General features: G+C 49.5%; 3 protein-coding genes across 8 annotated transcripts; 2 read left to right on the top strand and 1 right to left on the bottom strand.

Annotated features, from left to right (window-relative positions):
• Positions 1 to 7,644: 7,644 nt before the first annotated feature.
• Positions 7,645 to 31,875, top strand: ASCC2 (activating signal cointegrator 1 complex subunit 2). Of its 4 annotated transcripts, none has more exons than XM_062504157.1 (19): positions 7,645 to 7,699; positions 10,052 to 10,147; positions 11,677 to 11,835; positions 12,176 to 12,346; positions 14,231 to 14,360; positions 16,184 to 16,251; positions 16,684 to 16,794; positions 17,708 to 17,820; positions 18,849 to 18,923; positions 19,455 to 19,562; positions 20,609 to 20,677; positions 21,296 to 21,370; positions 21,789 to 21,966; positions 22,519 to 22,733; positions 24,289 to 24,408; positions 28,081 to 28,311; positions 30,027 to 30,135; positions 30,634 to 30,710; positions 31,428 to 31,875. In XM_062504157.1, the coding sequence occupies exons 2-19, from the start codon at positions 10,067 to 10,069 to the stop codon at positions 31,594 to 31,596; spliced, it is 2,259 nt and encodes a 752-aa protein (XP_062360141.1). In that variant the 5' UTR covers positions 7,645 to 7,699; positions 10,052 to 10,066; the 3' UTR covers positions 31,597 to 31,875. The 4 variants fall into 4 exon arrangements, with proteins under 4 accessions (XP_062360141.1, XP_062360143.1, XP_062360144.1 ...); XM_062504158.1 differs by lacking the exon at positions 7,645 to 7,699 and adding an exon at positions 8,848 to 8,894; XM_062504159.1 differs by lacking the exon at positions 18,849 to 18,923.
• Positions 31,876 to 34,100: 2,225 nt separating this feature from the next.
• Positions 34,101 to 35,554, bottom strand: LOC134051024 (cytochrome b-c1 complex subunit 9). The gene is made up of 2 exons (XM_062504518.1): positions 35,402 to 35,554; positions 34,101 to 34,353 (listed from the first exon to the last, which is right to left on the bottom strand). The coding sequence occupies exons 1-2, from the start codon at positions 35,540 to 35,542 to the stop codon at positions 34,315 to 34,317; spliced, it is 180 nt and encodes a 59-aa protein (XP_062360502.1). The 5' UTR covers positions 35,543 to 35,554; the 3' UTR covers positions 34,101 to 34,314.
• Positions 35,555 to 35,701: 147 nt separating this feature from the next.
• ZMAT5 (zinc finger matrin-type 5) lies at positions 35,702 to 50,637 on the top strand. 3 transcript variants are annotated; one of them, XM_062504228.1, is made up of 6 exons: positions 35,702 to 35,746; positions 40,497 to 40,722; positions 41,099 to 41,161; positions 41,598 to 41,678; positions 47,811 to 47,922; positions 50,393 to 50,637. In XM_062504228.1, the coding sequence occupies exons 2-6, from the start codon at positions 40,596 to 40,598 to the stop codon at positions 50,520 to 50,522; spliced, it is 513 nt and encodes a 170-aa protein (XP_062360212.1). In that variant the 5' UTR covers positions 35,702 to 35,746; positions 40,497 to 40,595; the 3' UTR covers positions 50,523 to 50,637. The 3 variants fall into 3 exon arrangements, with proteins under 3 accessions (XP_062360212.1, XP_062360211.1, XP_062360210.1); XM_062504227.1 differs by having other exon boundaries at positions 35,710 to 35,746; positions 40,494 to 40,722; XM_062504226.1 differs by lacking the exon at positions 35,702 to 35,746 and adding an exon at positions 35,983 to 36,002 and having other exon boundaries at positions 40,494 to 40,722.
• Positions 50,638 to 50,939: the final 302 nt, after the last annotated feature.

Below are 50,939 nucleotides of genomic sequence, written 5' to 3'. Positions count from 1 at the left end.
TGCAGTGTGCTTGGAGGGAGATCAAATGTGGCCTGCTTTGGGAAGCTGGGTCCTGAAGACCTGGAGCTCCTGTACAGCAGAACCTGCTGGGTGCTCCTTCTGGTCCTTAAAGAGGGGCAAATCCTGCAGTGCCATCCCTGTGACATGAAAAGCTGGCATTTCCAGCTGCTTGTTGTATTTATACATTTTATCTTCACCAACCTGATCACACACATTCCATGGAGACATTCCATGTCTTGTGTCCCAAACCTCTCTGTATCTTGTGTTCCAGTCTATTTTTTAATACATGGCCCAATGTTAAGTGACTTTTGCTTCTATTTTCCATGATGATCAGGGCAAAGGATGAGAACTACTTTATGGAAATAGAAATTACTGGACCCAAAGGGAGAGCAAGGCCTGTGAGAACCTGACACACATCTTAGGGAACAAGGTGTTCCCAAGCCCAGAGTCCTGAAGGACCTGGAGTGTATCCTCACTCATCCAGAACAGGGATTTTAATTTGGGAGGTGGAGGGTGGTAATGAATTATGGAGGAACCCCTGAAGCACTGGCTGATTTTAAGCAGGAGCTTAAATCCAGCCATTTTGACACCTGCTAGTGTGACCTCAGGAGCATTAAAAGTTTAAAATATAAAATAAAAAGGAAAAAGCTGGGGACAGACAAGTAAGTTTAAAAATGTAAAATAAAAATGTGATGTATCTTTACACATACATCAAGACTGATTGCATTTAACTAAGATTAACTAAGATTACACCCTTGATAGTTGTTTCCTATACATGGATATATAATAGATGCATTAACTTTTTCAGTAAATTAATGGAAAGCACGTCCATAAGAAAAGATAGCTAGGTGGAAAAGGTAGAGAAGTCACCTCAAACGTACACCAGCTGTGGATGCAGCAAGGGAATTTGTGGGATTACAAAGAGAAGAGTGGGAAGAAAGTTCCTGGATTCCCATGTTCCTCCCAGGTAGCCTCCCCTCCCTGGAATACCAGGACCACAGCCTGGCCCATGTGTGCTTTTGCTCTTGCACATTATTTTTCAGACAGGCCTTGGAACAAAAGGTAGGAGGGAGCTGATGGCATTTGCTGATGGCACAAAGCTGGGAGTGCAGCAGGAATAGCTGTATTGCTGGAAGCGCTGGATAACATGGAGTGCTGGCACACTGGAAATAGGATGAAATTTAATAGTGGAAAGTACAAGGTCATGCCCTTGGGAATTGCTAACAAGAATCTCTGCTACAAGCTGGGAGCTCATCAGTTGGAAATGACAGAAGAAGGGAAAATCTGGGTGTATTTGTTGATCTTGAGATGATGACAAACTCCCAATCTAAAGCAGATCTGACAAAAAGCACATATCCATGGAAGTATTTCCAGGAGAAGGGGAATGTTAATGCCATTATAGAAGCCTCTGCTGCAACCTTCCCTGGAATTATGCAAGCAGCTCTGGTCACTTTTAATCACTTTTAAACTTAAAATGTGACTGGAAAGTAATTATAGGCTAGTCCTGTGGGGTTTTTTTTCTTATACAAGGATCTTGAGATTATTTGTTTAGCCAGAAAACCTAAATGCTGAGAAAAGATACAGTTGTACTTCATGAAACTTAGGGAGTAAACACAGCAGTAAACACATCTCCCTTAAGAGCAAGGGTGATGTTCCTGTACAAGAAAACAAGTATCCGATGGCCATGAGAAGTCTGGGCTGAAACATGAGAACTACCAGAGCTTCCAACAGCTCAAGTCCCGAGGCTCTGGGTCGTCCTTCCCAGAGCTGCTGCCCCCTGATGCCATTGCCACCAACAACTGACCCCAAAAGCCAAAAAGTCCTTTCCAAACCACTCTTGCCATTTGAGGTACAGCCACTGAGTTACCAATTGGCTTCTTATGGAAAGAAGAGCTGCCTGCCTGGTGTGGAAAGATATTCCTTGGGCTGCAGTTGCAAGCCAAAAGTCACCTGAGTTATTAGCTGTGTTAAAATCTGCCCATGGTGGTGGGGAGGTGAGAGCATCCTGCCCTGGGTCACACCACCCTCATCCCTCAGATCACCTTTCCAGAGGCTGCTCTCGTGCCCATCCTGCACAGAAGCTGCAGTCCCGGAGCTGTGCCCACCTGGAACAGGGAGAACAGCAAAACCAAAGGTGTGCCAGGTCCTTTCCTGGCCCTGGTACCACCCAGTGCCCTTTAATACACTTCCCTCCTGTGGCCCCAGCAGCCACCTTGGCGTTGGCAGGCTGTTTCTGTTATGATGAAAAACTGATGGCAGGGTTAGATATATCTTAAAAAAAAAAAACCAGTCAGCACACCAAGTCCTGCTTCAGTAAGAAGAGTCAGAACACAGGGCAGTTTGCTTTCTCAGGGCTCCAAACTGACTCCTTTGCCCAGTTTTTTACCCAAAACCAGATCTTCTCGTCTCATCTCTCCTATTTTGTTTGGGTTTTCATCTTTTCTCCTATTTAAATGTTTCACTCATTTTGCTCTCCTGCGTTTTTGATGAATGCCTGAAAAGAAGGCTGACCCTGACCACAGTATTTACACAGTGTTCCTCAATGTGTAGGTGTTTCCATTCTTCCTGCTCCCATCCAACAAGTACTATTTCATTGTTCTTTCAGTCCAAGTGGCAGCAGGTGACATTGGGGTCGGTACAGTTTAAGGGCCACCCTTGATTCAAATGTGCCAGGAGAGAGGCACTGCCAGTCATCCTGATGGGGCCCCGAAACAGATGCTCTGACTCATTCCCTTGCAAAGTAGATGAATAATTCGAAAATAATGAGATTTTTTATTACATACATATTTTAGTCAGAACATTTTGCAAGTGCCTCACTTTAGGATTTTTTTGTCTTGTAATAAGCCCATATTACAAGATGTTCCATTAGTGACGCTTTGCTGCAGGGAAGCAGCACGAGGACACTGCCTTGGCTGCCCATCAAGATGATTATCACAGGACTACTCAAATAGGAAGACTTGGGGGACTCAGAATTTCAAATTCAGTGGAACAGAGACAACATTTTTGAGCAAACACTGGAAATGGCTTTGGGGACCATGTTTCCAGGTAGGAGCACAGCTGGCTGAGCCTGGCTCTGCAAGGATGCCACCCAGAAATCAAAGCTGAAGTCATTGGTATTGAGGATGTGCCAGGAGCTCAGAGTGGGCAGAATGGCCAGAATTCTTGGTTTATGGATGCTTATATTATTTTCTTTAATAGACTAATAATCCATATGAGATTATTATTAGATTAATATGGCTTCATGTTAGACTCATCATTTTCACCTATGGATCCAGGCTGGGAGAGTTGGGTCTGTTCAGGGAGACGAGAAGAGAAGGCTCCAGGGAGAGCTCAGAGCCCCTGCCAGGGCTTAAAGGGGCTCCAGGAGAGCTGGAGAGGGACTGGGGACAAGGGCTGGAGGGACAGGACACAGGGAATGGCTTCCACTGCCAGAGGGCAGGGCTGGATGGGATATTGAGAAGGAATTGTTCCCTGGGAGGGTGGGCAGGCCCTGGCACAGGGTGCCCAGAGCAGCTGTGGCTGCCCCTGGATCCCTGGGAGTGTCCAAGGCCAGGCTGGACAGGGCTTGGAGCAGCCTGGGATGGTGGAAGTTGTCCCTGCCTATGGCAGGGGGTGGGAATGGGGTGAATTTTAAGATCCCTTCCCACTCATACCATTCCATGATATTGTTTGCCTTGTGAGCTAAAAAGGAAAAGGTTGAAAGCATTTTCTGCTGAACCTGTCTTTTCTCAGGAAAAGCAAACTGGCACAATTCTAACCTGTGTCATGTGGTGTGTTGCTACAATGAAGCTGCCTGAAAAAGATGCTTTTCATAATAAACCATATTTATTTTCCTTAATAAGCACTTAATCACCTTCCTCCTGAAGTTGGATAATTAGAGAAACAGGAGGCAAAAAGAGGGCAAGAAGCTGTTGGATCAGAGGAGTTGCTTGAAGTATCATTAGAAGGTGATATTATTTAACTGCCTATCTTCAGTGATAATTCTTTCCTGTAGACACAGACTGGTAACCTGCTCAGGGCTGTGCCTGCTGGGAATTCCCACCCACAAAAACTTGCACCATTAAAACTCTGAAGTTGAGCAGTTCTTGGTTCCCCTGGCCAGATGGACACTGTACCTGCAGCCTCCTGGAGCAATGGGAACTGGTGTTCCTGCCCTTTCACTGCTGCACTGCCAGGCAGGGGCTGAACTAAGAAGCATCTTGGATCACCTCTGGTGACTTTCATTAGTGACCAGAATAAAAAATATCATACAATAAGACTTTAGACTAAGAATAAACATAGAGGAGATTAACTGGAGAATGATGGAAAACTGAAAACATCGTGAATAAATTAATGTTAGATGCATCAGGTCTATTAATGTCGGTCCATCAGTTTAACAGTGACACCTTTGGTTCTGCGGCTGCCAAGGCTGTGCTGTGAAAGGTGTCATTGTCATTGAGGGGTGTGTCCAGGGAAGGGAACAGAGCTGGGGAAGGGGCTGGAGCACCAGGAGGGGCTGAGGGAGCTGGGAAAATGAGAAAAGCCTGGAGAAAAGGAGGCTCAGGGGGGGACCTTGTGGCTCTGCACAACTCCCTGACAGGAGGGGACAGCCAAGGGGTCAGGCTCTGCTCCAGGGATCAGGGACAGGAGGAGAGGGAACGGCCTCAGGCTGGGCCAGGGGAGGGTCAGGGTTGATATTGAGAAAATTTCTTCATTAAAGGGTTGCAAAGCCCTGGACCAGGCTGTCCAGGGCAATGGTGGGGTTCTCATCTCTGGAAGTGCTAAAAAAATGCATGGATATGCACTTAGTGGCTGGTCTAGTTGCCAAAGTGGTAATTGGACAGACTTGGAGGGCTTTTCCAATCGACATAATTCTGTGATTCTGTGATTTCAAGGTTTGTAACTTCCATTAGTCCTTGGTAAGTTAATGTATATATTATTAAGATAAAATGGAAAAAAAGGGAAAAGTAGAGCTGGATTGAAATATTGCAAAGCCCATGGTTATCCTGATTCATGCCTATTACTGTAATTGCATTTCAGCTGCTTTGAACATTTAATGGCCAATTTCTACAACTTTGCAATTTAGTACTGCAGGTCTCTTTTTTCTTTTTTTTTCTTCTTTTTTTTTTTTTTAGATTACACTGATATTTTTCTCAGCCATTTTTTAACTCTTTCATTTTATTCTATTTTTAAAGTATGTTTAAGAGTGCTGGTCCTTCAGGGTTCCCTGGCCCCTCTGACCTGTGCATGAGCAGCGCTAAACTCTCTTTGATGTCCCTTAGAGAAGCAGGTGGGACAACAGGGGCCTCACCTGGTTTGGGCATGGGGCCCAGAAACTGCTGAGACTCCTGTGTGAGTAGGAGAACAGATCCCTTTGGGGCTGCACAACAACAAAGCAGATCCTCTACCCAGACCAGGTTGTCATTTAGGACTTTGACGTGGAATGTGAGCAAAGACAGAAGCTGTGGAAGGTGCTGTTCAGTAAGCAGGATGCCAGACTGCAGCTTCCATGACAGCCTGGCAGGGAAGACACACTGACCTCCAGCAGCACGTTCCTGGGGTTGCTCCAGCTTTTCAATTCTCCTCTTGGTGCTTTTTGTGCGGCTCAAAATAAAAAAGCTGCTTTTGTGTCTTGTCACCATGAGAGAGAGGAGCAGCCTCCCCGCACAGGAGGTGATCCCTGAGTATCTGTCACAGCACCAGGATAGCGCTGCCGGAACAGGGCACTCATCCCAGGCCTTGACTTGTGACATCTGATCATCCTCACTGCTGCATTCAGTGCTGAACAACTTCCTCCTGACCACAAATCACACCAGGGAAGGATCCTTTCAAATAAAAGTTCATTTTCCAAAGCTTTATTTCTTGGAGAAATTCTCCTCTTCCACATCTGATCTGAAGCCTGCTTGCCCTGTACCTTTAGACAGCTCTGAATTGAACCTTGAGAAATGAATTTTCAACAGAACCAGCAGCCAGCAAGCTGATTTTAATGCTTTGCCTTATCTGTGCAAGACAGGTTGGCAGTTTCCCTGCACACTGAGATCAGAAAGCTGTGATTTCCATTAAGATTTCAGATTTAACTTCTACCATTGTGAAGTCTTGAAGGTCTCTGGCATGTTGTCACAGGTGAACAGATGCAGGGCTTTTTTGCCAGATAAATTTGTACAAATAGTGTGTCTACATATAATTATCTAACTGGGTTATACATGTGGAGTTAATATCCCCAATTTTGGGCAGAGGCTCCAACAGCTCACAGTGCTTTGGGAAATCAAATAGGAATACACAGTTGGTAAGGTTACAAAAAACACCCCAAAAAGAGGAATAGTGACTCAAAACAGCACGATGACACATTCAAAGCCCACTGAGTCACTTGGCATCTCACCAGCACTTCTCTGAGGAGGGTTGGCACAGGAGGGGACATAAACAGATGCCTTTGCGAGGGAATCATATTTCAGTTGCCAAGTGTTCTCGTCCAGGAAAGAGAATTGGAGCAAACCTTGGATCGACATCACTGGGATTTGGTTCTGGTAGGCTGTTCTGCACAGCGTGTTGGTCCTGGGGCTCCAGTCCCCAAGGTCTGACTGGTGCACTGATGTTTGAGAGATAGAAACAATGAATATTTCATTTAAAAATTACCAATTCAACAGGATGGGGGAGATGGCAGGTTCCAGACAGTCCGTCATGACATTTGCAGTGTGAATCCCTAACACGCAGCTCTGTGCGACAGGAACAGAGCCCGGGTGTGCTGCTGACCCGGGGGGAGCCCTTGGGGTGCGTGAGCCTCTGCCCACTCCCCCCGTGGGGGCACGGGCACCCCGGTGCCAGCACGGCCAGCCGGGCGGTGGGCACTGAGAACTGTCCGGAGTGTGCGGGGGTGGAGGGCACTGCGAGCGGGACTCGTTCCAGCCCATCCCTAACGAGCCGCACGACACAGCGAGCGCATGGCGTGGTTTCTATTTTAGGCCACTTTACCATCTAAAGCTGGACTCTGGGCTAAGTTTATGAGGAATTCCCTGTGGTCAAGGAGGAGAACCGAGACCCTTCGGAGCAGAGATTGGTGACGGCTGGATGAGCCTGTGTCACCCCACAGGCTGGGAAGAGCCCTGTTCCCGGAGTTACGGTGCGGTGTAAATGTGACTGATGTAAATCTGTTCTCACTATCGGTGCTCGTATGAACTGACGGGAATGGCCCTTTTCGTGCTCTGTCCGACCATAACGCACAGATATCTCCGCGGGGACCAAGGAGCATTCCCAGTCGAGGGAAGCAGTGTGGGGGCTGTGAGGGTCGCCGGCTGTGACAGGTCCCTGTCCCCGCAGAGCCCCTTCCCTGCCCGGCCTCTCGCCGCCTGCGACGCTGCACGAGGCAGCGCAGTTAAAAAGGTTTCCTTCAAAAAGTTGATTTATTGAACCAGCTGGTTCTCCTTCAAAGGAAGGACAGAGGGAGGCTCCTTCCACTCCCAAGACAACCCACGGACTGAATTGCCCCAGCCCCGCGGCTGCAGCCGATCCGGAGGGTGGGCGAGGGTTTGGGGCTAAACCGGCCCGTTCGGTCACTGCAGCGCGGCCCAGCCCCGGTCCCGCCCCTCGGATCCACAGCCGGACCGGGAGCCGGACCCAGCCCCGGCCCCGCCCCCCGGCCCCGCCCATCCCGGTAGTTCCGCTCGGGGCCGGAAGCAGCTCCTGGCCACGGAAGCGGCGCGGGGCCGGTGGGACACCAGTGCCGGTACCGGGGCTCGGGCGGCAGTGGCGGCTTTGGGCTGGGCTGGGCTGGGGGGCCGGCAGCAGCGGCTGAGCAGGGCCCGGTGCGACAGGGACAGGGACAGGGACCGGGCAGGGGACGGGGCCCCGGGGCCGGCGGGAGCGGCAGGGCCCGGGTTAACCGGCGGGTTGGGTTAACTGAGGGTGTCTGACCATGGGGTAGGGCCGAGGTGACAGACCTGGTTGTGTTCACCTGGAGAGGAGAAGGCTCCAGGGAGAGCTCAGAGCCCCTGCCAGGGCTTAAAGGGGCTCCAGGAGAGCTGGAGAGGGACTGGGGACAAGGGCTGGAGGGACAGGACACAGGGAGTGGCTTCCCACTGCCAGAGGGCACGGCTGGATGGGATATTGGGAAGGAATTGTTCCCTGGGAGGGTGGGCAGGCCCTGGCACAGGGTGCCCAGAGCAGCTGTGGCTGCCCCTGGATCCCTGGGAGTGTCCAAGGCCAGGCTGGACATTGGGGCTTGGAGCACCCTGGGACAGTCCCTGCCCGTGGTGAAGGTTGGAATGGGATGAGCTTTAAGGTTCCTTCCAACATAAACCATTCCATGAATCCATGCTGCAGCATTCCCTGTGCCAGTTGTGGTGGCTGCCTCATCCTCAGCAATGTCACCTTACCCTGGATGTCCCCGTGGATGTGCACATAAGTGAGAAAGGCAGGGATCGTTTCTGGCACTGGGAAAATAAGTTTCCCTAGTTCATTGAGTTCTTTGTCTGGCTCTTCCACTGTACCTGAAATCACAGGGCACAGCAGATTAATCGTGGGCTTGTGGTTTAGACCAAAGTTCTTTGTGGAGGTAAAAAAAGCTTCTGAGACTCATCAGGAATAATTCTCTTTTGAGGTTATCCTATCCTCAGGTCCCTTCCCTTCCCTTCCCTTCCCTTCCCTTCCCTTCCCTTCCCTTCCCTTCCCTTCCCTTCCCTTCCCTTCCCTAACAAGCTTTTGGGCAGGGCTTCTATCTCTTCCAGGATATTTTTGATTTGAACTGGAGATTTTTATGCCTTCCAGGCTTGAAATGAGATACTTGCTGTGTTTTTCTGTATTACAAACACACATTTCTATGTGCAGCTTTCAGAATAACTCTAAAAATGTTAAGAGCCAGATTAAATGTATGATGAAACTGAACTGAAAACCAGCTTGGCTTATTCTGCTGAAAAGTTCTGGTGGGTTTTTTTTTTCTCCCAAAGAAATTGTTTATCATAAAGTAATAGTTACTCATGTCAACATTCTAAGTTTTAAACTCACCTGGAAACACAGAATTATATTTAGTTTTCTAAGCTTTGGGTATTGCTCTTGCTCTGCTGTGTTATTTTAATTGAGCTCTAAAATGTTAGATTACAGAATTTTTGCCTAAATCCATAGATGACAAATTTATGGAATGAAAAATGCTATTTTTTCACTTGCTGTCTAAACCATGACCCCACTCACAAGTCGGTTGTTCAGCTTTAGAGACGCTGCTCCTCTTTTAATTGTTATTCGGCCAGGCAATGTGACTGCAATTAAATGCCTATCTGAGGAGATGTGTGACCTTTGTAATAAGAATATAACTTTTCAGTACCATTTTGCAGAACTCATAACCCCCTAAAGAATTTAAAAGCTCTTTTTACCTGCAACTTTCAATTTTTGTAGGTCTGAACTTGCTTAATAGCACCCATAACATTCTGTCTATTGAGTTACTCTAATATTTCACTTACAGTTACTTTCAGAAAGTTAATTGAAACATTTCTGAGCCCACAAATGCTGCTGAAGATGAAGCTGTGGTTCTGTGAGCACATGGGAATTGGCAAGAGTGGGGAAAGCTTTTGTAGGCTCAGCCTGTGTCCCTTGTCTGGCAGAGTGCTGAGAGATTCTGCACACAGGCACCAAAAATACTCTTTTAAAGCACAGGCAAGTCTGTGTTTGGGCTGTCCCTGAAGTTTGTGCTGTCAGGAGAGACACTGCAAGTGTGGAAAGAGGCAGCAAAGGCCAGAGTTCAGCACAGCTCTTCAGCAACCCTATTTAACTATATCTAATTTCCATATCAAACAGTGTTCCCAAAAGTGTTTTGTTGTCCTGGAAGGTATCTGTGGCCTTAAAGTAAGGAACATAGATGAAAGTTTAGCACCACATTCTAGATTTCCTCTGAGACACATCCAGGTGGCTCCTTCAGGATTTGGCATTTTGGTGGGGTATAAATTGCTGGGTATAAGTTGCTTGGCATAAATGTATTCTTGGCCAGTGTGTGTGAATGTTACAGCAGGGCTGCAGCCTCTTTTGTTCAGCTTTTGCCTGACCAACCTTGTAAAGTGCATCCTGTGCTGCTTTTGTTTGCTGAGAACAGGAACAAGCCACCAGGATGCCAGCATTGCCTCTGGATGAGCTCCAGCTGACAGAAAGGGATCCCGAGACAGGGAAGCTGAGAACTTTCCCGGCACTGGTGAGCTCTGTTCTTCCTGAAAGCCAAACAGACCTTCAATAAATAATTATCTTATATTGAAGCTTGGTCTGGGATATGTGGCAGGAATGGCTGTGTCAGGGAGGTGTGGGTGGAGATCAGGGAAAGGTTCTTCCCTCCCCCAGAGGGTGCTGGGCACTGCCCAGGCTCCCCAGGGAATGGTCCCGGCCCCGAGGCTGCCAGAGCTCCAGGAGTGTTTGGACAGCGCTGCCAGGGATGGACAGGGTGGGATTGTTGGGGGGTCTGTGCAGGGACAGGGGCTGGATCTATGATCCCTGTGGGTCCCTTCCTGCTCAGGACATTCTGTGATTCTGTGAAATTTGTTCAGCCTGCTTGTTAAAGAAGTTTTTCTTTAATGTGTTCAGATAGTTGAGATTTCATTTACCAACCATAAAAAAAGTGCAAAATGCAAGAATCAAACTTAATGTGTTCAACACCTGGAATAAACTGTGTTTTCCCAGAACAACTCCCTCTCTTGAGTCTGTGACCTTTGCTGCAATGGAGAGATGCTCAGGGAGTTTTTGCAAACTCTGCCTCAAGTGTAGCTCAAAGCTGTGGCACTGGGATTTGTCCCTTGTGCCTTCACCTTAATGAAACCAGAAAATTTAATGCACAGAAACCATTTTCTCCCAGAAATAAAGACTGGAGAGAACCTTTTGGGTATATTGCAAGAGTGGGACTGTCAGTACTGCTCACTCCTGAGGAGCTTTACCCTGAGCACTGGTGTGGGATGAGGCAGAGCCCAGACCTGCTGCTCTTTGGAATTCTCCTTTTAGGGTGGGTGTATTTGGGCAAAGCCTGTTCAGTAACCTCTGGGAAAGGTAGTGAAGTGTTTCTTTCTGCTTTGATGGTTGTGTCAGTTTGAGTTCATGCAGTGTTGTGCAAGAACTAGTTCAGAGGAAAAAGAGAGAGTTCAAAGGCATGCCAGGAAGCTCCTGGTCTTGTTTTGAAGGTGTGGGAGGATTGCTTTGTCAGGCTTTGGTTAAGAGAAAGCAAGGAGCAACATCTGCCAAGTTATGAAGGTCTGAAAATGTTGGTCATAAAGAAGGATACAAACTCACTGTCTTGAGAGGGTAGAAAATGGGAAGTTAGCAGGGAATGGAATGTTCCTGTCATGAGGACTATAATGACAGGACAAGGAGTAATTGGTTCAAACTGAAATTTAGGTTATCTGTTGGGGAGAAATTGTTCCCTGTGAAGGTCAGAGGGCCTGGCCCAGGGTGTATAGAACAGCTGTGGGTGCCCCTGGATGCCTGGAAATGTCCAAGGCCAGGTTGGATGGAGCTTAGGGATAGTGGAAGGTGTCCCTGCCCATGGCAGGGGTGGAACTGGATGAGCTGTAAGGTCTCTTCCCACCCAAACCATTCTGTGATTCTATAATGTTAAGTTGTATTAAAAGGGAACTTTGTGTTTCCTGGAATTCAGTGAGCAGATGGTAACTGGACATTCCTGTCACTTGGTCTGGAATTCAATACAGTGTATTTTTTTTTTTTTGTTTTGCTTTCTTGCAGCACCCAGATATTAAAGCAGATCGGTCATTCGTGCTGTACAAGCCCCCTCCTGCCATAAGGGACCCTGCTCTGGTGGAAGAATTCCTGGAGCGAGCAAAATTCATTGCAGATGACCTGAACTGGCTCCTGGCTTTGCCTCATGACAAATTCTGGTGCCAGGTAATCATTGCTTTTTATCTGAAGATACAACATAAACATCCACGTGCTTGAAAAAGCCATGAGGTTTACATCATTTTAATAAAGATTTGTTTATGCTTATTATGTTATGCAGGAAACATTTTTATTTCCATTACTGCACCTTAGAATGCAAAGAAAGTATTTCCCTAAGGATTTTCCATTGTGACTTTTAAGAGTTGGCTTGTATTTGATAGATATGGGAGCCCTTTTCATATGCCTGAGTATTTTAGATTGCTTTAAATTTAACTGGGCTGCTCAGGAGCACAACCTGTGAAGGTGTGACATTCCCTCCCTCCCATTTTCCTGCCTTTCCTTGTGCCAGGTGATATTTGATGAGACCCTGCAGAAGTGTTTGGATTCCTACCTGCGCTCTGCCCCTCGCAAGTTCGACGCGCTGTGGGATTGCCACCCAGAGGTGAACGAGCTGCAGAAATGCCTGCATAGGAGTGTCTTCCTCACATTCCTCAGAATGTCCACCCACAAAGAGTCCAAGGTAAGTATTCCTGTGCCTTGTGAGTGCTCCAGGCTGCGTGACTTAGGAAAAAAGAGAATTAGAGAAAATGATTTTCCTTCTTGCACGACATTCCTCTCCCTAATGATTTTATCAGTTGGGTCCTCCATATGGAGATGATAACACTCCGAGCTGAAGTATCTGAACCATGCAGTGATTCCTTGGTTGATTGCCTGGATCTCCTTCCCAAGTAATAGCAGGTTATCCATGTGTAGTGCTAAGAGGAGAGAGAGCATATTGGCCTTTGTGTGGCCACATGGATCATGCTCTTCAGGCCACCACTCCCTCAGGGCCACAAAATTCTTGCTAAAACTTGTCTGTCCTTGAACCTGCCCCAAGTGTTGGACATGCAGTGGAATTGCTCTAAATTACTGTTACCTTCGCATCATCAAGCGTTCAGCCTGGAGAAGAGAAGGCTCCAGGGAGATCTCAGAGCCCTTTTCAGTGCCTAAAGGGGCTCCAGGAGAGATGGAGAGGGACTGGGGACAAGGGTTGGAGGAGCAGGACACAGGGAATGGCTTCCCACTGCCAGAGGGCAGCGATGGATGGGATATTGGGAAGGAATTGTTCCCTGGGAGGATGGGCAGGCCCTGGCACAGGGTGCCCAGAGCAGCTGTGGCTGCCCCTGGATCCCTGGAAGTGTCCAAGGCCAGGCTGGACAGGGCTTGGAGCAGCCTGGGATGGTGGAAGTTGTCCCTGCCCATGGCAGGGGTGGCACTGGATGGGCTTTAAGGTCCCTTTTCACCCAAACCATTCTGAGATTCTATAATTAAAAGATATCCTCAGCTCTAATTGTGTGAGTGCAACTCCCATCTGGACCTCTGGGATTTTGGGCAGGATGAGTGAGGCACCTCGTGTTTCAGCAATCTCTCCCTGGATCTCCTTGGTTCATGATGTGTTAGGGCTGTGTTGATTCTCTTGCTTATCACAGTGGTGACGTTCAGGATGTTTTGAGGGAAAGGGCTGGGAGTGGAGGACTGGGACAGGAGCAGGATGAAGGAATGCTGGAGCTTGCAGCTGGCACCACTTCAGCAGAAATACCCGACACCTCTGTGGTGTCTTTCATTGCAGGATCTGATTAAACCTCACCACCCTGAGAGGCAGGGTAGCATTTGGGACCATTTTCTAGTTGAGTGATCTGCAGGGAATGAATAGTCTGTTGTCATGCAGGAGTCAGCAGGAGTTCTGGAAAGTGAACCTGGCCAGCACTGAGCCCCATCCCTCTGCTTCAGCAGGGGCAATGTACCCTGCTTTTCACTGGGATTGAAAACATCTGCTGTCACAGGCAAACCAGCCTTCTGAAAATCCAAAATCATATTTCAGCTGCCTGTTTCTTAGTGTCACACAATGGAATTTTTCTCATCTAGAATTTTTTAAGAAATGCCTTCAGTGTGGTGAGTTTTTAGCACAGTGTTCAGCAGTCAGCATGTAGAGCTGCAGTTCAGGGGTTTCTCCCTGCCTGTCCCTGATTCTGTGGTCTCTGATGCTGGGTTCTGCTCTCCCAGGGTAAAAGAACCTCAGCTGTCCCTGTGCCTGGTTACTCATTCCTGCTCCTGAGCTGACCTGTTCTGGTGTTCTGTGGGAACTGGGAACCTGTAGGGAGATTTTTGTAAAACTTCTAGGTAGATTAAGTCACCTGGTGGTGAAGGAATCAGGGGGGTGCCTGGTGTGGCAGGGGCAGGAATGTGGGAATTAATGGCTCCACAGAAGCTGTTTCTAGCAGAGTTGCTGCCTTCTATGAAATAAGTTCCTTAATGCACCTTTGAGAGATGTTTTTATGGGTGTCATTATAATGCTGGAGTTACTGCAGAACAAGATATGGATTACCCTTTAAATTCCTTTTTTTGTTGTTTTCTGTCTTTGTAGGATCATTTTATCACTCCCTCTGTCTTTGGAAAAATTATTTACAATAACTTCCTGTTCGATATCCCCAAGATTTTGGATCTCTGTGTCCTTTTTGGGAAAGGAAATGGCCTCCTGCTCCAGAAGATGATTGGTCAGTAAAAGCCAAGGAACAACTTGCTACATTTAGGCTTTTGCTTGTATGACAAATGACTTACTGGGGTTTATACCAGTGGAACTGCTCTGAAAATTAATTGTTCAGTAGCAACTAAGATCTGTCATTTCTGGATCAGATTGTGCTTTTGTTTTTCCATGTGCACTTTGCTTGTTCCAAGGAAAGCTTCATGTCCTGCTTTGGTGCCCTGAACTAGGCTCAAGTTGTTAGACATAAACCCAGGCTCAGCTATTTCCTGTGCCAATTGAATGTGTCCTCAGCCCTTGTAAGAGGAATGTAGGGCTCTGTAAAACCCAGGTGGAGATGGGAAGAGTGAGGAGGGTTGGGAGATGGGCACAGTCCAGCCGTGAGTGCTGCTGTTCCCAGAGCTGGGAGCCAAGTGAAACATCCAGTGTGAGGTAATCACTGCTATGGGAAGTGGCAGAACCTGAAACTTCAGTGCAGACATTGATGTGTCCAGAGCTTCCAAACGACAAACACTTGAGAGCCTTGCTCAAGCTGTGCTTATCCCTGGATTTCTGTGTCTGTACACACAGCCTTAGTGGTGAGTACACAGGGAGGAACATCCAGCCATGGATGCTGAGGAGTGAAGATGGAGCATATTGATTTAGCTTCTGTTTATCCTGTGCTCCCTTCCCAATCCTGTGATCTTTAACATCACCTGAGCACCTCAGTGGAAGAATATCTACCCTTGGATTAAGTGAGCTCTTCCTGAATTCCAACCTGCTTTGTCTGCAGCTCATGGGACGAAGGTTTTCCATTTCTTTGGTAGTTATTTTTGTCTCATTTCCAAGTTCACTAACATGAGAAGTGGTAGAAATCATGTGGTATGGACAGATTTCCAGCCAGAAAATCTTAGATAAACCTTTGCATTTTTAATCTTTCTATCCTTTTTTCAGTAGCTTCTACTCTAAATTCCTCTGTTGAGCCTCAGAGATGCAAAGCAGGCATGGCAAGATAGATGCTTCCCTTTTAGATATGAAGCTTAGATTATCTGGGTCTTCAGATATTTCAGAAAAAACCTAAGTAATGAATTACTTACTCCTTTGAATTACACTCTGGAGTACCACACAATCATGCTGCATGCAGGTGACCAAGGATTTGCTCACCTGACCATTTCATTATGTCGTTATAGTAATGGTGTGAACAGTTCTGGTGTAATTCATAATTTCGTAAACTTGAGGCTCTACTCGGGGTAAAAATTTATCTGAAACTTGTCTCATAGCTTTGTCCTTGCTAGGGAACTCTTAACTTTCAGAATTTTAACAGTAATTCCCAGGAAAATAGGAGCCTTGGTGCTTACTTGGTGAGGATTTATGGTATGGCATTACTCAGTGGAGTATTTTATAAAGATAATGGAGTCCTAGTAATGTAATAGCAGGTGTTACTAAAGCCTCATTACCTTTAAGAAATATTCGGCAGCACATCTCCTGGTGTGTGCTGAACTGTTATCAGCAATTCAAAGTCAACTCCAGTTGTCAAATAAAGGAACTGGGGTTGTTCTGTGATAGTATTTGCATTATTCATTGATTCAGCCCCTGGAGCGTGAATCATCTGACATCTCATTTGCTCTGCTCTGATGAACATTGCTGGATCTCCAGTGGCACTGGAGAGCTGATGGATCAGCTTTTTGGGAGCAGGGCCTGTGCATGAGCTGAGGAGTGAGGGTGGGCTGTGTCCCACATGGTCAGTAGGTGTGTCTGGGAGGTGTCAGCAATAACACAAGTACCGTTTTCTGGTACAAATTTGCTCGTTGGCATCAATGTCTGAACTGATGGAAATGCTTTACATTCCCTTTTCAGGAAATATTTTCACTCAGCAGCCCAGTTACTTCAGTGACCTTGATGAAACTCTGCCCACTGTCCTCCAGGTACTGCTTCCCAGCTGGGATTTCATCTGGAAATGTGGCATAGCTTGGAGAGTGGAAAGGGAGCATTGTAGGCGGGCAGAATGTATTTCATGAAATCATGGAATATCCTGAGTTGGAAGGGACCCACAAGGGTCATCAAGCCCAGCCCCTGGCCCTGCACAGACACCCCAATAATCCCACTCATTGTCCAAACACTCCTTGAGCTCTGACCACCCTCTGGGGGAAGAACTTTCCCTAATTTCTGGTCTAAACCTCCCTTGACTTTGAGTTTTCCCTTTCCCCAGTTTGTTAATGTGTGTCAGGGAGGTTTTGAACCCTTATCTAAAATTATTACTTGATGCCTCTTCCCTCCCACCTTCCTTCAGCTTCTGGCCTTTTCTGCTCTCACTGCTGGCTCCTGTCTGTTAACACTGCCTTGTTCTCCTGATTTAGGTGTTCAACAATATTTTGCACAAGTGTGGTTTGCAGTGTGAAGGGGCTTCTGCTGAGCCCCAGAAACTGGAAGAGAAAGTCAGTGTGACTGCAGGGAACATGCCTGTCCAGGTAGGACTGAACTGTCTGTTCTCCTGCACACTGAACAGACCACAGAGGATCATTCTGTTCCCAAAAGCTCCTACAGCTCATGGTTCTGTGCCATTGTTGCACTCTTTGTCCTGGGACATGATGATAAAACCTTTCCACCATGGGCTGATTCATTTCAACCATATCCTTTGGAATGTGGATAGTTTTAAACCTGGCAACTTTTTTGCTTATCCAGCTTATAAATAATGTAACAGAATATCTGACAGAAGTCTCCACCTAACCATTGCAGTGATAAGAGCTGATTTTTTTTTTCTTCAGAAATGTATGTTTTAACAACAGTGTTTAACTGTATTTAACTGTAGTTAATTAGAGGGGTTTATGTGTGGGGGGCTGTACAAAGACAGTGAAGGTGGTCCTCTACAAAACCCCAGTCTTTCAATTTTTGTGTGGGAACAAACTATCAGTTCAAACTCTGATTTATTGACAAATGATAGTTTGAGCCTATCATTCAGTGTGTGATTCAGTTAGTTTCAGCTGCCTGGGAAATGCAGCTTGCACTGGATCAGGCTGCTGAAAACATCTCTTTGATTCCCATATTTCTGCTGCCCAGTGCTTCCTGAAAAGTGCTGCATGGGGAAGAATTCCATATGTGGAGGGTGTATGGAGGGCAAAGCCACTGTCCAGAACAGGATCTGATGAGGAGTCTTAAAATCTCACAGGACATTTAACAAAAGCAGACAGTTGGGATTGTATTATAGCTCTTCAAAGGATAGGAGTTTTAAGAGAAATATTGTCTCTACCCCCAGACCCTGTGACAGGGTTGTGGTTGATACCAACTCTGTGCAGGCAGGAAGAGTCCTGGCCCAAATATTCTGTGTCCCTGCTGGGAAAACTTGCCTGGCTTTTCCTGCAGTAACTGCTCTTTCCCTCTCAGGAGCTGAAGGACATTGTGCTGTATTTATGTGACACCTGCACAACTCTCTGGGCCTTTCTTGATGTCTTTCCCTTGGCTTGCCAGACCTTCCAAAAACATGAGTTTTGTTACAGGTATGTCTTGGAGTGCAGACAGAACTTTGCCTGGCCATGTAAAAATACTGAATGTGCTACTGTGTCCTGTCCCATTGTTAAATGAGGAGATTTAATGCAGAGGCTGCTGGGTTCTCTCTTGACAGGAATGCAGCATAATAAATATCTGGGTACAGGGATGTGTGGATTTTCTGTTCTATGTGTCATTATCTAGGAGTGATCCTAGAGCCAGGCATCCATGACAATTTCCAAAGTCAGCTGAACAATACTTGATGGGAAGGGTGGAGGTGGACAAGTTATGGACAAAAAGAACTTCCTGCTGTAGGACCCAAAGCAAGGGAAGCAGAAAGTGTTTCAGAGAAATAGTTCTTCAAGGTCTGAAAACAAATGTCTTTGGTGTTATGCCTAAGTTTTATGCTAGAGAATATCAACGAGATTTGGCAAAAGCTGAGTGGCTGGGAGAGAGTGACAAGGCATGAGAGGGAATGGAAAAGCTGTGCCAGGGAGGTTCAGGTTGGGTATTAGGGAACATTTCTTAATGGAAAGAGCTGTCCAGCCCTGGCACAGCTGCCCAGGGCAGTGGAGTCCCCATCCCTGGTGGGATTTAACAGCCATGTGGACATGGCACTTGGGAACACAGTCTATGGTGGCCTGGGCAGTGCTGGGGAATGGCTGGACTTGGTGCTCTCAGGGGACTTTTCCAACATGAAGGTTTCTGTGATTCTGTGAGTGTTGGGTCTTTGCAGTCTGCAGATCTGTGTTGTGAATTTTTCTGGGTTGAGCAGATGGTTCTGATCAGTAGCAGGATTCTTCTCAAATGCTTTTCTTTCCTACCTCTTCAAAGACCTCTCTGTGATTTCCTTAGAGTGCTGCTCTTTGTCTGGGGTGTGTTTGCTTGTGTTCTTGGGCAAAAATACCAAAATGAGGTGATGCTCATTTGGTACTGCTGATGAGGAGGGTTTAATGAAATCAGCCATTTGTTCTGCCTTTTAGCAAATGATTTTTGGAACCTCAGCTGACAGGTCGAGGTTTGTTCCCCATTTATACAGATTAGCTTCGTTTTATGAACTGGCAATTCCTGAGCTGGAATCTGCAATCAAGAAGAGGCATTATGAAGATAACAGGTGAGAATTCTTGCAAAGGCTTCCTTTGGATCTTCAGTGAGACTTCCTAGGGCTTAGTTAAAAATTCACTTCATGCTGCTTTGCCCATCCCTGAGGAGCCTGGCTTTTTTACGCTGCTTCAAAGAACTCTGGAGAGGTGACTTCTGTAATTCCAAATTTTCCTGGGCAGTGGGATGACGAATCATTTTTAGTGCTGTGTAAGAAGGAATTTGATGGGAGGTGCATTAAAATTGTAACAGAGTGTGAGAACATGAATGATATCTCTGTGTAGCTCACTCTTACTGTCAGGCACGGGCTGTGCTGGTACAGTGGGGGTCTTGTGTGGGGAGCTGCCAGGACAATTGGGATTGAAACCAGCTTTATTTGGAACATGAATTTTCTGTAATGACCATGAAATGTGTCTAATATCTGGCCTTTTCAGCAAGGAAATTATTCTCCTAGTGAAATTCTTCTTCTAGAGGATTAACTCTGGCATAAAGGAAGGTTACAGATTCTTGTGCTGACACCAAGTGTCTTTTGCTCTCTCTGAAGTGTTTTTGCTGATTTGTGGAGGAGGGTTTCGCACTCCAGAAAGAAGATGATAGAAGTTTTTCACATCCTAATAAACCAAGTCTGTCTGCAGCCCATCCTAGAGAGCAGGTATTGGCACTTGGCTTTGTGCTACTCACCAATTACTTGACTGCTGTGGGGGAGAATTTTTTTTCTCATTTATAAATTTAGTGGAGAAAACAAACAGAAACTGCTATTTGTGTTGGGATTGTAGCCAAAGACATGGGCTAAGGTCAAATTCTGTTGTCCTGTGTATCAGGAATGTTCCAGATGGAGCTGTTTGGTCCAGAATCTCTGTGGTGAGCTGGGTCCAATGAGCTTTCTGGCATTAGTGTGTGGCTCGTGCAAAGTTTTGATCATGTGTAACACCTTGAGACCCGATTGTGACCTTCCAGGATCTGGAGGGCCCAACAATACAGATGGAGAGAGCCAGTTTTTAGGGGTTTGGAGTGACAGGACAAGGGGGAATGACTTTCCACAGACAGAGGGCAGGGATATTGGGAAGGAATTGTTCCATGTGAGAGTGGGCAGGCCCTGGCACAGGGTGCCCAGAGAAGCTGGAAATGTCCAAGCAAGACTGGATGGTGCTTGGAGCACCCTGGGATAGTGGAAGGTGTCCCTGCCCATGGCAGGAGGTGGAACTGGATGGGCTTTGAGGTCCCTTCCCACCCAAAGGTGCCTTGGAACAAAGCTTTGAAGCCTCAGCAGTCCCCAGGGGTTTGGGCACTGAGGCTGCAGTGGGAGTTTGCTTGGCAGGTGTTCTTGCACAGGTGAGCACAAACTTTCTGGAAGATTCACTGGTGTAATCCAAAGACATAATAAAGGCACAATTACAAATGTTCTACACACCCTTTTCTGCTCACTGCAAGTCTGAGGCATCAAACTATTTGTAAAGTCTGTCTGAAAACTTATTCTAGGTGTGATACAGCTTTAGATCTAAGTGCCGAAATGTTTACTGAAACCTTAAAAACCACTTGCTTCCATTTGACTCTTTGCTCCTGTGAAAGTCAAATGTGGCCTGAAACCTCTTTTCAAATGGGGCTTTCCCTTGGTGTGTAAATGTGAGTGGTTTGGCTGGTGGGGCCAAACCTTGGCAGGCTTGCCTCTGAGTGCTCACTGTGCTGTGTTTCCTGCAGCTGTGAGAATATTCAGCCGTTTATTGAGGAATTTCTGCAGATCTTCACATCGGTGCTTCAGGAAAGGAGGTGAGTCTGGCTGGAAAGAGGCCTGAGGGGGGCTCAGATCTTTTCTCTGCAATTCTTTACAGGAGAATTGCCTGAGGCAGCATTATGAGGCATTTGGGAGTCAAAATCGTTCTAAGTAGTTGGGAGAAGTGCAGTGAGAGGTTTTCAGCCTGCAGCACAGACCCTGGCACTGGGAAATGCAATTCTTCACTCCCTTTAATCCAGCCTCTCAAAGAGGAGAGGAGCAATTTAGCCATTAGCTGCCTTGACAAGTTGGGCTGTTATTACTGGTCTGTGCTTTCCAGCTGGGCTGACCAGACCAGAAAAATATTAAACACTAATGCTGGAGATGCAAAGGAATTGGCAGCACTCAGTATTCCATCTTGTCCTCCTCCCCATGCTGGCATTCTGAGCACTTTCATGTGGTAAAGCAGATTTCCCCTGTAATGCAGCCCTGGGTTGCAGCCCTCACACCTGAGGAGTGTTGCTGTAGTGTAGTTAAACCAAAATCAGGGATGGCTGGAATCCAGCACTGGGTGAGAGGTTCTCTGTTCCTACCTGAGCACCGAGGCAGTCAGAGAGGCACAGTAGTGGTAATTAATTGGGCTCCAATGATTAAACTTGCTCCTGTGTTTTCAGATTTCTCCGTGACTATGACGAGCTGTTCCCCGTTGAGGATGATGTGAGTCTGCTCCAGCAGGCATCCTCTGCACTGTATCCTTGGGCTTTGCTGCAAGCACCTGGCTGCTCTTGGATTTTTTTACAACAGTGACATTTCTGCCTCTGATTAAGCTGCATGACTGGCAAGGAGTAGTGGAAAGTTTTCCCTTAACAGAATAAAAAAGGAGAGGGAGGAGTTGTTTCCCAGAGAAGCTGCCCCATCCCTGGAAGTGTCCAAGGCCAGGCTGGACAGGGCTTGGAGCAGCCTGGTCTAATAGAAGCTGTCCTTGCCCAAGACAGGGAGTGGGATAAGATGGAATGAGCTTTAAGGTCCCTTCCCACTAAATAATTTCATGGTTTTGTGAGTGTTGATGCAGACACAAGTTTGGATCTCGCTGACAATCATGTAGTTAACTTCAAGGTTATCCCTAAACATATACATCCAGGAATGTCCTTAATGCTGTGCTCTTAGAGATGAAACCAGGACAGCATATATCCTCCAAGCAGTGGAAAGTGCCTGGGAAGGGGTAGACAGGAAAAAAGGTCAAGCTGTTAAAGATCCAGCAGCATCCAAAGGAACTTCAGCGCTAGTGGAGTGCACCCCTGAGGGCAGGGAGGATCCGGGGGCTGCGTGTGCCCTGGAGGATGAGGTGGGTACAGCTCTGTGGTGGGACTGGGCTCTGCTCTTCCTGGCCTTCCTCTGTCTGTGAGGACAGGTTTGATTTGCTCAGCTCTGGGGACAACCTGAGATTTGGTGTCATTTCTGATCTTTGCTGGCTCTCCATGCAGCCTTGGGAAATGAGAACTGAAACTACACCTGCATCTTGAGTTATCTCTGAGCAAATTGCTTCCAGCTCTTATGGATTGGGTTTTCCCTTGCTGAGGATTATTCAAATACTCTGCTTCATCCCTGCAGTTCATCTGCATATTATTGAAATGCAGAGCTTACCTCTTATTTGAGGAAGGGATTCTCCAGGGTGTCCTTGCTGACTCAGGGACTGGCAAAAGTAGCTGCGTGCCCAAATCTGTGTCGGAAACCTTGTGTAGTTTAAACAGCTGATTTCTCTTTTGGCTCCAGTCTTGTACTTGTGTGTTGAAACCCTGACAGCCCAGAGTGCTGCTTTCTGTGTATTTCTGTGCACACTGCCTGCCCTCAGCTCTGTCCCTCCCCAGTGCCCACCAGTTGTGTTTGGTGTCTGTAGTGTGCCGGTGCTGTGGCTGCGCCCGTCACCCGTGTGTCTGGCGTGGAGCTGGACTCCCTGATCTCCCAAGTGAAGGATCTGCTGCCAGACCTTGGAGAGGGATTCATCCTGGCCTGCCTGGAGGAGTATGGATACGACACAGAGCAGGTGATCAACAACATCCTGGAAGATAAGCTGGTGCCATACCTGTGTAAGCTGGACCGAAGGATGCAAAGGTGTGGGACAACCTCTGGTTGTTTCTGTCTCACTTCATTGTTCTCACTGAAGGCTCAGCACTTGGAGAGCTCTAAGAATTTGCATATTTGGGGTAAAGAACTGCAGTGACAGCTTTTCATTGTCACCTATCACCAGTTTTCTGCCCTCCTTGTGTCCCTGTGGAGGAGTGGGACCTTTGCTGCTTGTTGTTGGAGTAGAGCAGGTGCTGGGTTGTGTTTTGTGATGGGACAAAAACACTTGTACGTGAAATGCTAGAATAGAATAGAATAGAATAGAATAGAATAGAATAGAATAGAATAGAATAGAATAGAATAGAATAGAATAGAATAGAATAGAATAGAATAGAATAGAATATGTTGCCCTCAAAAGTTATTTTGCTGCAGTGTTTCTTGTCACAGGTGGGAAAATCCCAGCTGTCCTGCAGGAAAGGACATCAGAGGAGCCAATTTGGCTGGAATTCAACCCACAGAGTCAAATATGGTTATTTAACAGGCTGCTGTTTTGTGAGTGAAGATATGACGATTCAGATCCATTTTTATGTTTCCCTCTGACAAACTTACCAGGCTTGTCCTGCTTTCCTGGATTGGACAAGGGATGGAGAGTTTTTAGCTGGTGGCAGGATTGAGTTGTTGGAGTTTGTCTGCAGCTGTGAGTGTGTGTTTGTGCTGCACCAGCAGTTCCTGACAGAGCATCAGGATGTGAATGTGCTGTTTGTTCGCATTTTATGGAGTTATGGGCAGACTGTCTCACTGTTGCATTAAAGGAAAGCATCTTTATCGGAAAAATGATGTAAAAAATCCTAATTTTGCAACAATCTTTGTGTTCCCGCAGTCAGATCTGCTGACTTTGGCACTACTGGTGCAGGACAGGCTTTAGGAAGGATTGGTTTTTCTGCAGAGCCAGCAGTTCCACAAGATAGAGCTGGATTTTTTTTCTTCCTGCCTTTTGCATCTTGAAACAAAGCTTCTGGTTCAATAGGAAATGTCGAATTCTGACCCCTGCTGATTTATAGGGGAGCACAGCAGCATTTGCAGCTGCCCAGCTGAGCTGTCTGCACCACCAAAATGAATGTCAAAAGTACAGTCTTTTGACTTACAAGTTGAACAAACACAAACCTGGAACCCTGAGAAAGATTTAACAAGGGAGATAAATATCTTGAAATCAGCAGCAACAAATTATTGGATTTTTTTCCAGCCTGTAATTCATCACACTTAGTGTTTGTCTTCACTGAGTCACTGTTCTGAGACCAGGCAGTCTGTTGAATATTCTGTTGTCCTGCATGGTTTGATAGACTCTGAAATGAACAGAAGAATTTTCTCTTGGCTTGTTGTGAGTTGCTTTAGTTTCCCCTCAAATCCAAGCTTTGGGAAGTGCTGTGCTTGTGCCAGAGTGTGGCTGGGAAGGGGTTGTACCCTGTGATTCAGCCAGCACTTCTTGGTGTGCTCAGGATCATTCTGGAACAGACAAAGGATAAACCAAGGACTTGGGGAAGAGAGAGGATTTCTCTTCCTTACTTCACTTTTGTTTTTATTCTCTCTGCTTGTTTTTTAACAGACAGCTGAAGACAGACCCTACCCCTCTGGTCAGCTCTCGCTATAATGTTTTCCAGAATGATGAGTTTGATGTTTTCAGTAGGGATGCAGTGGATATGTCTCGGATCCAGAAAGGCAAGAGGTGAGTGTTGGCACCCAGTCATTAACTCTGCCTGTCAGGAGGAACAAACACCTGGGAACCTGCACATTTATCTCTCCTAAAAACCTCCTGCAGGAATGTTTTGGCAGGGAGGAAGGCTTATCAAAAATGTTCCCCACCTGTTTGTCTGGGAAAGTGAAATGAAATATTATGAGGGGGTTGGTTTCACTTAGTGTTTTTCCTAATAGGCTTTCCTGTGTCTGCTGCTGGAGATTGCCCTGCCAAGCTCATCTGTAATGTCAGGCTCTTGCTCCTTGGGCTTAATGTTAAACTTGCACTGAACAACAGACCTTGCAAAGCACCATCCCTGAGCCTGGGATTGTGAGTCAGAGCTGAGAATAACTAATGATTTGATTTAGAGCCAAGGGAAGATTCAATATCCATCTACTTCAACATCTGATAACATTCAGTGCCTTAGACTACTTCTGTTGTTCCTACTGCTGTAAAGCTTCCTGCAGGAGGGCACTTGGACTCATGGAGTAGTTTGGGTTGGGAGGGACCTTTAAAGGTCATTTAGTGAATCTGCCTGCAATGAGCAAGGATCCCCCTGCCATGAGCACAGATTACTACAAAACCCCACCAGTTTTCTCTTTGTTTTCTCCTTAGCTGGGTATGTGGTGCTGGCTCACACTGATGCCAACTCTGTAGTGTGGTTTCCTTGTTCCAGATTCTTTTAAAGCATATCACAGAATCTTGGAATGCTTTGGGTTAGAAGGAACCTTAAAGTTCATCTTGTTCCATCCCCTGCCATGGGCAGGGACACCTCCCACTAGACTTTAAGCACCTTCTCTAACCAGCCAAGTGTGATCTTAATGTTGGGATGTATTTACACAGCAGATAACTAAAAGTCTGGCTGGAGTTGGAGCCATGTGAGCTGAGAGCTTCCAATTAAGGTTTTGGTTGAATCAACCTCTAGGAGTAAAACACTTCTGTCCCCAAGTCCAGTGGCCCAGCTCCTCAGAGCAGTGCCACAGTGCTAATCCTGTCTTGGCTGAGCAAGAAAGGAATTTCTTTTCTCTCTGGCCAAGGCCATCACTGTTGTTGTGGCTATAGCTGAGAATTCAGACAGAGCCTTTCATTGTGGTGCCTTGCTCTGTGAGACAGGTGCATTTCACAGGTGTGCTGGGTTATCCCTGATTCCCAAAGCCTTGCACACATGTGCTGGGTTATCCCTGTTTCCCAAAGCCTTGCACACATGTGCTGGGTTATCCCTGTTTCCCGAAGCCTTGCACAGATGTGCTGAGTTATCCCTGTTTCCCAAAGACTTGCTGGGTTATCCCTGATTCCCAAAGCCTTGCTGCAGCAGCCTGGTCAAGGCCAGAGGGCACCAAGTTCAGCACAGAGCATCCAGTGGATGGAATATCCTGCTCAGAGCTCCCTCTGCAGATCACTTGGAGAGCTTTGGGAGCTGTAAATCATCCCTAAGCCAGGCTCTGGGATCTGCTCCCATGGCACTGCCCTCCAGGGGTGCCTTCTCTCCAGGGTCACCATCAGTCCTAGAGAAGTTCTCTCTCCTGCTGTAGTTACGTGACCTCTTGGGATTATCCTCTTGCTGCTGCTCTTCCTGGTATTGTTTGCCATCCTTGATTTCAGAGCATTTGGGAAAACTGTCCAGACACAGTAGTTGTAGTTTGAGTAGTTTAAAACCTGGAGATCAGCAATGCTCAAAGGTGACCATAACCCATTGAGTCCAAGGAAAAGCTGCAGTACCTTGTCTCCAGGATTTAATATTCAGCACTGATGGTTCAGCCCAGTGTTTGGGTAATAGGGCTCTCCAAGCTTAGTCTGAGATTTGCTTTGGATTTGACTTGCATCAAATATTTAATTACTTTTTTCTTCTAAATACCTTTTGCTCACCAAATTCTCTTGTGTTCTGGGTGCTGTTGCTAAGCCTGGTGTCACCGTAGTGCCTAAAGAGCCACAGCAGGATGTTCTGGCCACTCTCAGCATCAGCAGTTTGGTCAGGGACTGTCCTTCAGAAAGAGAAATCCAGACAGGATGAGAAGGGAATCAAACACAAGGAAATATAAATGTACCAACTGCTGGTCCTGAAAAGTGATGGCACTTGTCTGTGCCTGTCCAGTCCTAGTTGTCAGCTGAATCTGTCTCCTGAAGTCAGAGCATGTCCTGAGCTCCATGGGGCTAGAGGAGCTATCCCACTGTTTTTCCTGGGATTGGTGCCCAGACCATTTCATGCAGCTCCTCTGCAGTCATCAGACCAGCTCGACAGGAAGCAATTACCAGGGTTCAGCCTCAGCTGAATTCCCACAGGAGGTGTTATCCCAGGGATCCCGGGACAGGTGAACTCACCACCTGCTTGGGAGGGCAGCCCAATGCAGGCAGTGAGTCATGGCAGAGAGGGAACCATCTCCAGCATTAAACTTCCTTTGTTTTGAGATTCCCAATGAAAATCCAGGCTGTTGGATCACATTCCCTCAGTCCCTACCTGAGTCACTGCCACTGCCTTGGACAGGTCCTTTCACTGATAAAATCAACTGATGCTGGGTCTTCCTGAACTCTGGGGGCTGCAAGTTGTCCTGGGAATGCTGGACAGTAGAATCCCCTGTTGCTTTGCTGTAAATATGTACTTGGCTAGTCTGAAAAATGGGACTTCAGAGCTTGTGCTTGTGCAGCTTGAGACACTCAGCAGCTGCTTTTTAACCCCTCTGTTTCTTGATCTTCCTTTCTTTAAAATAATTTAACTTGCCTTCTAAATTTAAAAAGCAAGCCCTTGCAGCGCTCCAAGAGGTTGAATCACAGTCACTCTCTTTACTGTTTTGTTCTTTGCCTTGGGAGATGTGTTTATTCGCATCCTCACCTGCACTGGTTGTTTTTTGGATCTCCCCATCAACATTTGTCCTTTTCCCCTCACATTTATGCTCCATGCACCTTGGCCATGTTTCATCTGGAATAGAATTGCATTTGGCCTCCTGTGAAAGCTTTCTCTGTGTCTGAAGTGATAGTGGTGGTCTCCCATTCCTGCTCTTTTTTAGTGGCCAAACAGCCCTGGTACAAATGACCCCCTTGGATCACTCCATCCAGCACAGGAAGGACCTGGAGCTGCTGGAGTGAGAGCAAAGGAGGCACCAGGCTGATCAGAGGGATGGAGCAGAACTGCTGTGTGGAAAGACTGGGAGAATTAGGATTGTCTAGCCTGAAGAGAAAGCTCTGAGATTACCTAATTGGAGCCTTCCAGGACCTGAAGGGGCTGTCAAGAAAGATGGAAGAGAGACTGTTTACAAGAGCTTGGAGTGCCAGGACACAGGGAGTGGTTTCCTACTGCCAGAGGACAGGGCTGGATGGGATATTGGGAAGGAATTGTTCTCTGGGAGGGTGGGCAGACCCTGGCACAGGGTGCCCAGAGCAGCTGTGGCTGCCCCTGGATCCCTGGAAGTGTCCAAGGCCAGGTTGGACAGGGCTTGGAGCAACCTGAGATAGTGGAAGGTCTGAGGGTGGAATAAGACGAGTTTTAAGGTCCCTTCCTGCCCAAACCATTCCATGTTTCTATAAACCAGCAGGCCAACAGGTGGGGTAAGGAGGACCCGTGGCACTGGGGATGAGACTTGCATCGCTTGACATTCCACTGACTAGCAGTGGAAAAAGCAGCTTCGAGGGAAGGGTTTGACCTCTGCCTTTTCCTCTGTTCCTGGGCAGGAGGGAGAAGGACACGACCCGGAGCTTGGTGAACGACAAGCGGCTGGTGAGGGAGCAGAGGCAGCGCTACAGCCAGTACAGCGTGGTGCTGCAGGAGCTGCCCCTGCAGCCCGGAGCAGCCCAGGACTGCGAGGGTTATGAGGATTACGAGGACGAGTACGATGACACCTATGATGGGAACCAAGTGGGTGCTAACGATGCTGACTCGGATGATGAGCTCATCTCCAGGAGGTGAATACTGAGAGGAGGAGGGAGGGAGGGAGCCACGGGAGAATCACCACCGAGTTCCCTGGCTCCCATAAACCTGGGAAACGCTGCTTTGGACTCTGTTCCTCCACTAGAGCTTCAAACCACCCCTTTCTGTTTTCCCTGTGATGTGCAAGGAGGAAGGTTTGGGTCTCCCTTCTCCTGTGGCTAAGGAGTGTTCCCAGTGCCTTGAACACAAAGTGATAGCACCCTCGAGGCAAAGAACCTTAACGAAAAGTGGCTGTACATAAATATAAACTAAATTCCTAGCCAAATAATTCCTAAATTTCAAGAATATATTGCAAAGGAAAACAGATTGTATCCAGGATGTTCTCCAGCTCCCACTTTGCCATTGCCTCAGCTGGTCAGCAAATGCAAGAGGGGAGTTTGCCATGTGTGGAAGCTTGTACTCAGCATGCTTCTCTTTAGAGCAAGGAAAACAGCTTGGAAAATCAGTGGAGCTGGACAACCTAAAATGGCTGGTTAGCAAAGGAAAACGTCAACGTTTGGGAAGTTTTACAACCAAACTTTTCCCTGCCAATACCGTCTTGAGTGCTGACAGCTGGAATTGATTCCCTCCCTGATGGGCTGCACAGCACTCTGCACCATGACTGACAGCTGCACACAATTAGCTTTTGGGAAGCAAAGGGTTAGTGGGGATGGAGGCTAGAGAATATCTGTTTTAGAAAACATGTGGTCTAAAAGCTGCTTTAACACTTCTGAAAGTGGCCTTTTGAATTGTGATGTATTATGAAGTTGTCACCATTCCTAACCTCAAACCAAATTGAAGCTTTGAGGCTTTTTTGTCCCTCCCCCCCCCAAAGTGTTGAGAAGCTTCAATTTAAATCCTTTTTGTGTTTTGCCTGTAAGAATGTGGCACCCAGGTGTTTTCCCCTCTTTCAGGTCTCACTGCCCCTAGAATCAACTAGTGGATGTCACAGTTGAAAACTGGATCTGTTGGTTTGACATATCAAAGACTTTTCTGGTTTTACATTTATTTCTTTGGCAGTGGAATGGTGGGTCTGAATTCCAATGGATTTTAAACACAGACACATATTTATATTAAAGGAGAGTTATAGGCATGTGGTGAATACTTCCTCCACCCCCAGGCCCTTTGCTCTGTATGTCCAGAGTGACTTATAAAGCCTGATTAATGTCTCCAGGGATTTCCCCCTGTAGGAAACTGGGGCACAGCAATGGAGCTGGGGCTCCCTGGATAGCCCTGACCAGTCAGAGGTTTGGAGCACAGCACTGGGTGAGCATTAATGGTTCTACCCAAATTTGTCTTGTACAACAGATGTTCCCTGTCTGCTGAGCTAAAGCCTAGCAAAGGATGCTCCTTAATATTGCCTTGTAGCTGTGTCTGGATGCCCATTTCCCAAAGGAAGCAGTTGTTTCTGTGGAGAAATTCTTTGTGAGGTTTCAGGGTTGTTTTTTTTTTTTAACTATTATTATTTTCAGTGACAATTTCATAGTGAACATTCCCTAGTGAAGAGTGTGTGTTTGTTAATTGCCCATAGGAATGTGGCACCAACTCCTGGGTCTCCTGGGGTTTTTTTGTTCAGGAAAATGAAGTCCATGAAATCTGTAGCTTCTCATCTTTTTAAAGACATAATGCAAGCCAGAAAGGATGTGGTGTTCAGAGAAATGTTTGTGGCTGTGCTGTTTTTTTTCCTAACTATTTGTGTCTTAATTCCCAGGCCATTCACAATTCCTCAGGTCTTGAGACCTAAAGGCCAGGAGGAAGGACAGGAGACAGAGGAAGAGGATGAAGAGGAGGAGGAGGAAGCTGAAAAGGAAAGAACAAAGGTGATGTTTCGCTGGAGTAGCATTAAGATTTACCATATTTCTTCCCTGCTTCACCTGCAGGTGATGTGGAGCAGATTTCCTGTTTCAGAGAGGGAATCTCTGAGCAGCAGCAGGGACAGAGCTGCTGTTCAATGGCTGCTGGGCTGTGATGTGTCCCCAAGGACAACTCTGCTGCTTCCTGGCCTAACTGTGCTGCAGCTGTGACATTCCTTCCATGGAGAGTTTTAATCTGCTTTATCCCAGAGACAGACAGTGCCAGCAGAGCACTCACAGGGTCACTGACACTGTTTCCATGGATGTGCTGGGAGCAGCCACGGTATGGGAAGGTTTTCAGGCAGGTTTTGTGCCAGCTGTTGTGTTTGGAGTCCTTGAGACCAATCCCACTGGGCCAGAGGTAATGAACCAGGAATTGACTCTGCTCCCAACAGAATTCTGTCCTCTCCAGGCTTCTGCACAGTGCTGATAAGTTTCCTAACCTGTTCCATTGCCTCCTTGTAGGACCACTTTGTGCAGGACCCAGCAGTGCTGCGGGAGAGGGCTGAAGCCAGGCGCCAGGCATTCCTTGCCAGGAAGGGGTAAGCAAGGATCTCCCTCTGGCTCTGCAGTTGTTCTGCTGCTTACTGGAATTGTTGAGGCTGTTCCTGTTCCTTGACATGCCTGTGTATCAGGGTCCTACTGCAGTAGGGTGAACTTCCTCACCCATCCTTTACTTCACTGCTATCCCATTGAATAGGGGAGGCATGGCATGGAATCATGGAGTAGTTTGGGTGGGAAGGGACCTTAAGACCATCTTGTTCCAACCCCTGCCAAGGGAAGGGAGAACTGCCACTATCTCAGGGTGCTCCAAGCTCTGTCCAGCCTGGTCTTGGACACTTCCAGAGATCCATGGACAGCCACAGCTTTTCTGGGCACCCTGTGCCAGGGCCTCCCCACCCTCCCCGGGAACAATTTCTTCCTAACAGCCAATCTAAATCTCCCCTTTTTCAACAAAAAGCCATTCCCCCTTGTTCTGTCACTCCAAGCAGCAGAACCCTGTGCCAGACAAGACCTTGGAGAGCACAACTGCTAGAGCTCCAACAGCTCCCTCAAGGATTTTGGGACAGTTTCATAGCTGTTTTCAGCTGATGGGCTCAGTGCATGGAAGGACACGGTGGTGTGGCTGATGCTGCCGTGGGAGCCCTGGGATGAGCCCTAGGCTGAGCTCCTCACACCCTGGTGTTTGTGGGGGTCTGGGATTTAGTCCCCACGAGTGCAGCGGGCCCGTCGTGATGTCCTTTCTCTGCGTGTTCCAGGCACAAGCACGACAGCTCTGCCGTTGTTGGGAATGCCAAGGGCCACGGGCAGAACCGGGAGACAGTGCAGGAGCGGAGGAAGAAGGAGGCGAACAAAAGCACAAGAGCCAACCACAACCGCCGGGCCATGGCCGACAGGAAGCGCAGCAAGGGCATGATCCCGTCCTGAGCAGCTGCCACGACAGGGGCTGCACCTTCCCAGGCCCCTGCCCAGCAGGAGGCTCCGTGTCCTGGCATTCCCTTTGCTCCGGGGATGGATTTGTGTGCAGTACCTGACACCTGGGCTCACACGGAGCCGCATTCCCTGTGGGAGTGCTGCCTGTTGCTGGGAAGGAGCTGCCCTTGACTGTGTGTGCCAGTGGCTGCACCCAGTACATGGGACAGGCTGCAGCAGCCGTTCCTGCCCTTTTGTACTATTTATAATTGGTAAAGTTTTATTTTCATACTGGCTCCTTGTGCCCTCCCTGCCCACCCTGTGGTGGGCAGCTCCAAGAGCACAGCTTCCATGGAAATGCCTTACCCTGAACTTGAGTTATAGATTGTTCCAAGCTGAAAGGGCCCCACACAGATCATGAGTGCCACTCCTGTCCCTGCAGAGATACCCCAACAGTCCCACCCTGTCCATCCCTGGCAGCGCTGTCCAAAAACTCCTGGAGCTCTGGCAGCCTCGGGGCTGGGACCATTCCCTGGGGAGCCTGGGCAGTGCCCAGCACCCTCTGGGGAAGGGAAGAACCTTTCTCTGAGCTCTACCTAAACCTCCTGCCACAGCTGTGTGCTGGCAGAGAAAGGCTCAAGCTACTCCCATTGCCAACAGACTCACAGGGGTCTGTTGAGAAAGGGGTTCAAGTGAGTAAGACCTTATGGATTTCTGTCCCTTAAGTGAGGCCTGTGAAAACAGATGGTACAAATAAAAGATGTAGATGTCTCAGCTGGTTTTTTTTAGGCCCGTATAGACAGTATTGATGAACTTCCTGGTATCCAGTGAGATTTTGCTTGGTTAATATACTGGTTAATGTGCCCTGAGTGCCACATCCCCCCCACGCTGTATTTTCTTGCACTGCAGCAGTGCCTGCAGCTGTCAGCCCCCAGAGTGAGAAAATCAGCAGTGGGTTGTGCTCCAGGGCAATCCCACTGCTGCAGGAGCACTGGGCTGGTAGTGGTAGTAAGGTCCACGCCTTGGTGCCTGGTGGTGTGCTGGGGCTGTTTGCAGAGAAGCAGAAATGCAGCAGAACAGCCACTGCCATGAAATGAGGGGAAGCCCTGAGTGCTCCAAGAGTTTTCTTTGCCTATCTGCCCAAACCTCCCCATGACACGCATGGAAAAAGGGCATTAGGTTTAGCAGCATCCCCAAATGCTGTGTCCAGGGAAATCCCCTGCTGGGATAACACTACTCTCCTGCAGCTCCCACTCTCTGCATCAATGGCTTCAGCTCCTCCCTGCTGCCCACTGCAGTGCTGTCCCCTCATCTTGTATTCAGCACTGGTTCTTGCTGCTCAGAGCCTGCAACTCTTCTCTGAGCTGCTCAGCCGGATGTAGAACAGCAGCAGAGCACAGGGAGCTGGCAGGCACTCAGATAGGATTGTCCCAGGAAAGCTTAGACCTGCATTTAAACCATCTCTGTAAAGCACAGCTAGGACTGGGCCAGTTGCAGTTGCATTTGGCTCCAAGCACAAGTGTTTAAGTGTTGTGTTCTCAGAGTAAATGTTTCACCCCCCTGGCACTCGTTTGCAAACCAAACCAAGCTGCTGTGAGCACTGGCTCTAATGGGCTCTGCCTCAGCCTGTGCTGAAATTCCTCCTGATTAGTGAAAATGGACTGAGGGAGAGATGGGGCTGCTGGGCTGGGAAAGTGGGAAGGGAAAGAGTCACTCAGCCAGTTCTCCCTAGAGCCACCTGAGAGTTGAGGAATTAACTGAGTCATTATCCCAGGAAGTGCCCAAATATCCCTTCCGCTGTAGAAAGAAGTGTTTGACAAGGCCAGGAAGAATTGGGCTCTTCAGGAAGAAGGGAATTACTTTTCTCAGGGAAAGAGAAGGTCCAAGGGGGTGGAAATGGATGATCTTTAAGGCCCCTTCCCATCCAAACCATTCTATGGTTTGAGCCAGCTGCTGGGGGAACTGAGTGATCCCTCTCCCTTCCCAGCACCTTCCTTTGGGTCAGTCAGGATGGAGGCAAGTGTGTGACACACAAACCTGGCAACACTTCTGCTCGAGCCATGGGAGGACCACAAAGTACAGGAATTAGGAAAAGGATCTGCATCACCTCTGAAAGTTATAGCTGATCCCTATTCTGAGCCCTGCAGTACAGATCCTCTGTTAGGGCAGGGTTGTAGCAGCACCTGTGGCTCTGAAACGGGCCAGATCCACAACTTCCATCACATTTGAGCTACAAAAGCTGAGCTTTTTGCATGAGCATTCATGAGCTATTAATGATTTTAAGCCCCTTTTCTGTGGGCAGACCAGAATAAGAAGCAGAAAGCTTCTCACTCTTCACAGGCAGCCCAGGGCTGCTACTGAACTACAACTGTCTAAGTGCCTTCAAACCCGTTTTAAGACGCTGTGATTCCCAATAGTGCCTTGGAAATAAGGAACAGGGCTGTTTTTAAAGATTCTCCATCTCCCAGATATGGAGGAGTTATAGAGAGGCCAAAGGATGAGTGAGGTGAACACACAGACACAAGACAGGACCAGGAGTTTAATTTGAACACAGTAAGTTGAGTACAGCAGCAGAACTCCTTGAGTCCATGTGGCTTCACATCGTATCAGTTGGTGGCTGATAGCATCTGGCTCGGAGTTGTTCCATCAGGAATCCATTCCCAGTTTCAGGAGGCTGAATCTATCCCTGCAGTGCTTGCTGCCACCCCAGGCTGTCTCCTGCTGCTGAGCTGCTCAGTTCTCATACTTGTGCTTGATGTGTTTCCACAGTTTCTGCATGTAAAATAAATGGGAAAAAAAATCAGGACATTTTAGGCAGTTTCTCAGTGGGGTTGGGATAACAGACTCCAAAATGCAAATTATCCTGCCTGGAGAGGTGGTGATGGGAGTTCTCTACTGGATCTGGGGGCCACAGGGATGCATGTGGGGGCTCCTGTTTTGTAATCTGGACAGGGGGGAAGCTGCAGAGATTCCCCTGGATTAGTGACCCAGAGACACTGCCTTGAACTCCCACCCAGACTGGAGAGGGCAGTTCTGCTCCTGTACATAAGGGATGTACAGAGCAATCCTATTCACGGAGTCAGTGGAATGGTTTGGGTTGGAAGAGATCTTAAGAGCTCATCCAGGTCCACCCCCTGCCATGGTAGTCCCACCTCCCCCTGTCCCAGGCTGCTCCAAGCCCCAATGTCCAACCTGGCCTTGGACACTTCCAGGGATCCAGGGGCAGCCACAGCTGCTCTGGGCACCCTGTGCCAGGGCCTGCCCACCCTCCCAGGGAACAATTCCTTCCCAATATCCCATCTAGTCTGCCCTCTGGCAGTGGGAAGCCATTCCCTGTGTCTTGTCACTTCAAGCCCTTGTCCAAAGTCCTCCTCTCATATCCTGGAGCCTCTGTAGGCCCTGAATGGAGTTCTAAGGTCTTCCCCAAGCCTGCCTCGGTATCCTGCAGTCATTACCCCGTCACTGCTGTACTTAGGAACCTAACAACAACTTGACCCCTTTCACCCAAGCTTCACGCTGGGGACACCCAAGGCCACCAGATCTTATCCCTTTCCTCCGCCAAGGGCAAGCTGGGGAACTACAAAGCACAAAAAAAGCTCCTTTCAGCCCTGCCGCTCCCCCCTGCCTTGCACGCCCGTTCCAAGCGGCCAGAGAAGCCCAAGGACACCACGGAGCCCCCTCGGGCGCGGCCGAGCCGTACAGACCCTCAGTGAGCCCCGCGGCCGAGCCGCGGCCCGCACGGGGCCCAGCGGGGCGGGCCTGACCTTCAGCGCTGGGCCCGTGCCCGGGCGGCCCCGGCGGGGCTTTACACAGCCCTTACCCCTTCGTTGAGCTGCTCAAAGAGAGCGTCCGCGCCCTGGTCGAAGGCGCGCTCGAAGAGCACCGCACCCAGCACGACCGACAGTGCGAATGTGGAGGTGCGGCGGAACAGCGACCCATACACCTGCCGCAGCAGCGCCATCTTGGCCGCGCGCTCTGCGCCTGCGCCGCGCGCACGGGCTGTTGGGAGATGTAGGCGGTGCTCTGCGAGTTGTACGGAGTGCCGAATCCCCGTGGGGTATTGCCGGAAGTTGTAGGCGCGCTGTGCCGTTTGTAACCTGCGCATGCGCCATTGCCGTGGGGTATTGTGGGAGTTGTAGGCAGTGCGGCGCGGGCCCGGACAGAGGTACGTGATCGTGGCCGGGGGTCCCTGTGAGGGGTTCTCCCCTCACGTTTCTCCCGCCTTGTCCTCAGCGGCCTCTGCTGGGCAGCCCCGGGGTCTCTGCCCGGCTTTGTGCGGTGGAATCGGCCCGGCCGTGGCCGGGGCGGGAGGGCTGAGGGGGCAGAGGTACCGCTCTGCCCTCCCCTGCCGGGGTGTCCGGACAAGGGTGACAGGGACAGGAAAGAGGCTGCGGTCACTGCCCTCAGCTCACCCCCGGAAGGTGGGTGGGAGGGTGTTTGGGCTGTTCTCCGCACATTCGGGTTGCAAAAGGTGGTTGGTGTCGGGGGAGTGGGAGAGGGGTGTGGGGCTGATGAATCATAGAATGGTTTGCTTGGAAGGGGCATTAAAGCTCATCCAGTGCCACTCCTACCATGGGCAGTGACACCTTCCACTATCCCAAGCTGCTCCCAGCCCCATCCTGCCTGGTCTTGGACACTTCCAGTGGCCCCGTGTGGCAGAAAGTGGGGAACGTTCCCATTTGCTGCCCTCTCTTCGTGTTTCTCTCTTTCTAACCTCAGTGAGGGCAGAGCAGCCCCAGCGTGACTCTAGCACGGATGGGAGAGGGGTAAATTTGGGTTTAGGAAGGCAGAACAGATAGGGATGGGATAGGGGAATCCTAACACTAAAGTTGTTTCCCCACAGGCCTGTTGTTAAACAAGTATCTACATGAAATTCCAGAGCAGACCCTCAAGTGACGCTGCTCTGTTGTTTTGTTTGTCTCACCCGCTCAGAAGTAGCACATGGTCTGGCTGCGGAGTAATTTCTTCTGATTTGTTTATATTTGTTCCCTCATGCAGTGACTGTGGGGGTCCATGGGATTTTTCTGGGTTAGGACAAGACCTCTGAATTTTCTGGAAGCTGGAAGGTGCCTGGCACATTCCTGTGTAGTGTTGTCCCTTTGGAACCCTAGCATATCCTGAATGGGAAGGGAGCCACAGGATCACCCTGCACAGACCCCCCCAACAATCCCACCCTGTCCATCCCTGGTGTCCAAACACTCCTGGAGCTCTGGCAGCCTCGGGGCCGGGACCATTCCCTGGGGAGCCTGGGCAGTGCCCAGCACCCTCTGGGGAAGGGAAGAACCTTTCCCTGATCTCCAGCCTGAGCCTGCCCTGGCCCAGCTCCAGCTCTTCCCTGGCTCCTGTCCTTGGTTACTACAGAGCGGAGCTCAGAAACACTCAATTTTTATTTTCAAGTGTAACTGCTCTGGATTATCTAAGATAAATTCCCCCAGCTGCCCATTAATTGCTGCCACCAGGATGGTTTGTGTATGGTCAGGTTGCTGTTGATCCCAAATCAAGCTCTGGATTTCCAGTAGAAGGTATCCCTACCTGTGGCAGGGGTTGGAATGAGATGAGCTTTAAGGTCCCTTCCAGCCCAACCCAACCATTCCATGATTCTATGACAGGACACAGGGAATGGCTTCCCACTGCCAGAGGGCAGGGCTGGATGGGATATTGGGAAGGAATTGTTCCCTGGGAGGGTGGGCAGGCCCTGGCACAGGGTGCCCAGAGAAGGTGTAGCTGCCTCTGGTTCCCTTGGAAGTGTCCAAGGCCAGGGTGGACACTGGGGCTTGGAGCAGCCTGGGACAGTGGAAGGTGTCCCTGCTCATGACAGGGGGTGGACCTGAATGAGCTTTAAGGTCCCTTCCAACCCAAATCATTCCATGATTCCCTGATTTCCTCTGGGTGTAATGGAAAGCAGGATCTGTGTGTCTCTGTCATTGGGAAGGTGCTGGCAGACTCTGCTGCCATTCCAAGTCTCCCTGCAGATCTGAGCCCATTTAAATTGGCAGCTGAGTATCATAAGCCTGACACTTGGATTTAATTAATTCACATCTGCCTGGGTATCCAAAGTGGCTGGAATGGCCCCGAGAAAGCAGGAAATTGAGGTCAAGGCCCAGCAGCACCTCCCGGGGTTCGGTGTGGAGAGCAGCAGCTCCCCCCAGGCACAAAGGAGTCTGTGCCCCTTCTGGGGTCACCTTCCTCCCTCTGCCTGGTGAAGCACCCCAGAGAGTCTGAGATAAAATCTGCAGCTGATACAGAGCAGTGTGGAGTGTTCTGGCAGCAGCTGGAGATAAGAAAATGTGGGATGGTGCCCAGGGTATCTGGGCTGGAGTTGTCCCAAGCCCCTCACTGTCACCTTCGAGGTGCCTCACTACAGGGTATTGCTCACCCAACAGGGCTCCAGGAGACACAGAACACCATTGCTGTTATATTTTCATACAACACAAAGCCCTGGCTTGTTGTTTGGTTTTTTTTGTTTGTTTGTTTGTTTTTTATTTTTTTTTTTATTTTCACTTATTCAGGAAGACTTTTAAGCTGGCACAAAGCCTGACTGGAAGCATTTATGGCTGTGGTGGGTCCAGGTCTGAACACCCTGATTCAGTTGCAAATCAGGGCTGGAGATACTGAGAGGGAACGACCAGGCTGAGGCAGTTCTTTATAGAACAGCTACATTTACTTTATTTCATAATGACTAAGATGGATTTAATTAGGAACCATCTCTGTTTTCAGCTGAATAATGCTCTTTGTTTACTGCTGGAGCCGTTTGGGGAGATGGAAATAGGTTGGAATTACTCAGAAGCAGCTTTTTACTCCTCTGGACTCACAGAGCACTGGGAAGTGCTGGTGTTGCAGAGGGTTGGCAGAACCCAGCAAGGTATCCATGCAATGGAATCCTTGAAAAGATGGGAATAAGTGTTGGGTATAATCACTGAAGGGGGAAGTCTCACAGAAAATCTGATATTCCTCTAATTGCTTTTTACAATCCATCCATCCCCTGCAATGGGAATTGCTTGGAGAATTTGGGAGCAGGCAGCTGTGGGATGTGGGATCTGGCTGTCTGGAATCTGTAGGAGCTTTTTGCCCTGGTTGTTGGGGGAGGAGGGGGAAGGAGCTTCTGCAATTATTGCTGTCGTGGTGATGAAAGAGAAAGTTTGAAATACAATTTCAAAGGCTGGCTGCTGCTGGGCTTCCGCAGGCAGAATTCCCTGGGAGATCTCTGGAAACTTGTGTGGGACCACTGCAGAATCTCATTTGTTTTCGCTGTTTGCAGCATTCTTTTCTGCAGAGATGGAGTGCAGGAGCCAGCAGCTGAGACAGGGAGCATTTTGTGTCACCAGGAACTTTGGGAGACTATGGAATAACATGTGGAACAGGGATTTTTCGGTATTTAAAAGCAGACCCTGCCAGTGGGCCTCATTTGTTCCCTCTGAATTCCAGCAGCCCCACCACAGCACTGCAAACGTGGCTGCAAAACTCAGGGATGTAAAGGATGAGGGAATTTATGGCTCCATGCTCATTAAGCAGTGCTTGGGTTTGGATTCTTGGGCTGGAGGAGGATGATTTCAAACCTCAAACCCTGCAGAGATGAGTCAGGATCAGCCCAGGGCATGGGGGATTTGGGGTCCCAGCACACATGGCTGGGGCATGGCCAGCCCTGAGCTCCCCACGAAAGAGAGCTTTCAAACCTCAACACGAGATTTCCAGTTCACCTGGAATATCTGAACATTCTACCTTTAGTGTGGAGGTTTTCAATCCAATTTAAAAAATCTCAGGTCTTCCCATCGAATGCAGCTTTGCTTTAACTTGTGGTGTGAGGCCTTGGAGATTTCCAGGGGCTTGATTTTGAAGCAGCAGTTCCTGGGAGCAGGGGAGGGAAGGGAATGTGGTGCTGGTGCTTCTGCTGGGATGGATGTGTGGCAGGAGGTTTGGCAGCCCTGCCTGAGCTGAGCATGCCAGGCTCTGAGGGATTTCCTGGTGCTCTGCTCTCCGTGCCGAGCCGGAGGGATCGGCCAGGGGGCTGTCATTGATTCTGGATCGTTTTATTTATAAAATCTTTATTTCTTGTGCTGATCTCTGTGCCAGGTTTTAAATGCATTCAGCTGTCAAAGTGTCAAAGCCTGGAGAATTGCTTTTTGAGTTTATCTCCCAGTCCATCCATCTTTGCCATTCATCAGGTTAACTTTATATCCCTCGGGAGAGAGCTTGCAGCTCCTTCAGGGTGTTTGTTGCAGCTCCTTTAGGGTGTTTGTTGCACCTCCAGCAGGGACAGGTGCCTGAAGGATAAAACACAAGCTGATCTCACCTGTACTGACAGTGGCTCCAGGCCCAGCACAGGTGGTAGCTCTCTTGTCATCCTAGTGCTGTACTCACAGCAGACACACCTTGGTGCCATAGACTGGGGAGGATGAGGAGAGCAACCCACGATGTACAGGAAAAAACAGGTGGCTCAGTGGATTGTAGGAAGTACATCCTGTGGTGTTTGTAATGCAGCTTCCCACCTGCAGTACACCTTAGATCAGCTTCTGTTTCATCTTTGAGGTTAAAATGACCTTTGCTGAGTTTCTTCCTTACCTTGCAGAGATGGACACGGGGGAGTTTCCTTCCTCTTTTGTATCAGCTCGTGGAGGTTGTGGTCAAAGGTCCCCAGGACCTCCAGCTCCCCTGTTTGCACCTTGGATGGTTTGTGCTCCACCTTCCCTGGAGCCTGTGGCTCCGTTTTCTGTGGTCTGAACACGGGGAAGGAGAATCCTTCCAGCAGAGCTGTTGTTGCTTTGGGTGACAGAGATAAATGCAGATCAGGCCTTTTCTCCCATGTACAGGCAGCAGATCTTGCCCCAGCAGTCTGTGATGGACAAGGATATAAACTGTTGGGTCTCACCTCTTTCTCTGTCTGCCAACCCTAAGTGATTTGAGTTCTCCTTCAGAAGCAGGCGCTATAAATCCTGGATCCTCCATTCCCATGGCTGGGCACCGAGGAGCTGCCTGGTGATTCCAGGGCATGCTGATGCTGTTTTGCCAGGAGAGAGATGGGGAAAAGGTACTTCTGTGACTACTGTGACAGGTCCTTCCAGGACAACCTGCACAACAGGAAGAAACACCTCAATGGAGTTCAGCATCTCCGGGCTAAGAGAGTCTGGTACGACTCATTCCGAGGTAGGTGCTCCCAGCTGTCTGCCACTCCCTTCCTGGGACTGGGGAGGTGATGGATGAGAGGGAGAGTGGGAAGAGAAAACAAATCTGCACTGATGGTTTATACACTCTGTGTGCCTGGGAATTGAGCATGTGATGCTGCTGAATCAGGCAGTCTCGGAGGTGAAACCCTCATCTGTGGCTCTGGCCTGTGTCAGCACACAGCTCCAGCTGTGTTAGTGCCAGCCTGAAGAGTGCAGTGGGAGTGGGTTAAACTGGCTGTGAAGCCATTGCCTGGGTGTCCCTCTGCTTCCTTCTGGTCCCTGACCAGTTTGGGACTGGACATGATGGGATTTTACTGTGCGTGATCTTTACCTGGGCTCATCCCTTGTCTTCCCAGATGCTGCTGCTATCCTGCAGGAAGAGCAAACCAAGAAACCTTGTCGGAAGTTTCTGCAAACAGGTGAGGAGTTCTGAGGTGGAAAGAAGTGCCTGGGCTCCAGCAACTCCTTCAGGGGCCAGCCCAAGGCTGGAAGGAGGGGTTTGGGCCTGTGTCTGGCATCCAGGTGTGATGGAACCTGGGTAGGCTTGCACAAGGACCTCCTGTGGGTGGTTCTTATGGAACTCTGGCTTTTTCCAGAATTATTAAAGTTGGAAAAGACCTTTAAGTTCACCATGTCCAAATGTCAGTACAGCACCACCATGTTCATCATTAAATCATGTCCCCAGGTGCCACATCCACACACTCATCATTGAGCACTTCCAGGGGTGGTGACTGCACCACATCTCTGGGCAGCCCATTCCAATGCGTTACAACCCTTTCTGTGAAAAAAAAAGTCCTAATATCTAATCTAGAGAATTTTTAAACTGAATTTTCAAATCTCACTGTTTCATTCCAGGCCAGTGTGATTTTGGGTCCAACTGCAGATTTTCTCACATGACAGAGCAGGACCTGGAGAAACTGAGTGCCCAGGTTCAAGGTGAGTCCTCCAACAAGGCAATGTGTGAGGATCTCCTTGGAGGGAGTTGCTGCAGGGGTGTGTGAGGGGTTGTGCAGGCTGTGGTCCCCTGCTGCCTGCACTGAGCCAGCCAGCCAAGCATGGATCCCTCCCTCCTGCTTCCCAGTGCTGTGTGAGCCTTGAATTGCTGCAGTTTGTCATATGCTCCCTGCTCTTGAGCTGCTGGCACAAACACAAACCTGGAGCTGAGCAGTGCTGTTACCACTTGGCAGCAAGAGTTTGGAGTGGCCTTTGTGAGCCCTCGGGGTTTTGTTCAGTCAGGGAATAAAAACTGTCAGCAGCAGAGGGCACTGGTACATCATGTCCCCTTAAATTTATGGATTTGATTTCCCCCCACCTTGCTGCTATTACCAGGGAGCTGCTGCTTCCACCCGTGGGAAGAGCTGGTGGGAAGAATTGTCCTGCTGTCGGGCTGTGAAAGGGGTCCTGGATCCAGAAACAGCCTCTGCTTGGGTGGCTTTGGATGGAAGTGAAGTGTGGGCAGAGGGTGGATGGCAGCTGCTCCCTGCTGGGAGTCTGCAGAGCACTTCTGAACTTTCTCATTCTGGGACTACCATTCTTGGAACTACTTTTCTTTTAAGGAGAAGAGGTGGTAGCTCTGTTTTCTCCATAAGAGTCATTACTTTAGTGGTTAAAGAAAATCACAGGATCACAGACAGGGCTGGGTGGGAAGGGATCTTAAAGCTCATCTCACTTCACCCCTGCCTTGGGTAGGGACACCTTTCACTAGACCAGATTACTCCAAGGTCTGTCCAGCCTGTTGGACACTTCCAGGGAGTGTGAGTGAGGTGTTGGTGAGAACTTTTGGGATGGCTGAAATCTCCACTGGAGATCATCTAATCTAACCGTGCTGAAAGCAGTGTGAACTCAAGCAGGGTGCAGGGCCACATCCACTTGTGTTTTGAGTATCTCAAGGCTGGAGACTGTATGGATGACCTGATCCACTGTTTGACTAGGTTCATAATAAAAATGTATAAATTTTAAAATACTTAAATATAAATTCCTGGTGGAAATTCCTGTATTTTGGGTTGTGCCCACTGTCTCTGTACTGGGTACAGCACCCAGATGTGACCTCACAGTGTGGAGCAGAGGAGAAGGATTCCTTCCCCAGCCTGGTGTCTCAGTGTAGCCCAGCTTGGAGCAGCTCCCATGCTCACATCCTTGCTGGAGCCAGCTGTTGTTTTGCCAAGAGTCTGGCAAAGCCAGGCTGAAGCGTTGGAGGTGTGGGATGTGAGACGGGCAGTGTGCAGGCATAGAGCCTCTCCTGGCCCTCGGAGGGATCCCATTTGGGGAGGAAGAGCTCAGGGGAGCCAGGGGGAGGCAGGCAGTCAGCACGGAGCTATTCCAGGCTGTGCTGAGTCAGTGAGAGCCCCCGAGGTGACTCTGAATCAATCTCTGAGCTCCACTGGCAGTCGATAAAGCCACGGTGGGGCCAGAGCGCTCCAGCCCTTCCCAGAGTCATCTTCCAGCCAGGACCTCTCCCTCACCCCTCTCTGCTGGGCTCCAAAAGGTGGCACATAGTGACAGGCACAGGAACCTCTAACATTTCCAGGCACTGGCTGTTCCTGCAGGAGAAGGGGAGCTCTGGAGCGGAGCAGGGAAGGCTGGCAGCTCCTCTGCGCTCAGGCAGCTTTCCTTGCCAATTACACTTGTTATTGAGTATTGACTTGTGTCAAATGGGTCGGTGTAAGTGCAGGATTGGCCGGTGAGAGCCAATTCCAGGGAGATTACTGGGAAACCTTGCATTTGTGTTCCGGAGTCAAACATTTCATTTAGCAATTAGCCCTGAAGGAGCGATGGCCAGAGGGTCCTTGGTTGGAGTGTTCAATCCTGCTCACCTCTCTCATGGTGTGGCTTTGTGCATCACACAGACTCCAGCTCTGATCAGAGAGTTTGGAGGGATTTGGTGCAGGGAAAGGCTCAGCAGGATTTGGTAGAAGAGAGGCACAGCCTGTAACAGACAGGATGGTAGGATCAGACACAATCTGGTGAGTCATGGGGACATTTCAGCACTCCTTCAGCTGCCAAAGCACCCGTGTCTCAGGTGCTGGGGCTGAGGGCAGAGTTGAGGGCAAGCTTGTGTGTGGCAGGGTGTACAATTCACACGGGATCCTCTGTCAGTACTGTCCTACTTGTATTCCCACTCAGTCTCAGGATCTCTGAGCCATGAGCCATCCCAAGGCACAGCCAGCAGGACTGGAGCAATCCAGACCAGGCTGCCTCTCACTGACCCAGATGGGAGATTTTGGCAGGTTTGGAGCCAGGGGTCATCAGGGATTTGAGATGAGCTGAGAGGCTGGAAGCTCCAGAGCCTTCTCAAGCCTGGGGGTGGCCAGGCTGATGACAGCTGATGCTGTCCTGGTGGGCCCACAGTGCTGCTTAGCTCCCCCCCTTTCTTCACCTCTGGTGCAGTTAAAGCCTTGTCTGACTTTTTTTTTTAACCCAGCTAAATCATGATGGCACTTTTTTTATCATGTAAATATTGAACCTGTCCCTGAGTCCCTGTGAGTGTTTGGTGTTGGTAGCTCTGTGTCCATGAACTCACCTTGATAATGAAGCATTTTTATCACAGCCAGAGGAAACGTGACATTATCCTTAACATTTGGCCTTTTTAATGCTGGGACTTCACCCTGTAGTTTGTGTAAGTTTTGTGGGTTAAGTAGGAAAATTTCTAGATGATTCCATGTTCTAGAACAGCTTGGAGCCTGGCCTACTTTGGCATCAGCATCTCTGCACCCTGTAGAATATCCTCATCAAGAAGCAACAGTTTACACCTTCAGAAGGGAGGGAGCTCATATTCCCAGCTGTTCTCCCATCAAAGCATTAGCCTTCTGCATCTGCTGCATCATTCATCAGCCAGACACTTCCAGGCTGTCATTTTAAGTACAGTCATGTCAGGAAAAGTCACTGTCAAGTTGCCATCTCTTTGCTCAGAGTTATTGCCTCCCTGCTACTCTGTGTCCCTGGTGCAGACAGGATCAACCTGGCTGGGCTCTGGTGCCTCCAGCCAGCCAGGGCTGCAAGAGGAGTGCGCAGCTAGTGAGTGTTTGCAGGATGTCCATGAGGTTGAAAGGATCTGAGGGCCTCTGCTGGGCAGGCTGGAGTGCACTGGTTTAACTGGGTGGGGAGCAGGAGGAGCGCTCACACTGGGCTGCAGGGAGGTCACTTGTTTGGCTGCTCCTGTTGCAGGGGCTCCTCAGCCTCTTCTCAGCCACACTCTGGTGCTGTCCTTGTGCTCTGCAGGAGCTGGGGTTCCATATCATCCCTCCAGCTCAGGGATTTCATGTGCATCTCCTTGCTGGGTGACCTGCCTGTACTGGGGGTTCTATCTCTCACACAATGCCTTTTTCAAGAAGAAAATCCATGGGGAGAGAAGATAAATGTGGACCCCACTCTGGCATCATTAGAGGCACTTCACGACTACAGATGCTCTTTTAATTGGCTGTAATTAGACTTTGAAGCAAACACCACAGTGAAAAGGAGGAGGGGGGAAGCACCTCCACACCTGCCTGACTGGACAGCCATGTATGGGGAGCAAGGGTGGTGAATGCCTTTCAGAGATGCTTCTTGGAATAGCTCCTGGCATTCAGGGAGCGTTTCCAATCTCAGGGTGCATTTGGTGGTCCCTGGGTGGGATGTGTGTGCTCCAGAGGGACATGGACATCATCAAGGTGGGTAGAGCTGGAGAGTCGCCTGTCCCTGCTGCCGTATTTCTGAGTTTGAGGTTTGGAATGCTCTGGAGCAGCAGCTCCTAGAGCTGTGAGAACAGGGAGACAGGCAGCTGGATATTTTTCTAATGTGGTTACCTGGGGCCTCATTTGGGGCAGTGCGAATCCAGAGCAGTTCCACGGCATCCAGTGAACTTTTCTGGCTGGGACCATGAGTTGGGGCTGCTCCATCCCTGGTGTGGTACCTCGGGGCTCCCTGCTCTGAACAGAGAAGCTTGGGCTGTTTATGGTCTGTTGTCTGTTGAGTCTGGGATTTGGATGAAGAGGAAATTGCAGTGGTACAGAGAGGTGGGAGAGATTCTCTCCATTATTTTCTTCCCTGCCTCATTGAAGCTTCTCACAGACACCGCTTGTCTGTCCCCTTGCTGAGGTGGGATGTGCTCAGGAAGTGGAAAAACATGGAACAAAGGGAAATAAAGTGCTCAAGGTTGCCAGGTGAGTCTAATCCTGAGTGTGCAGTGCCCAGCTCTCCAGGCTGATCTTCTTGCCTCTCCATGTCCCCACCTGGCCAACTGGTTGGGTTGACCCCAGGTAGCTCTGTTTGGGCTTTGGTCAACAACTGTGGGAGACTGGAACATTCCTGTCTCCAGGCTTGTCGGTGGGCTCAGAGCAGCAGCTGGACATCAGGACCACAGCAGGCTTTCTGTGGTGGCACTGGGCACATTGTCACCCCACCCAGTAGCAGCAGCTGAAAAGGCTGGATGATAAATTATCCATCTGGCTGCTCATTGTGTAGCACATCCCTGCCATCCTGATTTAGTATTCAACAGGCAGATGAATAATTGGTTGCCACCAGTAGGATGAAGTGATCCTTCACTCTACCCAAGCACTATTAATTTCACACCCTGTCTGCGAAGGTATAATATTTTCCTTAAAATGTGAGACATATGGTGGGTGGGTGTGGAGTAGGCTCCTGAAGGGCACGACTGCAGGTGCTTTGATCCCTAAATGGGATCAGGGATCCCCCAGAAGGGTGGATGAGCAGGGCTAGAGGAATGACATGCAGCTGCCTCTGCTTCCTTTTTATTGTCACCATTATTTGGTTTTCTGAGTTTCCTGTTCTGTTAGCTGGGAAGTTTCCACTGGCTGAAGAAGGGATCTATGGGATCTCTGGGTGTGTGTCCTCATCCCCGAGTGTGGCCATGTCAGGACTCCTGCTAGATGTGTTCAGCACCAGCTCCCTCCCTGCAGCTGGGGGACACTGGGGAGCTTTGCTAACCCACAGCTGTGGGTTTGTGCCACACTGGCTCCGTGCCCTTTTCCCCAGGGGGTGCCTGGGCCATCTGCCCCACACCGCCTTTTCAGAGTGATTTGGGGGGGCGAGGGGTTGAAATCTTGATTCAGTAAACAGCAGAGGTTTCCTACCAGTTTCCTTCCTTGTTCCTAACTACCATGAGAAACAGAACAAGGAGTAATGGGTTCAAACTGAAAAGAGGGGACATGTAGGTTGGATATAGGTTGGACTCAATGACATGTCTTGAACCTAAATGATTCTCTAATTCCGTGAGGTATGGAAGAAATCCTTCCCTCTGACTGGGTGAGGCCCTGGTACAGGTTGCCCAGAGAAGCTGTGGCTGCCCCTGGATCCCTGGAAGTGTCCAAGGCCAGGTTGGACGTTGGGGCTTGGAACAACCTGGGCTAGTGGAAGGTCCATGGCAGGGGTAGGACTGGATGGGCTTTGAGGTGAATTCCACCCAAACCATTCCATGATTCTAGATGCAAGAACTTGTCCCCTGGTTCTCTGTGCTCTGGTTCTGCCCCGGGCTGGTGACAGCTCTGCCTGGCCTGTGCAGGGGCTAGGGACACATCAGGCAGAGAGCTCCTTAACCAGCCCTGGCAGCAGCTCTGGGCTCTGTCTGCCGGCTGGAACATGCACCCAGAACTGTTCAGACTTTCCCGGGCTGCCAAGGCTGCATTGATCTGGACACTGTCCCTGTCATTCCCACCTAACAGGGCAGGGGTGGCACAGTTCCTACTGCCAGTTGGAGGGACACTGCTCTGGAAACAGCTCAGGGCCAACCCAGGCTGTTCCAGGCGAGGAGGATGACAGTGATCTGCCTCAGGGGGAGATGTTGGACTCCCCTCCATGCCCAAACTGCCACCGTGCTGGTTTAGCTCTTGTCCCCTGCTCTTCCTGGCTGCAGCTGTCACCAGGGATTACTCCAAGCATCAGATGGCAGGAGGGTAGAGGAGGAGGAGGAGGAGGGGCTGCCACAGGCATGGTGCACACTCCCCACCCTGTGAAACTGCAGGGCAATGAGCAGCAGGTTTAATGGAGTGAAAGGACGAGGATCTGGTGGCCTTTTCTCTCATGGCTCTCCCACAGATCCAGCCCTCTCTGATCTCAAATCTTTCTCTCAAGCAGGGGAGAAGAGACTGAAGGAGCTGCAGAGGGAGGGAGCAGATATCCCACCTGGCACCATCGAGGACTGGCTGGACAAGAGAGCCCAGAGGCTGAGTGCAGCTCAGAGTAACAGGTACTGGGTACTGGGGATCGTCTGGTGTGGATGCAGAGGGGGATCCCACAGGAGGGCTGGGACAGGGGAGGGTGCAGGGGATCTGAGGTCCCAACACCCCCAGTCCGTGCTCCTGAGGGGCACGTGTGTGGGTGCAGCCCTGCCTGCCCCATCAGGGTTATGTGCACAGGTGTCCCCACGTGCCAGGGACACACTTTGGGAACAAGCCACAGCAGAGGGGTGCCCCTTGCTCTCTGCAGAGTGCACAGACACACCTGGAAGGACAGATCCGGTGCTGTGCTGGCTCATTAACGCCCGGGGTTCGGTGTCAGGAGCCTGCTTTCATCTGTTGACAGCTCCCCCATCCCCTGCCTGCCAGGGAGGGTGGGATTGGCTCCTCCTCACAGTATCCATTCAGATTGGGGCACCTGCTGTTTCCTCGCTCACCTGACTGTGCCGCAGGCTTAATGGGATGACATTTGGGCAGGTGCCAAATCTCTGTTCTGTTCTTTTGCTGTTTGTTCACGTCCTCTCCGTTTGTACTGGGCAGGATCTTCCTTCTGCTGCTTGTCTGAGCTTGTTGCTTTGGGATTGTTCTGTCCCTCAGCTTGGCTGCCCTTGGCCTTGCAGAGGTGCCCACATTCCTGTCCCCTACACTTCACTTGCCCCATTTTGTTTGTCCTGCCTGTGAATCCCTGGAACCTGGGGTAGATCAGCTTTTACAGAAGGTAGCCATCACTGTTCCCAGAGGAATTTCCAGACTTCAGAACTACTTGGTCATACCCAGAGGAATGTTCAGACCTTCTGAACTTGGTTCCTGCTGCCTCCATAGATGCACAAAACAATTTCCAGGATTGTTGCTCTTTTTCCAGCCTCCCTGTCCCTGCAGGCTCAGAAACCATCTTGCTACAGGAATTAAACACCAACTGTTGGAACTTTCTCCAGCCTTGCTAACTCCTCTCCTGATCATCTCTCTGCTCCCCTTGTGCCCTCCAGCCCCACATTTCATGGGATTGATTTTTTACCAATTTCCAAAGGAAATATAAGAGTATAGATTTCCATCAGAAAAGGGTCCAAGGCCTCAAAGCTTCTGCAATACCACAAGTTCCATGACTGTGGAAGTGGATAGAGGAGGGGGACCCCATTAACACCTTCAGAAAGGAAATATTCTTGACCTTGCTGGCCACTGGAGAATCCCTGTGGGACAGCCATTGAGAATGCTCCATCTTTACGTAAACCTTTGATAGAACACTTGTAGCTCATGAGACTCCAGGGGATTGAGTACCCAGGCAGCATCCTGCCTATTGATCTGTCCTGCTGCTCAGGAAACAGCTCATTAGGTGATGGCTCCACCTTGCAGCATTCCCTCTGCTCCATATCCACCGTGAGCCACAGTGCTGGGGGAATGACACCAACTATCCCTGCCCAGAGGGGCTGGTGTGTGTCCTCATGGTCCTGCCTCATCCTGGGCTCTGAGAATCCCTACTGAGGGGATAAACCTTGAACCAAGTGACTTTGCTCTGTGTCAGTTGCCTGGAAAACACTCCTGGAAAACTACTCCTGTAGTTGGCTCTTGGCCAACAGCCCCGCAGAGAGGAGGGTGCTGCTTCTCCCCGGGGTTATGTAAAGGAGTTTGATTAGATTTCTTCTGGCATAACAATTAAAAAGATTCATCCTGATCGGGGGTAGAGGCCTGAGAAGCTGCAAGGCTGCTATCAAGGCTTGTGTGAGTGAACAAATGAGCTTCCTGCACTTGGGAATTAATGGGAAAGGTATGTTTCCCATGAATTTTAACATGCCCTGGTCAATCTGGAGGAAGGTAGAGATGGTTCTTGCTCCTGCACTTCTTCATCCCAGTGTGGTGGTTACAGCAGCCTCGACCAGTAAAGCTGAGGAGAGGGGCAAGGAGAGAGTGATTCCCAGGCCACGGGTGGGGGAGAAGCCTCTTCCCTCTGCTGAAGGGTCCTCTGGTGCACACACCCCGCTGCTTTGGCAGCTCCTCCATTTCCGAGGGGTCCTTGTCCTTTGGGAAGTACACAGCTGGCTTGGGATTTGCACTGCTTGGAAAGAAACATCTGCTGGTTTTGTTTGTTCTTCTTCCAACTCAGCTGTGTGAGGAGTGGGGATGGAGGGGCTGGGACCAGCCCTGTTCCCAGCACCTGGCAGCTGTGCCTGCTGAGCCCCTCTCAGGGGGCTGGGCTCAGCCCACCCCAGACCCCCTCACCTCAGAGTTCCCATCTGAATTTTCACTGGCACACACTGTGTTAGGCTGCTTGGATATGCTAGGAATGGTCACACAACTGTTCTGGTGCTGAATTTGGGATGAGGGGAGTGAATGAACCCATTTGGTGATAACCAAAACCGTCCTCTGCTGGCCTCTTCTATTTGGGGGCTACTGGAGGGGGCACAGGGAAGCCCAGCCCTCAGCATGGCCTTGGTGTCAGACTGACACGCTGCTTCTCACCTCATCTCTTCCCATCTCCCCTCACAGTGCTCTTCCTGAGAAACCAACACCATTCCAGTACCCTCCAGGCTGGCCACCAGTGCAGGAGCTGCCCCCATCCCTGCAGGCCCCCCCACCCGGGGGGTGGCTGGTGCCCCCCAGCCTGCAGTGGGGCTGAGGCAGTGGCATCCCCAGAGCCTGGCTAGGGCTGGCTGGCTGCCTCTGCTCTGGGAAAGGGACATAATTATTTATACACACTTTTATTTCAATAAACCCTCCTCCTGCCTGTTGCAGCCTCTGTGTGTCGTGTTCCTGCTTGCCCAGCAGCCTCCCATGGGCTGAGCTGCTCCCCTGGCTCTGGCCCTGCCTCTGGAACAGGGATGTGTGCTCAGGAGAGCTCCAGCCCTGCACAGGGGCTGTCACCTGGAGCTGACATTCCCCATTTCCTGGGTAGGATCCATCCCCTCAGATCACTGCTGTCTGCTCTGCCTGCTCTCAGTCCAGCTCCATGCTGGGCTCTCATCCAGGTTGGAGAATGACCCAGGCTTTAGAGCTGATGTTTAATTTCCTCGGGTGTTTGTGCCATGTTTGTTCC

Source organism: Cinclus cinclus, chromosome 17 (genome assembly GCF_963662255.1).
Source record: "Cinclus cinclus chromosome 17, bCinCin1.1, whole genome shotgun sequence".
In the NCBI taxonomy this organism is placed as follows: Eukaryota; Metazoa; Chordata; class Aves; order Passeriformes; family Cinclidae; genus Cinclus; species Cinclus cinclus.
Note: the sequence above shows the minus strand (reverse complement) of the source record. Positions and strands in the feature narration are given on the sequence as shown.

Bases quoted from the DNA above. Each gene is read 5' to 3' on its own strand.
- ASCC2 (XM_062504157.1), top strand. From the start codon at position 10,067: ATGCCAGCATTGCCTCTGGATGAGCTCCAGCTGACAGAAAGGGATCCC. The intron at 18,924-19,454 runs GTGAGAATTCTT...CTCTCTCTGAAG, and splicing joins AGGCATTATGAAGATAACAG to TGTTTTTGCTGATTTGTGGA. The intron at 30,136-30,633 runs GTGATGTTTCGC...GCCTCCTTGTAG, and splicing joins CTGAAAAGGAAAGAACAAAG to GACCACTTTGTGCAGGACCC.
- LOC134051024 (XM_062504518.1), bottom strand. From the start codon at position 35,542: ATGGCGCTGCTGCGGCAGGTGTATGGGTCGCTGTTCCGCCGCACCTCC. The intron at 34,354-35,401 runs GTAAGGGCTGTG...TTTTACATGCAG, and splicing joins TTGAGCAGCTCAACGAAGGG to AAACTGTGGAAACACATCAA.
- ZMAT5 (XM_062504228.1), top strand. From the start codon at position 40,596: ATGGGGAAAAGGTACTTCTGTGACTACTGTGACAGGTCCTTCCAGGAC. The intron at 40,723-41,098 runs GTAGGTGCTCCC...TTGTCTTCCCAG, and splicing joins CTGGTACGACTCATTCCGAG to ATGCTGCTGCTATCCTGCAG. The intron at 41,679-47,810 runs GTGAGTCCTCCA...TCTCTCAAGCAG, and splicing joins ACTGAGTGCCCAGGTTCAAG to GGGAGAAGAGACTGAAGGAG.